Source organism: Anopheles coustani, chromosome 3, assembly GCF_943734705.1.
Source record: "Anopheles coustani chromosome 3, idAnoCousDA_361_x.2, whole genome shotgun sequence".
NCBI classification, from domain to species: domain Eukaryota; kingdom Metazoa; phylum Arthropoda; class Insecta; order Diptera; family Culicidae; genus Anopheles; species Anopheles coustani.
The window spans coordinates 31,333,250-31,397,938 of NC_071288.1; the positions used below are offsets into that span (position 1 = coordinate 31,333,250).

At 43.9% G+C, this 64,689-nt stretch overlaps 4 protein-coding genes across 5 annotated transcripts; 1 reads left to right on the plus strand and 3 right to left on the minus strand.

The window, feature by feature from the left end:
• The first annotated feature begins 5,959 nt into the window (after positions 1-5,959).
• LOC131262495 (glutamate--cysteine ligase) lies at positions 5,960-13,213 on the plus strand. The gene is made up of 5 exons (XM_058264549.1): positions 5,960-6,093; positions 9,381-9,755; positions 10,106-10,850; positions 10,919-11,701; positions 11,884-13,213. Exons 2-5 carry the CDS (start codon positions 9,494-9,496, stop codon positions 12,050-12,052), a joined length of 1,959 nt encoding a protein of 652 aa, XP_058120532.1. The 5' UTR covers positions 5,960-6,093; positions 9,381-9,493; the 3' UTR covers positions 12,053-13,213.
• A 265-nt stretch (positions 13,214-13,478) lies between these two features.
• On the minus strand, positions 13,479-24,161 carry LOC131261267 (kelch-like protein 5). 2 transcript variants are annotated; one of them, XM_058263253.1, is made up of 6 exons: positions 23,124-24,161; positions 18,350-18,410; positions 16,377-16,938; positions 15,432-16,250; positions 15,026-15,358; positions 13,479-14,288 (listed from the first exon to the last, which is right to left on the minus strand). In XM_058263253.1, the coding sequence occupies exons 1-6, from the start codon at positions 23,293-23,295 to the stop codon at positions 14,214-14,216; spliced, it is 2,022 nt and encodes a 673-aa protein (XP_058119236.1). In that variant the 5' UTR covers positions 23,296-24,161; the 3' UTR covers positions 13,479-14,213. The 2 variants fall into 2 exon arrangements, with proteins under 2 accessions (XP_058119236.1, XP_058119237.1); XM_058263254.1 differs by lacking the exon at positions 13,479-14,288 and having other exon boundaries at positions 14,540-15,358.
• Positions 24,162-24,445: 284 nt separating this feature from the next.
• LOC131271426 (pre-mRNA 3'-end-processing factor FIP1) lies at positions 24,446-26,944 on the minus strand. Its single transcript, XM_058272848.1, has 2 exons — positions 24,834-26,944; positions 24,446-24,765 (listed from the first exon to the last, which is right to left on the minus strand). The coding sequence occupies exons 1-2, from the start codon at positions 26,804-26,806 to the stop codon at positions 24,636-24,638; spliced, it is 2,103 nt and encodes a 700-aa protein (XP_058128831.1). The 5' UTR covers positions 26,807-26,944; the 3' UTR covers positions 24,446-24,635.
• A 10,356-nt stretch (positions 26,945-37,300) lies between these two features.
• On the minus strand, positions 37,301-46,517 carry LOC131258658 (actin-binding Rho-activating protein-like). Its single transcript, XM_058260014.1, has 4 exons — positions 46,464-46,517; positions 39,051-39,193; positions 37,681-37,840; positions 37,301-37,525 (listed from the first exon to the last, which is right to left on the minus strand). The coding sequence occupies exons 1-4, from the start codon at positions 46,515-46,517 to the stop codon at positions 37,301-37,303; spliced, it is 582 nt and encodes a 193-aa protein (XP_058115997.1).
• Positions 46,518-64,689: the final 18,172 nt, after the last annotated feature.

Below are 64,689 nucleotides of genomic sequence, written 5' to 3' on the forward strand. Positions count from 1 at the left end.
CGCGAATTACTTACAAAATCGCTTACCATCCAGGGCAATCGAGGACACCCCATACTTTAGATGGTTTGGTCGGAAGCCAAGTTTAGGACACATAAGACCGTTTGGAACAAAAGTATACTGTCACGTTCCAAGGGTTCGTAGGAGCAAACTAAATGAGAAAGCAAAAATGCTGAGGCTAATAGGATACAGTGAGGAGTCTAAAGCATATAGACTGATAGACAATAGTTCTGGAAAGATCACTGTTAGCCGTGATGTAAAATTTGTTGAATCTGAGAAATCTCAATCGCCTGAATTCGAACATGAAGAGACAGAAGGTCATGAAATTGTTATATCGTTATTTAGTAATCCTAATGACACTGTAGAACAATCACATACAGACAGCAATGTTGAGAATGATGAAACTATAGAAACTGACAGTGAAAGTGAATACGATAGTGCGTCAGATAGTCAAAACACGTATGTACGGCGATCTTCAAGGGTGACACGCGGGCAGCTCCCGAACAGATACTTGTGTCTAGCTGAGTCAAATGATGAGGAACCCAAAAGCCTTAAAGAAGCGCTGGAAAGCGGAAGTAAGGAAAAATGGCAGGGGGCGATGATAGAGGAGCTCGATTCATTGCAAGATAATGATACCTGGGATTTGGTTGATCTACCGGGTGACAGACGCCCGATCGGTTGCAAATGGGTGTATAAATTGAAAAGAGATCAGAATGGAAAGATTTCAAGATTTAAAGCACGATTGGTAGGATACAACGGATACAACCAGCGCTACGGAAAAGATTATGATGAGGTATTCGCACCAGTTGTGAGGCAAACAACATTTAGAACTCTATTATCAGTAGCAGCGAAACAGAAAATGATTGTGAAACAATACGATGTGAAAACAGCATTTCTCAACGGCAACCTTAAGGAGGAGATATATATGAAACAACCTCCTGGTTTTGTCGTGAAAGGTCAGGAAGGTAAGGTATGCCGTTTAAAGAAAAACATTTACGGTTTGAAGCAAGCTGCCAGGGTATGGAACGAGAGATTAAATGAAATCCTGGAGAAAGACGGATTCAAAAGTTGCGACTCCGATCCTTGTTTATACAAAAAGATATCTAATGGAAAACACTGCTACGTGCTGGTATACGTTGACGACTTAATCGTTGCTAGTGAGGATATAAAAACTTGCGATGTTTTGGCTGAAGTACTTTCGAAATCGCTTGATATAAGTAGCATGGGTGATATACGGTACTATTTAGGAATTGAAGTAGAGCGTGATAAAGCTGGAGACTTTTACATTCTTCAAGAAAAGTACATCAAAGAGGTCATAAATTCATGCGGGCTTGATGAAGCAAAAGTATCACCAATTCCATTGGATACAGGCTACGGAAAACACTTAGCAAAAGAAGAATATCTTCCAGATAATAAGCAGTATCAAAAGCTAGTAGGACAACTACTTTATATTGCTATCAATACTAGACCAGATATATCGGCTTCGGTGTCAATCCTTAGCCAAAAGGTCACGAAACCTTCGATGAATGATTGGAATGAGCTGAAAAGAATAGTTAGGTACCTCAAAGGAACTATTAATCTTAAGTTGCGGCTTTCAAATTGCAATGCAGAAACTGAACTCTGCGGATACGCCGATGCTAACTGGGCTGAATGTAGAATAGATCGAAAATCGAACAGTGGCTACCTATTCAAGTTTTGTGGTGGTACTGTATCTTGGAGTTGCAGAAAACAGACATGTGTTGCATTATCTACTGCCGAAGCAGAGTATATTGCGCTATCCGATGCAGGGCAAGAGGCAATTTGGCTAATGAGATTATTGAAAGATCTAGGCCAAACTAATGTGAAAGCTATCATATATGAAGACAACCAAAGTTGCCTACACATGCTAGAATCGGAGAAGTATAGCAATCGTACAAAACATATTGATACCAAGTATCATTTTGCGAAGAGTTTAAGTAAATCAGGTGAAGTCAAATTTTTGTATTGTTCGACGGAAAAGATGATTGCCGATTTACTAACTAAACCGATCTCTCGAGTGCGTATTGAGATGCTTAGGAAATTATGCGGCTTGTCAGGATAGACGTAGGGATAAATAAGAATACAGCGTTGAGGAGGAGTGTTGAATATAGAATACAACGCTGTAATGTAAACATGCGACGGAGGCCGTAGCGACGGAGGCTGTAGTGTCAAAAGGATAGTGGAATAAAATATCCTTCTTCTTGTCACAACCATCATCCAGTGAGCACGTTTTTCTTTCAACTACGCTCTGCTACGAGAACATTCAACAAGAATAAGTGTATTTGATGCATTCCATTACGGTTTTTAGTTATAGAAACAAAAAAATTTGTAAAACTATATAGCCCATACTGATGCGATATCGACAAGTTATCATTAATGTCGCAATTACCGTTGAAAATTAAAATATAGCTCAAAACAAGACTAAATTTAGTTAAAACATTCCAAGGATGATAAATGCTGTCTGTGATTAATATTTTAAATTATTTAACATAGCGGCAAAGCTAGCGTACAAGATTTAGTACATTTGTACGCAATATTGTACATGTTTGTTGTCGGTCGTATATCTTGGTTGCAGGAACCTCACTGGAACACTGTCACGTTGACATTATTTTGACTAGTGATGGGGAAAAGTGGAAATTAAAATATCAAATTAAACATTTAATCTCACTTATTTAACAACGGTAAAAGTAAATAACAGTTTCTAAATTATTTTAAAGATTATTAAAACCATAAAACACATAAAATAAGAATTTTTTATGAGAGCCAAAATAGAAACAAACTGGGCCAAAATAGCAATAAAAAGTGTGTTCGGAAATTGATAATTTTTCAGTGAAAACATAAAATAAACTCAAAAATATGAATTTTAGTGCATGCTTAGATAGCTACTGGGGGTGCCCATGGCGCAGCGGTAGCGCGAGGAAACACCACACCACAGGTGTGGGATCGAATCTCGAGTCTGGCACCCTCCGGTATTACGAACGGCTGACCACCGATCTATAATATACCGTCTTTTGGTCACACAAACTCTCTTCCGAGGGAGGCCTTGTCCCACTAGGGGATGTCGCATTTGATAGCCTACCGCATGGCTTGCTGCTGGCTAAACTCGAACGGATGGGGTTGAGGGGGCCTCTTTACTCCTGGATCAGATCGTTCCTTAGCGGACGATCTTACTCTGTGCGGGTGAGGGGGGTTCTCTCTGATCCGTACTTCGGTGTATCGGGTGTGCCGCAGGGTAGCATCCTCAGCCCTCTCCTGTTCTCTCTATTCCTTAATGACTGTGTCAGTGTATTGCCCCCTAACGAGCACTTACTGTATGCTGACGATGTCAAATTATTCCGCCCCATATCCTCTCCTTCCGACTTCTTACTCCTTCAAGAATCCCTCCAAGGCATCTCCGACTGGTGCTCCGCGAATGGATTGACTCTCTGTACATCTAAGTGTTGTGTCATATCCTTCAGTCGCTCCGCTGGGATGACCCACTACGACTACAGGATTAGTAGTGTTGCTTTGTCGCGGGTGTCGGTTGTCGAGGACCTAGGGGTGTGGCTTGACGCCGCCTTGTCCTTCAGTGTGCAGATTGACAGGGTGGTATCCAAGGCCAACAGTATGTTGGGGCTTATTTCTCGCATGGCATCGGAGGTGCGGGACCCGCGCAGCCTAACAGCGCTGTACTGTTGCTGGGTCAGACCGATCCTCGAGTATGCTTCCGTATGGAAGGCTTCCGGTATGGACCCCAACAGGTGTCACCGCCCTGGGAAGGTTGGAGGGGGTTCAGAGACGCTTCACGCGCCTGGCGGTGAGGCGTCTTCTCGGCTACAATGCCTCCTCCCTCCCGCCTTACGAGTCGCGGTGTCAATTGTTGGGGCTATCCACGATTCAGACTCGCCACCGGAACGCTCAGGCTATTTTCATTGCCCAACTTCTCCTACACTCCATTGACGCTCCGGATCTCCTCTCTCATATCCCTCTATATGTCCCTTCTCATAACCTTCGAGAAAGGCCTCCTCTCCTTATTCCCACGCGCCGTACGCGTTTCTCCCAGAATGATCCATTTATCGGCGCCATGTCTTCTTTCAATAGTGTTACCGGGCCGCTACACGAACCGAAAACTCCAACCGAGAACTCAAAAACCGTATAAGTTTACGTCAAAATCTTTTCGGTTCGTGTAGCCGCGTTTTGTGGTACCAATTCTGTGAGCCACGCTACACGAGCCGCAAACTCAAAAACTTTGCGGCGCAACGAGGTTTTTGTTTTTGATTTTTCAGTTAACTCAAAAATCTTCCTTCAAAGCAAACAAGATCTTATTTCAATTCACACAAAAAGTAAAAGATGGATAATCTGTTGATGAGTGAAGTATGGCTAACTACCCTATCGCGGGTCATCGAGTTGAGTACCCAAAACTTGCAACAACGCAACAGGCGTATAGGGCGGAGGCAAGAAGATGGCAACCGTTTGCTGGACAATACTGTAGCAGAGCAAGCAAATGAAACTATAATTAACTTTCTTCGCATGAAGAAGGAAGATTTTGATGTTCTCAAGTTACATAAAAAGTGGTAGAATAAAATATTTTAATCTTTATCATTAAACTTTTTTAAACTTTTAGATTTTGGAATCAGTTGGGGGGCCGGACTTTGCGAACCCCTGATCTATAGTGAATTTATAATTGATATTCTAGCTATAAAATGACAAAATATTACCGTAACTACAAAAGAAACACGTAAATTTATCACCATATGTTCATTTATTTTGTTTTTGAGATTTGTTATGTTTACATTTATTTCTTTTTCGTCTTCTTCTTCTGACGCATTTGAGTTTTCGGTTAGCTGCCAAAAACTTCTCGGGTGCAGTTTTCAGCTCACGGAGCTGAAAAGTTTTTGACGTAAACTTCTCGGTTGTTCCCCTCTTCTCGCCGAAAAGTTTTTGAGTTTTCGGGTCGTGTAGCAGGGCTCTTAGCCACCTGTTTGACTACAACGTCTCCATCCCTGCCTTTCGTTCGCGTCTTAACAACTCTCTCTTGTAATCTATCCCTCTCCTCCTCTCGTGTTCTGTCTTGTTGTAAGTTTAACTATAGATTTAAGATACTTTGTATAGCCCGCGTGGCAAACATTGTGTAAAATAAATGTAATGTAATGTAATAAATGTAATGTAATGTCGTGCCACATAAAAAAAAAAAAAAAAAAAGATAGCTACTCTACATTATCATACCCAGTTTATCGTAATATGATCGGTACAATTAATGCAACGATTTCTTTTGTAGTGACCCTTCCCTAAGTGGGTAAATAGGTATTTTTACCCTAGTTTTATTCAGAATTCGGTAAAAATGTAAAACAGGTCCTGGTCTGAATCATTGTTACTGCGTGGGCTAAATGGGTTTGTTTGAGTAGAACAACTCGGATAATCGACATTGTACTTTATTTCTTTGTAAAAAATAGGATCCAGGATTTTTTCTAGAGCCTAAATTGAAAATCGCTCAAAAAATCAATCTATGTCCAGAAATTTAAATTTTTGCTGCTATCATGTAGTTTCAGCACGAGTTCCAGCAATCTACCATCGAAAAACTTGCTGTAACTACATGACAGCTGCAAAAAAAAGGAATTTTTGTCAACCGGGTTGTCTCAAGATCGACTCGTTATGTGAGTAATTCGACTCAAATCATTGTGAGTCGATTCAAATAGTTTGGGATCAAGTCAGAATCGAATCAAATCAAGTCCCAAATGAATCAAATCTGATTTGAATACCAAACAAATCAAATCTGATTCGAATCCCATCGAATCAAATCTTTAGAATCCGTCAAATGGGATCCAAATCTTTAGAATCTGTCAAATAGGATTCGAATCTTTAGAATCCGTCTAGAGATCGAGTCTTCGAATCTTGCGAGTCCCGATTCTGCCAACACTAGTTTTGGCGAAACGCGGCCGTTGCAACAACAACAGCAGCTGATAACAATCAGTTTTGAAAACATACTTGTTTTTGTGTGAAATAGTGTCAAAAGTGCATGTTTTTAAGTTTCCGAGTTGTATTCGCCTAAACTAGTGGTTCAAAGTTATTAAAATTGTTACAGTTCACGGCAGACAATTGGTAATCTTCACCCTTAGTTGGCACTTGCTCTCTGGTCAAACTTCCATAGATGCTGAATCCATGACCGATAAAAGATTGCCGAACGACTAACCGGCCCAAATTCGTCGGAAGCAGATACATTCCGGATGGATTAAAACAAGAATTTGTACCCGCCTTACCATAGGGTGTCATAAGGATACTCAAAATACTACTTTCTCGTGTGGCAATCGAACGAGATGTCTTAACAGCTGATGCTGAGCCTTGGATCCTATTTTGGTTGCGAAATGCTATCTGATAAACGCGTTTTTCAAAGCCGATCATGTTTGTTGGGTTTTGTAAGGAATCCTAATGAAATGAACAATAATTGTTCTACAATTCACACAGAAACGTTGTAAACATAAATTAAAAGACCTGGTCAACAGTTAGACTGGTAATTTAGTGCTACACGCATGGTGCTATGCCACTACTTAGTACATAACAAACCCCAACACAAATCCCAACGAACACTTTTGAGAGCTTTAACTAAATGCTCCACCAGGTTGCGGCGTGAATGCGACGGATTTTTTTTTGTGGTTTTATGTTGGATGATGTTATCACTTCTGTGGTAAAGAAAACTATCTACCGGTGTGGTGATCAAAATCTGCAGTGACATCATCTTCCCATGATGCACCTCGACTGTGACTTGCAATTTTAATCGTTGCCATCACCAACCAGTTCCCCGGAATTATGATAACAAACCTTTCTTTCCAGAACATTTTATCTCGACGCCCATCCTATTCCAAGACGTCCATGCAATACATGCATTCGTGACGTAAGCTTCAATATGCAAACCTTTTGGTGGCGATGAGGTTTCCCATCAATTGTTGAATTTCCTGAAGCACCCTTTGGCGAAGTAGTATGTTTATGTTTTTGTTACGGGCATTGCGGAAATGATAAATATTTGTTTACGCGACCGATAATTCTAGAACCGGCATTCCGTGCCGGTCCTGAATCAGCAGTTCAAAAGCTGCAACAGTTGGTACCGATTAGTAGAATTTATATCGTGGAAACTGATTGCGTGGACGCATAAAAATTGCGATCCCCAGTGCCCTCCCCCCACCATTTTTCTCTTATTCTTCTTCTTAGAAAATTATGAAACAATCAACGAAAACTGTTCCGTCGCTAAGAATACAAGCAACCGCCGGAATCGTCATCATTCTGCCGGATTGGTTCGTCTCCCAAGACGGCGCAGGGTGTTCGGCTTGAATGGTGGGGGGTCTAACGACCTCGGGGGAGCACCACCGATATGTATGTGTGTGCTGCTCGTCTCGTCGTTTGCTTTTGGAGCAACGACAGAAAAAAACCATTACGTAGCTAAATGCTCCATCATGTTGGGGCGCGCATACGACAGATAGCGGCAACCGTCATCGACGCACCGATTCGTCGGTTAACAGCTAGAGCAGCGCGTAGCAGTTGACTAGTATTTAGGAAACCACCGTCGTGGCCGGTGGAATCGCGACCGCGTTCTCTCGAAGTTGTTTGGTTCCTTTCCTTCCCGACGCAAACCAATCAAGCAACCGGCACGTTCTTGATAATCAATTCTACTACTTACCGTGCCTGACCGCGTCTGTGTTGACGGACTTTTCAAAGAGTGAGTGATTTTTTTCGTGTCTGTTTGTGAACAAATTGCGCCATCAGCGCCGCCGTCGCGGGATATCGCGCTGGTGAAAGAAACAAAAATAAACCAAAGCAAAGCGCAAGTTGTGCAATACGCAAGGCGATACGCCTCCCGGCAAGACCGTAGGAATACTGGACCACTGCTCTGCTAGTGTTGGATTCGGCCTTCGGCTACTATGTGCCGTTTTGGTCCATAGACGGTTGCTATGCCTACCAGAACACCCGGGAAAGGGAACACAAACCATACGACTTAGTATCGTTTGACGGTTTGGGGAATGTCCCCTTGTACTTCGGAATCTACACCCGGTGGGTTATTCAGATGCCGACACGATCGATTGGCCGCTTCAGATTGACCTTGATCCGACGTTTTCCGCTCAACCGCACGATCATCGCGGTGTAACGGCTGGAAAAGAGTCGATCTTGTGACACACATTTGTCTGTACCCAAGTGCATTGCGTAACGTCGTGATTACCCGTTCGCCTTGTGGTCAAGTGCTAAAATAAGAACGAAACACTTCACACTTTATGCTTCATCATGCTGCTTATCGAAAAATTGTAGTTTTTTTTTCATTCATGCTAAATCCTCTGCTTCGCTACCGGGGGGCATCGAAGGATCGGTTTTGTTTGGCCACCCCTCGGCCCTAGAAAAATCATGAGGAGAGTAAGTTGGCAAAGAAGCGATTCATAGTCGGTCCAGTATGGATTTGCACCGTCATCCTCTCTATCGAAGAACGCGGAAAATGACGCGATGCCGGCAGAATGTAAACTCAATGGGCCGCCGTCCGTTGGTAGGCTTTCGAAGTTAACGCTGCAAAGATCGGTTGCACAATTTAGCTTGTCTATCGTCCGACCCTGACCGTACCGATTAGCATTTCAGAAACATACATACCGGATGTTGCTGCCTGAATGTTTAGGCCAGCCGCTGTTCTACACGCCAATTGGCCAAGCAGAAAATCTGGACCACGGTGAAATCTAGCCACATGGTGAATTAGAAGTCTAGACTATAAGTAAAGCCCTTTGGAATTGTGAACCATGTGCGCTCATTCAAATCAATGCAACAATTCAGATGGTGCAATATTTTACTCTTCAGTGTTACGCACCTACCGGTCTACAATATACCGATCCGATGGATACAGAAACACTCCTCGGAGATAAGCCAAATCCTTTTGATAGAAGAAGACGTCGTGCGTCAATGGAAAGATCTCTTGGGCACAGGGGACTGAGATATTTAAATTTTGGTAATGGACTTTCCAATGTAGCATTTCATACAATAACATTTAAATTTGATAAAAACAAAATTTCCGAGTGTTTCGATTCAGATTTTATCCCATAAAATATACCCGGTATTGTAATGGTTTTTCTAAATTTATTTGCTGGAGCAGACTTAAAACTTCTCTTTAAACCCAATCATAAACGATCTTCTTAAAGCGTTGCTTATTTGTATGAGCTTGAAACGATGATAAGAACAAGGGGTCACACTAATTCAAGATTGATATTTTTGAAGGAATCTCATTCATTTCGACTTATTTTTTTTTAATGTGCATAGCATTTCCAAATCCAAATGATAATCTTCTATCAATGTGTGTTTTGTAGTTGTTGATAGCTTTGTGTTTACTTCCAAGTTGTGAATGATTGTTCTTTTTTTCCTTGCAGTACTTTTACGTTCGCGCTTGGTTGTGAAAACGATTCTACACACATTCTCAAGCATCGAGCAAGATTAGTGTTGTGGACTAGTGTTCGGATCGAAGCCAACCGCCCGGAAGGAAATGGGTCTGTTGAGCGAAGGAAGCCCCCTGACGTGGGACGAAACGAAGGCGCTGGCACAGCATGTCCGCGAGCACGGTATCGAGCAATTCATCAATCTGTATGCCCGGTTGAAGGACCGGCAGGGTGACGTGCTGAAGTGGGGCGATGAGGTGGAGTACATTATCGTGCGCTTCGATGACGAGGGGCGAGCGGTACAGGTGTCGTTGCGGGCGCAGGAAATTCTGGCAAAGTTGAACGAGAAGGAAGCGGCGGATCCGCAGGGTAAGTCGGGTTCGGGTAGACGCAAACGATGATCGATGATCTTTTTTTCTCTTGTTCAATGGAATAAAAGGTCAAGGGAGGGAGGGAGAGAGGAAGATTCTAGTAGGTATGGTGACACGTGATTTACACTATCACGCTAGGAACGTGTCGTGAGTACGCGGTTGTGGTTCCGCGATACGGTTAGAAATATTCAAAGATAAAGCGGAGGATCTATTTACCGTATACTCTTGGTCCGTTGCACACTTACAATGATGGCTTGAAACGACCCCGAGAGTAATTTGTACCTTCAAGTAGCAAACATCCCATGTAGCAAACTAAACTCACCACTGTTTGTTCATTTCTTCTTTCAGGTGTGAAATCCCTCTGGCGTCCCGAGTACGGTGCTTACATGATCGAGGGGACACCCGGCAAACCGTACGGTGGCCTACTTGCCCACTTCAACGTGGTCGAGGCGAATATGCGCTACCGGCGCATGGAGGTGGCCGCGCTGTTGCCGCCCAACGAGTTCGTTATGTCGATCACCAGCTTTCCTCGGCTCGGATGTCCCGGATTCACGTTTCCACCGGCCGTTCCCACACCGGACGATGAGGCGTGTGCCGCACGATCGAACTTCTTTCCCGACGAAGCCATCTTTCCTGGTCACCCGCGGTTTAAGACGCTCACGCGCAACATTCGTCAGCGGCGGGGCGAAAAGGTGTCGATTAATTTGCCCATTTTCCCCGATCGCGACACGAAGACACCGGTCGAGGGCAGTATCGCAGCGCTGCCGAACCACGTGCACATGGACGCGATGGGTTTCGGCATGGGGTGCTGCTGTCTGCAGCTTACATTCCAGGCGTGCAACATCAGCGAAGCACGCACGTTGTACGATCAGCTGACGCCGATGTGTCCGATCATGTTAGCCCTGACGGCAGCTAGTCCGGCGTATCGCGGCTTTCTGACGGACGTGGACTGCCGCTGGAACGTCATATCGGCGTCGGTCGACTGCCGGACGAAGGAGGAACGCGGCGAGCTGCCGCTGAAGAACGATCGGTTCCGCATCTTTAAGTCTCGCTACGATTCGATCGATTCCTACCTCTCGCCGGCGGGAGATAAGTATGTGGTAGCGCACGGTGGTAAAGGAATGCTTGTAACTAAGCCATCTTCCTCTTGCTCTTTGGCAGGTACAACGATGTGCCTTTGGTGCTCGACGAAAAACTCTACAAGCGGCTGCGCGAGGGCGACATCGATCACCTGCTCGCCCAGCACATCGCCCATCTGTTCATCCGCGACTCGGTGTCGCTGTTCAGCGAAAAGGTACACCAGAACGATCGCGAGGACACGGACCACTTCGAAAACATTCAGTCGACCAACTGGCAGACGATGCGGTTCAAGCCGCCACCGCCGAACTCCCCAATCGGCTGGCGTGTCGAGTTTCGGCCCTGCGAAGCCCAGCTGACCGACTTTGAGAACGCCGCGATCGTGTGCTTCGTGGTGCTGCTGACGCGCGTCATCCTCTCGTACCAGCTCGACTTTCTTATCCCGATCAGCAAGGTGGACGAGAACATGCAAAACTCGCAGAAGCGGGGTGCCGTGCTGACCGAGCGGTTTTGGTTCAAGAAGAACATCACCGCCATCCCGACCGGCGATCGGGCGGGATCACCGCAGCAGGCGTTCCAGCCGACCTCACAACACAACGGTACAGCTGCTGAAAAGGAAGGAGTGGAGAAGGCCGAAGCGGAAGACGAGTATGAGCTGATGACGATCGATCAAATCATCAACGGCAAGGGCACGTTTCCGGGTCTGGTACCGCTGATCAACAGTTACCTCGGTTCCATGGATGTGGACGCGGACACACATTGCACGATCCAGCAGTACCTGAAGCTGATCCAGAAGCGTGCGTCCGGCGAGTTGATAACCACTGCCAGCTGGATACGGAAGGAAGTTGTCCAACATCCCGAATATAAGTAAGTATTTTTACAGACGTTCTCTCGTATATGTTTAGAACCATCTACATTAAACTAAAAATCTGTATATATTGTCTGAAAACGTACAAATTATAATAAGTTTAAACCAAAAATTTTAAACTATGTCAATGTGAATTGAAAAAAAAACTCCTAATCAAACCGTTTGTTTGCGATCTTTACAGAAACGATTCCGTACTGAACGAAGGCATCTGCTACGATCTGCTGAGAAAGGCCAAGGACATCCAGGATGGCGTGCTGGCGTGCCCGGAGTTGCTCGGCAACAACATCGCCTCCAAAACGACGGACAACATTCCGGCCGCCATCGAGAAGCATCTTACTAAGCGATGTTAGTAGCATTTACACAGTCGGACCTCCTTTAGGAGATGGAAGAGCCGTTGGTGTAGGAGCTGACTTAAGTTTATATTTTACTTTCTGTCACGGGATGTTAATTACGCCTCGTATATGACGACGATCGACCGGTGGTTGATCCCGCGCCACACCGGGACGTCGCCTGGGCTTGCACTCCCCACGGATCTCTGGGGCGATGTGCGACCCAAACAGAATGCGGGTATTTGTTATTGTACGTCAGAGCGAGCGACCGGGAGGCCTAAGGGCTGGTGATTTTGTTTTAAGTCGTGCAATGCATTTTTGGCAAAGTTTGTAGCAAGTACGGTGGTTAGGCTTGTTTGTCGCGACCGTGGAACTGCAACCGAGTGGATGATTGAGTAAGTTTTGGTTTATTCTTCTCCGAATTATCCGTTCATACTGTTGGGATAAATTGTTTAGTGTTTTCCCCTTCATCCCATCGCTACTTTGATTTTTTGATGTTCTCCTTCCTATCACGTGGGCAGGTGAATGTGGAACACACTTATTAGAGTCGACTATATAACGTAGTTTTTAGAATTGTTTGTTAAGTTTGCAGTGAGCCGATGTTTTATATTTGTTTACTTTTTTACTATGCACAATTCAGGGACACTTTCAAATTTCGTGTTTTGGCAATAGCATTCACCATCCAAGATCATGTAAAACTAACGGCTTACAAAACCAAAATTTTGAAAATGTTTAATTATAAGCAAAAGCAATTTTGAGAGTTCTTGTTCAAACTATTTTCGATGTGAATAACCAGATACGTAAGCAAAATCAGATGGTTTAAAGTTCGCAAATTCACACACGCAGACACACGCCAGATACCTGAGAAGATCATCGCACCGATCAGAGTGAATAGGACGAATCAATAGGAAAAGAGTAAGTACACTACTCGTTTGCCACATACAACGATCATACCTTGCTGCCACGGACGGACCATTCCTAACCGTGGGCCCAAGGAAGAGGGTCCGGAGGTCACATCTGTGGGAGGAATGGATGACTGACGCGAAGAAACGAAGAACAAATCCTTGGATAGCCAGCACACACACAATAGCAAGCAAACAGAACAAATCGTTATACACAAATATATGAAGTATATATACAGATTTATATTAGATTTTCAGTAAACATAAATGTTTCTGGCGAAGTACAGTTTTTTTCGTGCATGTGTGCGTGTGTGTGAGGAATGAAGCTGAGAAAATATTCAAAAAATATACTCTTTGCTTGTAATTCTGGTAAGTAAATTATTAACATTTCTTTGGGGATCAACAATAATCTATGCGTTAGAAATCGTGTTTGGCATTGGACTTTGCTTAGTTGGACGCATAAATTGTTTTTTGTTGAACAAGCTTTTATAGCATTGCTGTAACCAAACTACAACGCTGCAGTAAAACGACTATCCTTTGCTCAGAAAATTGTATCCACTATACAAGTGTTGATTTATTATATTTCCATCTGTTCACTCGTTTCCTTATATGCTATGTTTTGTTTGTTTGATTTATATATTTGATTGAATTGCATTTAATACGAGAGGAAGGAAAAACTCATCCCACTTAATGATCATTTTTGCTACCCCTTTCCGTTCCAAGCCTATCTTTCAGCACTTAAGTTTTACCAGGATCAGTCCTTTCGCAAATTTTTCGTGCATGTTTCCTCTTCTCTCTACATCTTACGCTCACTGGGTAGGAAGGCAGGCGGAGGTGTACGGTTAGGTTTTGGCTAATGAATCAAAACATCACGTCTTCTCTTTGGCATCCATTTCAACTCTCTGCATCTGCAAATCATAAGGCTGTCCAGGGTGATGTTACTGCTCTTCCGCCTACTCTTTTTTCGATCAATCTCAAAAGCTACTGTTCTCGGTAGAATCGAACTAAAATCACAGCTTACCGAACGTTACCGACCAATCAAATCGAATGCTCGAGTCTCCGATCTTTTCCGTGAACAAAAAAAAAACAAGAATGATCATTAAAGGCTTACGTGTGGCTCACCTCTGTTCCACTTTCTCCTCAATACAAACATCTCAATCTCGGAATCTGAAATCTCTTCTCTTAGCACCAAGCTGTCTCCCTACTTGCACGCGTAAGGTACCGCTATCCTAATGTGTAAAAAAAAAGACCAAATGAACGATGATCACGTCTTTCCACTTTTACACGTAATAATCACAAATGCGGAAGTGTCTGCGGTAGTAGTAATTGCTGGCACTGGTGCTACCGCGCCATCCCTGCGGAAGATAGTGCATATGCGCCCGATTGGTGATGATTGTTTCGTCACATGTTGTGCGGCGAATAGGAAAGATGGAAAAGCGATTTAAAAAGAAAGACGAAAAAGAAGAAAAAAGAAATACAAATACCAGTAGAAAAAAAAACGGAAGAAAATGGAACACATTAGGGGATAAGCTGGCGTTTTTTTCCCAACTATCGTTAGGCAGGTCAAGCAGTTTCGGCAGGATGTGTGGCAAAAGCTAAAAAAAAGTCTAGGATTCATAAAGGATTTTTTTTTAAAGCCTCAGTTTGATACAGGGCCATGGCATCCCTGGGAATGTAACGTTTTCTCGTTTGTTTGTTAGGGCATGCATAAAGCCACTTGTCTACATGGTTTCTTGCACTCCTGGAATGGCGCTCATTTTGTGGTTTTACTTCTGAAATTTGGGCAGATAATTAATAAGACTATCACACGCACGCAAACACACACACACACATACAATCACAAATGTATAAGAGAATGCTATTTAAAGGAATAGCTTATTATTCCGAGGAATGCTTCCGAGGTAGCCGTTCCCATGCTCGAAAAGGATGCAGGGTGGCAGTAGGAGTAGGATCTTGTGTTGGTCGGCAATAGCAATGGGAATGCTGGAAGGAACGTAGGATGCAAGCGGATATGCCACAGCCGGAGGAGCTCGCTGGTGCTAGGGCATGACTGTGGGTCGGGTGTTTTGCCGTGGTTTTGGTGGTACTAAACCGTGGTGCTATTGTTGGCCACCGTGGTGGACGTGGACGGCGAAGAGGTAGATGCAACGGCATTGCTTGGCGATGCTGGATTGACTCCAGGGGCGATAGTGGTGCCGGCTTGGGCGCTTGGCACCACTCCCGTGGCGCTGTTCGGGATAGCGACGACGCACGCACCGGCGCGGCTGTAGTTGACCGGTGATATTTGGGTCCACTCGTTCGTCTCCGCGTCGTACTGCTCGACGATTTTCAGGTACTGATTGCCATCGTACCCGCCGACGGCAATCAACCAGTCGCCGAGCACACTGACTCCGATCGCATCTCGGCCAACACTTAGCGACGCAATCTAAGACGGAGAACGATTAGCGATTGTTAATAATTAGCGGTACACTTCATGTGTGTGTTTCGTTCGTTCTTACCAGTGTCCAGGTGTCGGTGGTAGGATCGTATCGCTCGACCGTTTCCGTCCGGCAGACTGCCGGATTGCTTGCCGGGCAGTCGTGCCCTCCGAGGGCATACAGGAATCCGTTCAGCACGCCAACTCCGACACCTCCACGGCGCCGGTTCATTGGAGCCCGAAGTGTCCACTTGTTGGTGTGCGGATCGTAGCACTCAACCGTCCGATGGCAAACGCTTCCATCACGACCACCGATCACGTACAACCGATTGCCCAGCACGGCGACGCCCGCAGTGGAGCGCATGGCCGACATGGGCGCCACGTAGCTCCAGGTGCGCGCCAACGGATCCCATCGTTCGACCGTGTTCAGGTAGCTCCAACCGTCGTGTCCACCGACGGCGTACAAGGGACCTTCCAGGAACGCCACACCGAGCCCATGCCGGGGCGTTCCCATGGGAGGCACCAGCGTGAACCAGTTCATCGTATTGAGATCGAAGCTCTCGACTGTGTTGAGTGTCTTGAGACCGTCGCGCCCACCAACGATGATCAACTTGTCGTCCAGGACGGCCACCCCGAACTGTAGCCGGCGGGTTGGCATGTTTTTAAGCAGTGTCCACTTGTCTAGACGCGGATCGTAGCTCTCGATGCTGATCGCACCCTTGTGCCCGTCCATGCCCCCGACGGCCAGCAGCCGACCCATGGTGGACTTTCGGGGACGGGTGCGTGACGTCGCGATCAGTGAACGACGTCCAGGGATAAGATGCCACTTGAACGCTTCCATCACCAGCTGCTGGCACTCGTTCGCTCCTCCGCAGAGAGCCTCCACGTGGTCCACTATGAACTGTGGGTTGTAAAGTAAAAAACAATCATTAAAAAACGATACCATTTGTTTTAGTTAACACACCCAGGAATTATATCTTAGACGCATCCTTAGGTGACTCGTTGTAAGGCAAAAGTAAAAACTCACCGAAGGTTGCAACAGTGGTAGCTTAACCAGTGCCAGCAGCTCCGGAATGTGGCGCTTGCGGGCCTCTGGGTCGTACTGTATCCAGGCCATCAGGGCGTGGAACACCTCCTCCTCGTTCGGCACATTCAGATCGTCACTGCGCAGCAGGTTGGCCAGCTGGGCCGCGTCGAGCATGAAAAACTCCTGGTTTTTCCACACCTGCTGAAAGTGCTGGCAGGTGTAGGCCGTGGCGAGCTTCAGGAGCGCGGTGCAGCCTTGCTGCTCGGCGAACAGCGAAAACCCGAGACAGTTGGACGGGTGCAGCTGGCGGGCGAGAAAGTTACAGCATGCCGTCACAATCGTGCCGAGTTGCAACAGGCAGGCCGTCGCTAGCAGTGTTTCAACCGTGTCCTCCCGGATCTCGATCGCGCCCGTGTAGCAATACTGTATGAGCGATTGCAGTGCGTCCCCGCCCACCTCTTGCAATGTGATTTCTTCCTGCTGGCTTTCACGCAACTGGCCAGTGAACATGGCACTGAAGTAGGCCGACGAGGCGGACAAAACAAGGCGATGGGCTGGTATCCTGTAAACGAAACAATGCATATCATTAGCACTACAATCCAAAAAGTGGCCAATTGAATATGTGTTCTCTTTGAACTGTTTAAAAAACGGCTGAAGATGTTTTCAATCGAAACAAGTTTTTCTTGGAATACAAATACTTTGGGGTGGTTGCAAATATTAATATTGAAACAAAGCTTTAAACATTATTGAAAATTTCTCATTTTTCCTGTACATTTAGATGGCGTGATGAAGCGGTTAATTACATAACAAAATAAGGCAAACATATTCAACAAATACACTAAACAACAGAACAGATTAGAAAAAATCTTCAAAATGATTCTTCATTACCCAAAAGCAATGTGTAGTTTAATCAAGTTTATATTTTTTATTCAGCAAAATCAATTTTCGTCAATCGATTATTCCTCTTTTTTTAAGTGATACAACATCCCTTAATAGGACTAGGCCTCTCTCCGAAGAGAGAAACTTTGGCCGAAAGACGGTATATTATAGATCAGTGGTAAACCGTTCGTAATACAAGTATCAGTATGTATACATTTTCGGTGTAAAACGATATTCCTGTTAGGGTATATTATTTACTCTGTTAATAATTCTTTTTGTCTATTTATCAAATACAATAGACCGATTATCTTAAAACCAATTAGCTAACCGATTTAAAGAACTGGGACTGCATTATATTCATATTTTCCACATCATACTGTTCACTGTGGGAGGCAGAAGAAAGCCTGCACTCAATCGTCGGCATGAATGGGTGCATTTTACTCGCGTAATTTTATTTTCAGCCATCCCTGCCGGGACAGCAGCATCGGAGCCCCCTCGCGAGTAGAGGTCAAGTGCAGGCTAATCGTCGACAACTGTCCCTTCGGGACGCGCGAACGTTGTTCCCGACGAGGGAAATGATTTATAATACAACGAACGATCGGCGGCCAACCCGAAGGAGAGTAGAGAAACTGAAATATATACACGGAGAGTGCAGTACCTAGAGAAAACGGCAGGCCAGGCCATCCGGCAAATTGATTTAATTTAGCTCGTTTTCTCGTCAACGCCACTGCGCCGCTAGCAGTGTGGCACCGAACGAGTGCGGAAAACTGAAACGTTTGTGTCATTTGGCAGACAACAAAACGCATCTAACGTCGTCTGTCTTGCGGTGATTGGTACACGGCGAGGGGAAGGTCCGTTGGCTTTTGCACAGTTTATGCGGAACCGAGAAATCTATCGTCTGGCGGGGTGTAAAAACGTTCGATCGTTGTATATAAACATTCGAAATGGAGCTGGTTGGGAAAGGTTATGATCGTGCATTTGGTTTTTGCGTTTTGCTTGGTGCACTGGTTTCGCGGAAAACAGGACGGTTTATGTCCGGAAAATGCAACCGTCGCTGATGGGGGAAATCTTCTCACAGACACGGACACACTTACCTTCGGCCATCGACGCCAGCGATCAGCACCACATCACAAAGCTTCTCACTCTGGAGGTAGTCTGTAAATAGAACGGATAGAGCAGAGTGATGGATTAATATCTTGAATGGTACGCATTGGCATTGGGAGCGTGCGAGGCAAAATCTGCAAAAACATAGCTACAAGACAACGTATGATATGTAACTCGTAATTAGAATTTCCCAAAGCGAACGACTCTTTTTCTCTATTCCTCTTCCACCACGATGGAAATGAAAACGGGAACGAAGGGAATCGCTACTACGATCATAACACCACCATGTGGAGACAAATTTTCCCTCCTAAGGGTCTATAAACGAATGCAGCTTCCCGCGGGCAGACGATGCGATGGTACATTTCCAAGAAAAGCCTGCCAACCGCGCGTCTCCAAAGGGGTGAACGAGATGTTTATAGCGTCCTCACCGGTACAGGGCCTTCGGCAATAAGGAGAAGCAAAATTGAATACGAGGAGTTGATCTTGTCATTGCTCGACCGTTATATGCACGTGCACTTTCTTCGCTTCGAAGGAAAATTCGCCTGAAGCTGACGACCCTCTGGAAGGTTGGTTAACCTTCTCTTTGTCTGGGGAGGTGGGGTTGGTTTGCTTTTCCGGTTTCCCGCGATTATCGTTGTTGGTGGGTTACACAAAGGGACAAAAGCGATGCTCTTAGTTAGAACGTTTTGATTTAATGGGATTGATGACATTAGGTGTTAATTGGGAAAATGTGGCCACAAAGTAGACAAAGAACAAATTTATGTTTCCAATTTAGTTAATCCACGTAACCTTTGAAATTAGCGTGAAACAACAATCAAGGCTCTTTAATTGCTTTCACATGAAAATGGTTATGCGATTCTGTTTGGTTTAGAAAGAACTTGTTATAATTAGCATTGTTCTCTTATTTCGTTATTATACGAGAAAGAAAAAAATGTAAAACAAGTAAAATTGTGTGCTTCATCTGCTAGTTCAACAGAAGTCAACACATCAATGAAAATTATATTTTATTAAAATGGAAAATCGCTTAGCAGGGTTTCATTTATAGTAGCAATGAAACGTCGCCCGTTCTATTAGCCAAATTAATTCAACCGGCGGCTCATTACTGTTATAGTAGACATAGGAATAAGTAATTCACGATTACTATGGCAACGATAATACTATATATAAGCAGTGCATCTGCTAATAAAGATCATTCGGTTAAGGAACCATTCTGCAATAGGTTATGGGCCCAGAAGAGTAAAAGCAAAAGTCGAAAATGAGTACTGGAAGTTCCGTTGAACAAAACGCTACGGAGGGAAGAGGAGCAGGATTGCCGACGGCTGGCGTAGGACGGCTCAACGGAATCAATCTTCCCATGGTAGAAAGGTTACGTGGATGTGAAAATTACTCAACATGGGCGTTTGCAATGCGGATGATCTTGATCCGCGAAGGAACTTGGAGTGCCGTGGAACCTGATGAAGGCGAAGTAGTGGACAAAGAGACAAAATTGCGTGCATTGGCAACAATCTGTCTGAGTCTGGAGAGTTACAACTACAGTCTGGTTCAGGACGCAACGGATGCAGCTTCAGCATGGAAGAAATTGGCCGCAGCATTTCAAGACACCGGATTGACCAGGAAGATCGGCTTGCTTCGGAAGTTGACGAACATAAGGTTAACCTCTAGCATGAGCGTAGAAGAGTATGTTAACGAGCTGATGTCGACTAGCCACAAGCTTGCTGCGATCGGATTTCAAGTAGACGATTCCTGGATGGTAGCATTGCTTTTAATGGGATTACCGGATCATTACGAACCAATGATCATGGGGCTGGAAGCATCAGGAGCGAAACTTACGTCGGATGCGGTAAAGGCAAAAATTCTGCAGGACGTGAAGTGTGATAGGAATCTTGATGGCAGCATGAATAACGAAGCATTGTACATAAGAAGAGAGTATAAACCAAAGGCGCAGTATAAGAAAAGGAGCGAAAAGACGTGCTATAATTGTAAAAAGCCTGGACATTTTGCAGCCAAGTGTCCAATGTCTGGAGAAAAAGGAAAATCAAGTTCACTATGGAGTTCGTTTGCTAGTGGCGATGCAAACAGTGAATCTTGGTATTTTGATTCCGGAGCAACTTGTCACATGGCAAAACCGAATCAACATTTTAGTGATGAGACAACGTTGCAGCAAGCGATATGGACAGCGAATAATGGCAGCATGATGGCTATAGCACGAGGTACAGTAAAATTAGAAGAGAATAACGCTAACGTATATGAAGTTCTGAAGGTACCTAATTTGGTTACGAATCTATTGTCTGTGAGTGCAATATGTAAAAAAGGGCACACTGTGATTTTTACAGCAGACAAATGTAAAGTTATAGATACAAATGGAGAAGTTATTGTATCTGGGAAACAGGAAAAAGGGCTTTATAGATTGCTACAACCGAAACAGACCGGAACACCGCATGCTACAGGACAAAGCAAAGAAACTCAGCCAGTTTTGAGACGAAGTAGTCGCCAGCGTAATTGTCCAAATAGATACAATGAGTTTGTAAGTTACAACACCATTTCAAACCATCCACCGGAAGAAGATATTCCGCAGAGTTACGATGAAGCTATGAGGAGACCTGATCGTGAAAAATGGATCGAGGCAATGAAGCAGGAGATGGTATCCCTGAATGAGAACCAGACGTGGATGATCACCGATTTACCAAAGGGTCGAAAAACCATTCGAAACAAGTGGGTTTTCTCCATCAAGCGAGGATCTGATGGAAATGTGGACCGGTACAAGGCGAGACTAGTTGTTAAAGGATGTTCGCAGAAACCGGGAATCGACTATGAAGAAGTGTATGCTCCTGTAGTGCGATATTCAACTGTCCGATACCTGATGGCACTAGCTACGAAGTTTGATATGGATGTGGACCAGATGGATGTGGTTACCGCATTTTTGCATGGAGAACTAGGTGATGAGCAAATTTTCATGGAGCAACCCGAGGGGTTTGCAATTCCAAATGGAAAAGTATGTAAACTGAAGAAAGCGTTATACGGTTTGAAGCAATCGAGCCGGGTATGGAATGCAAAGTTGAATGAAGTACTGCTAGAATTTGGCCTACAACGATCGAAAGTTGATACTTGTTTATATTGGAAGATGAATGAAGATAAAATGCTGTTCGTAACAATATATGTTGACGATCTGATAATTTTCACGAATGATAATCCTTTGAAGAAAAGACTAAAACAATTTCTAATGCAGAAATTCAAAATGAAGGATTTAGGCACAGCATCACATTGTCTTGGCATTCGAATCAAGAGAGATCGAAGTGCAGGAATATTATCACTAGATCAACAGTTATATATCGAAGAGATTGTTAGGCGATTTAGAATGGTCGACGCAAAACCTGCAACAACTCCCATGAATCCTGATCTTAAATTGGAAAAGTCAATGTCACCAAAGAATGACGCTGAAGTTGAGGAAATGAGAAGTGTACCGTTTAAAGAAGCAATTGAATGTTTATCCTTTGTAGCGCAAATAACTCGACCTGATATTGCCTTTGCTGTGAATACTGTTAGCCAATTTTCTTCAAATCCCGGAAGACAACATTGGGAGGCTGTGAAGAATATAATAAGATATCTGAAAGGTACAGCGAGCAGGAAATTGCAGTACAGAAAGGATGAAAGCGGAGAATTGGCAGGATATACCGATGCTGATTGGGGAGGAGATCCTGACAGTCGCAGATCAATGAGTGGATACGTGTTTATGTTGCAAGGTGCAGCAATAGCATGGGGCGTAAAGAAGCAACCAACAGTAGCTCTTTCATCTTGCGAAGCAGAATACATGGCTCTCTCTCGAAGCATTCAAGAGGCAATATGGTGGAAAAACCTTTGTTCGGAATTCAGCGATGTAGGAACAGTTCTGATTTATTGCGACAATCAGTCTGCAATCATCATCGCTAAAAACGGATCGTATAACCCTCGGACGAAGCATATAAGCATACGCTACCATTTTGTGAATGAAAGCTTAGAAAATCAAGTGGTGAAACTCGAATATGTATCGAGTAAATTACAACTGGCCGATGGATTCACTAAGCCTTTGCAACGGATGAACCAGGCTAGGTTTTGTAATAGTATAGGAATCGTGAATTAGGGAGGAGTGTTATAGTAGACATAGGAATAAGTAATTCACGATTACTATGGCAACGATAATACTATATATAAGCAGTGCATCTGCTAATAAAGATCATTCGGTTAAGGAACCATTCTGCAATAATTACATGCACAAATAAAAAAGGCAATAAAAAATAAATTATAAACGTGTTTAATTACTTTGCAATATTTTTAATATTTTGATACAATTGCGTTAACCACGTTTTTATGAGTGCTATGGAAAGTAAACTGGCGAAGACGAAACAATCGTGAATCGAACCGAAAAACAGGCCCCTCTGTAGGGAGCAATAAATTAGCCGCAGCTTCAAACCTGCCGGTGACTCAACCCGCTGTCCGTTGATCGCGGTAATTCCTTTTTTGAAGAAAACGAACAAACAAAAGACGAGAGCAAGAAACATAACTATCCCAATATGGTAACAGGAAAGAAACCCGCTTGAACCGCCAAGCTGAAGCCGGTTGGCGTCTATTACAATCCGCAAGCGAATCGTGCGGCAAGCAGACGTCGGAACCCCCGGAAAGTGCAGACCTTGAACCTGTCGGCCAGACCTCTCAATCGACCGTCCGTTGACCTGATCCCGGATGGAACACCGATTAGGTACGTCTGTGAGTGTGTGATCTGTTTATTACCTTGCATACGCTTCAGAACCAGATCGGAGTGATCGCGACACCGGAAGTACTCGTCCTGGCTGACGGACGAGTTCAGGCTGGCCAGGCTGAAGTGGCTCTCATCCGTTACGAGGCTGATGCGGGCGCTAGCACTAGACGTCGGGCTGCCCTTGCAGGACATTTCGTTGCTCATGGTGTGCGGATCGCTGTCTGCAGAATAATTTCTTTTTCAAATTTGTTATGACGGGTTTCAGTTGTGTTCTCAGTGATCACAGGTTTGAACTAAGTTAAATTAAGAGTTTCTAAAGGCGTATGTCTCTACGTAGACCAGCCACTGGCGAAGCAAATTAAAGGATGCGCGATGATTCGTGTATGAGGTTGTCAAGGTAATGCACTTTTCCAAGCAACTCCAACCGGATAACTAAAGCCACTTTGATTGCCACTTCACCTTCGCCACTAAATCACTCTTGGATGCTTGGATGCGTTTAATTTCCCAACCTGGCATTAATTACTCCACCGCTTGCGCTGCTTCTTCCGGTGCTTTTCGTTTCGCTCAGATTGCAATTGCTGCTGGATGTCGCGTGCCTTGCTGCTGCCGAAGACGAAACCAGACTGGGCCGTCGATCGTACGTGGTTCGCGTTCTGAGTCAACGGTGCCAGATGCTTTCCTCACTAGACACCAAGTTGGTGACACCCCAAGGCCAGACCGCACCACATCGATGGCGTACCACAGATGTATAACAATTTCCCAGGGGGGTTATAGTTTCCGCTTCCCCCGCTGACAGTTCTGGAGACCTTACAGCATCATTGCACCATCCACTACCAGCACCGAGGTAAGTACGCTTCCCTAACCGTTCGCAACACTATTTCGCTTGCCATGCATTTTCCCCGTCAGTCACCGTTGTTGTTTACGCTCGTGCACTTTCCGATGGTGGATGTAAATACGTGAGATCCGGAGGTGTGGCAGGATGCTCTGCTAACCGACTGTTGTCTGATAACACGACGCGAGAAGCGTTTCTTTGTGCTTCTTGGACAAGCGCGCCCGCGATACGAGTCTATTTTGTGTCCATTCCTTTTTATTGCACCAGCTTCTCACCACTACCACCAGTCGAGAAAACGCTATTTTGTTTTTGTTTTCATTTCCATTTCAACAACAGCATGTGTGTATGCGTATGTTTGCTGGTCGAATCTTATTGAAGTGTCAAGTCGATATGTCAGCTTCATTTATACCACTTGAGGGCGAGTGATGTAAATTTCAATTTCAAGTGGAAATTTCTTTTTCCTTTCAGTAAAAGAAACATTTACTAAATGTGCTAACTTTATGCAGAAACAATATTTTTATCTATACTTAATGGTACACGATTTATTATACATAATTTTTTTTTTGTTCGAACCGATATCTTCCATCCAAGCGATATCGGTTTCGTGCAGCTGTATTTAACTTTTATTTTATTTTTACGAATAAGTAGTTCAATATTTCGACCTATAGCCATGAATTGAGCTATTTGAACTGAAAATCGTCAACTCCCATGCTCATTCGCCATCTTCTTTATCCTTCCGGTGGGACTTTTTCTTATCGCGACTGTGACGCTGCTCCCTCTCGCGACTGCGATCTGAACGTCGCGATTTGGACCTCTCTCGGCTTCGGGAACGTTCGCGGTGGCTAAAAGAAGAGACAAAGAATGCATGCATTACAGAGGCACCAAACGTCTCATAATAAGCGAAACTTACCGATCTTTATGCCGATCTGGTTTTGTGGAACGTTTGTCTTTATCGTCCCGAGATCCGGAGGTGGCTGGTAGTGATGGAGTACCAACCGGGATTATTGTTCCTGCCGCACCTAGAGCGACCGCCCCGTCTCCAGGTACCTCCTCCTTGGGGACGACAACAGAACCCTCACGGTCGGATCTATGCTCACCCCGCTCGCGTTCCTTTCGCTCCCGTTCGCGCTCTCGATCACGATCACGCTCTCGTTCGCGCTCACGGTCTCGCTCCCGGTCCCTGCGATCGCGTTGTTCTCGTTCCCGATCACGATCCCGCTGATCGCGCGGATCTCCTCGCTTACGATCGTTCGGATTTCGAATGTCACCTCGCGCGCCTGGGGGCATTCCGGGTGGATGTATCCTTCCTCCACCGGGACCCATTCCGGGACCTCCGGGGCCCATACCGGGTTGCATCTGTTGGGGTGGTGGCATGACCATCCTCTCACCTCCACCGCCTCCCATCATATCCATGTGCTGTTGTTGCTGTTGTGGGGGCATACCACCCATTCCCGGGTGACCCATCATCGGTGGTCCGGGTGTAAGTGTTTTAATGCCTGACGGTTGCCAGTTGCCATTGTCGTTACCCCACTGTGTCTCCTGCATAGGATCGTAGTAATCGGAATATTCGACCTCTGGTAGGTAAAAATCTGGTGGTCCTCCGCCGAAACCTGGTGGTCCTCCCATCGATGGCTCGTACTTGTTACCAACAACGGTCCGACTGTACTCTCGGCGATCGGCCGTCATCACCTGAATTACATTTTCCTTAGGTTGACTCGACATTCCCATGCCGTCATCACGCCGACCTCCACCTCCACCACCCATTGGCCCTCCGCCCATCGGTCCGCCCGGTCCACCACCGATCACCTCGATCGGACCGTTCATCTTTCTCGGTCCACCCATCGGTCCGCCGCCCATCGGTCCACCCGATCGTCGCATGTCTCGCATTCCCATGTTCATGCCGATCGGTGGAGCCGCCTGCGGATTGTTAATCGTCAGGCCGGCCATTCCCACACCGCTTTCGTGCTGCCGCATACGCTTCTGTCGCTCGCAGTATGAACGCCAGGTTTCCTCGTTGAATCCGTAATTGAAGTAATCGGTAATGTCCGCACCGGGTTTACGCCACGGTTTCTCATCCAGCGAGTCGATGCTAAACTCGTGTGCTGGCACACCATTTATTGTGCCAACACTTTCGAACTCTTCCATGCTGAACTTCCCTGCCGGTTGCTTCGTTTTGTCCGTTACGCCAGCCGCATTCGATGCCGTCTGGTTGGGTAAAATGGGGCCACGCTGTTTGATGATGTTATAGCTAGGTCCAGATTTGATGTCTCCGATCACGACATTAATATCGTCGTCCTCGTCACTATCGATGTCGCTCTCCATGTCACTGAGCCCTCCCTTATCTTTTCCATTGTCATCCCCAACCTTTTCCTCTCCGGACGATTGTTTCCGCTTTTCTTTATACTCTCCATCATCACCCTCGTCTTTCCCTTCCGAACGGCCACTTCCTTCCTTGGCACTTGCATCGCTTTGTTTACGTTTGCCAGATTCGATCGGATCATCATCCATCAGCTGTGAATCGTCCTGGCTTTCATCCGGTTCGTCTCCTACGCCCCCTGATTCCTGCAAATCGCTTGCATCCATGGCATTATCGTCGCACTGCTGGTCGTGGCTGGATAATCCGTTACCGGCGGTGGCTGATGAGACCTCGCCGGAAGTTTCATCCGTGTTTTTTGGTTCGTTAGAGGCACGACGCTTTTTACCAAAGTCTCCCGCATCGTGCATGGCCGCTGATGATGATTCCTCGTGTTCTTCGTCCCACAAGGGATTTTTCTCGCTACCGGCACCGTCGGTCTCGGTAGCTGGAATCGAGTCGCCTCCCGCAATGCCATCCTGGTGGGAACCACCGTACAACCAACTATCTTCGTTTCCTTCGTCTGCCATTTTCGACAAATTGTTGCTCAGTCGATAACAGGTACAGTTCCGCACTACACAAAATGATGAAAATGCAGCGTAGCTTGCTGTATCTATTAGAAATTGTATTTCTTTCCGCAAAACCCAGCGCGCTCCAAAATTATTAAAGTTGTGACAATCTGGTATGCGTCCCTCACTTTTGACAGCACAAGTTTGACAGCCAATGTTTGTACAGATGAGAAGGTATAGCACAAAGGCGTATCACATTTGACACATCGAAACCCTTGTGGTACGATGGACGAAAACGTTGAACTGCGGGAAAGTTCCAGCAGCTTTTTGTCAATTAAACTTTTTATCCCAACAGCAACAAAATCTAACTTGAAACGACAATTGCTTTTAGTCAAATAAGAGACTGAATAGCATTTTACAATTAATGCTTCAGCGAAATGATCCTATGTGTATGTGGACACAAGACCCCTTTCTCTTAAGTTGATTCGCACGCCGGCAAGTGCAAGAGGCAAGAAGCCGTTAGCACTGTTGCAGGTACTTGCCGGTAACTAAACCACTAACCCAAGTATACAGAAAGTTATGAAATTTAAATTACTATGATGTTAATATCTTAATGATCGCTTTTGATCGAATTTGTACATGCGACGCATTGAATGAACCGATTACCGATTTCCACAAATGTACCTTGCCTCAAGTAACATATTACATTTTTACCATCTTTTCTACTTTTTATACCAGCTCTCGGTAAGAGTGCTCTGAATCGCATGTCTAAAGCTACGTTTGGTGAAAAGAGGCAGCTATTATCGAATTACCGGCGGCAGTTACGGCTTCAACGGCAAAGATTCCCATAATCAATGAACATCTTCCCGTATGCCGAGGCAATGGATGATCTTGCTACTATGTAGCAAAACCAAGAAACACGACGCCCGAAGCTTCATTAACCCTTTAACCGATTACATTTGAGTATTCCAAACTAAAAAAAAAGATAAAAAAAGAAAAAAATAAAAATACTCATGTCCCAGGAGTTTTCTTAGTGGGTAGGAATCCCACACTACCCATTCTCTTAGGAGAATGGGTGTCTTGATCGGGGATAACACTTGCCCTCCCGAACCAGAAGATCTTTCTCCTGGTAAAATAACAAAAAAGAAAAAAAAAACGATTTCTCTCTTTTCAGAACCGGAACCAGCGCGTTGTATCGAATGAATAGATGAAAACATCCCTAGATGAATGTATGGAAGCTCCTTATGAAAACAAACTTTTCCTCGACATGTTTAGTTCGATTCACTTTCTATATGTGTATAAGATGCAACACTAGTCAATTCGCGATACGAGCATTTGGTGGATTTCAGTGGATTAAATTGGTTCGAATGTTGCCATCCTCTCTTCTAGTGGTTGAATTTGATTCATTTATTTTCATATATACTAAACGTTTTGAGCTACGAATCCGCACGCACTGAAACAAAACTATATAAACGCACAGCCTACCGTGGTTGTTGAGAAATTAAAAAAATGGGAAATTAGTCAACCAAACTTCGCATCAAGTAGTCTGATTGTGGAAAATGTAACAAAAATGTTTATAAATCAAACGCAGCACTCATTTAGAATCAATTGTTTATGAGACGAGATGGCATGCAGATGTGATATTATTCGCTCCCGCTCAAAAAGGCGCTCAACCCAAACAACAACTATACTTACCGCCTTTCTGAACTTTATATTTTGCAGAAAGAAAAGGTCTTCACCGACAATCGGAAATCTGGTGGGGAAATGTGTAGATTGCCAAAGAAAATCACCAAATAGACGCGAAGGATTTAAAAAATTGTTCACCATCTTAGACAACGACAAATATGGCTATACACCGGAAGAAAAAGAACGCAGGAGGAACACCCAGATTCCAATATATTACAAATATAGGTATAGAGATAGAAATTATAGGCCTGTAAGTAGATATAAACAACTTTTTCGTATAATAAGGTGTTTTTAGATTGAAGAATGGTATTTAAGCAACTTTCGTTTTATTTATTTTCAGATCACGAAGAAACCGAGACTCTCGGATATTGATGAAAATGAGGAAATTTTCTTCTGATGTTTAATAGTTTTTCAGTAATCGATTAATTATGTATTTACTTTTCTCTCTTTCTTTTCTTTTCTTCTTTTTTTAAAAATGTAATTTAATAATAATCGGGTAAAGGCAAAATGATGCCTCGTGTGCCGTGTCTACTGCTTTTGCTGTATGCATACAGCCTTTGCCTCGGCACACGGAAAGATGTGCCTTGATTATGGCAACCTTCGCCGTTGAAGCCCTAACTGCGGCGGGTAATGCGGTAATAGCAGCCTCTTTTCCGAAAACGTGGCTTTACAAATCCGATTCGATGCGCTCTTTCTAACACTGCATATCTTCAAGCATTTGCAAGCATATTAGAATACTCTCACAGAAGATCAGTCTCTAAAATTTAAAAAAACAAAAATTATTTTTTATAAAAAAATTTATTGATTGGTCCTTTGGGGATGTTCCGATAAAAATATTCCCAAAGAAGATCAGTCTCTAAAAAAACACAAAAAAATTTTATAAAAAAATTATTGATTGGTCCTTTTGGGATGTTCCGATCAGAATATTCCCAAAGAAGATCAGTCTCTAAAACTAAAAAAAAAAATATTTTTTATAAAAAAATTATTGAGCGGTCCTTTGGGGATGTTCCAATCCGAATATTCCCAAAGAAGATCAGTCTCTAAAATCAAAAAAAAAAATTTTATAAAAAAATATTGAGTGGTCCTTCGGGGATTTTCTGATCAGAATATTCCAAAAGAAGATCAATCTTTAAAACTCAAAAAAAAACATTTTTTTTATATAAAATATAGAGTGGTCCTTTGGGGATGTTCCAATCAGAATATTCCCAAAGAAGACCAGTCTGTAAAATAAAAAAAAAACGGCAAAATTATTCAGTGGTCCATCAATTGCATATCTTTGGGGGTGTTCCGATATGCCTTCCAAATGTCTGAGAAAAAGGTGTGCTAGAAAGAGTGCATTGCAATGCATTTCTAAAGCTACATTTGGTGAAAAGAGGCAGCTATTACCGATTTACCGGCGGCAGTTACGGCTTCAACGGCAAAGATTCCCATAATCAATGAACATCTTCCCGTATGCCGAGGCAATGGATGATCTTGCTACTATGTAGCAAAACCAAGAAACACGACGCCCGAAGCTTCATTAACCCTTTAACCGATTACATTTGAGTATTCCAAACTAAAAAAAAAGATAAAAAAAAGAAAAAAATAAAAATACTCATGTCCCAGGAGTTTTCTTAGTGGGTAGGAATCCCACACTACCCATTCTCTTAGGAGAATGGGTGTCTTGATCGGGGATAACACTTGCCCTCCCGAACCAGAAGATCTTTCTCCTGGTAAAATAACAAAAAAGAAAAAAAACGATTTCTCTCTTTTCAGAACCGGAACCAGCGCGTTGTATCGAATGAATAGATGAAAACATCCCTAGATGAATGTATGGAAGCTCCTTATGAAAACAAACTTTTCCTCGACATGTTTAGTTCGATTCACTTTCTATATGTGTATAAGATGCAACACTAGTCAATTCGCGATACGAGCATTTGGTGGATTTCAGTGGATTAAATTGGTTCGAATGTTGCCATCCTCTCTTCTAGTGGTTGAATTTGATTCATTTATTTTCATATATACTAAACGTTTTGAGCTACGAATCCGCACGCACTGAAACAAAACTATATAAACGCACAGCCTACCGTGGTTGTTGAGAAATTAAAAAAATGGGAAATTAGTCAACCAAACTTCGCATCAAGTAGTCTGATTGTGGAAAATGTAACAAAAATGTTTATAAATCAAACGCAGCACTCATTTAGAATCAATTGTTTATGAGACGAGATGGCATGCAGATGTGATATTATTCGCTCCCGCTCAAAAAGGCGCTCAACCCAAACAACAACTATACTTAGCGCCTTTCTGAACTTTATATTTTGCAGAAAGAAAAGGTCTTCACCGACAATGGGAAATGTGGTGGGGAAATGTGTAGATTGCCAAAGAAAATCACCAAATAGACGCGAAGGATTTAAAAAATTGTTCACCATCTTAGACAACGACAAATATGGCTATACACCGGAAGAAAAAGAACGCAGGAGGAACACCCAGATTCCAATATATTACAAATATAGGTATAGAGATAGAAATTATAGGCCTGTAAGTAGATATAAACAACTTTTTCGTATAATAAGGTGTTTTTAGATTAAAGAATGGTATTTAAGCAACTTTCGTTTTATTTATTTTCAGATCACGAAGAAACCGAGACTCTCGGATATTGATGAAAATGAGGAAATTTTCTTCTGATGTTTAATAGTTTTTCAGTAATCGATTAATTATGTAATTAGTTTTCTTTCTTTCTTTTCTTTTCTTCTTTTTTTAAAAATGTAATTTAATAATAATCGGGTAAAGGCAAAATGATGCCTCGTGTGCCGTGTCTACTGGTTTTGCTGTATGCATACAGCCTTTGCTGTCCGCGACAGCCGAGCGGTATCGCCGGTTAGAAAATCGTCCCATGAGCGCCGGGGCTCACCACCTCGACGGCGTGGGTTCGAATCCCAACCGAGACCGGACCCTCCCCTGTACGAGAGGACTGACTATCCACGTACAACAGGGAAACAAGTCTCGTAAGCCCTTAACGGGCAGGCATGACCAAGAGGTCGTTACGCCAAGAAGAAGAAGAAGATACAGCCTTTGCCTCGGCACACGGAAAGATGTGCCTTGATTATGGCAACCTTCGCCGTTGAAGCCCTAACTGCGGCGGGTAATGCGGTAATAGCAGCCTCTTTTCCGAAAACGTGGCTTTACAAATCCGATTCGATGCGCTCTTTCTAACACTGCATATCTTCAAGCATTTGCAAGCATATTAGAATACTCTCACAGAAGATCCGTCTCTAAAATTTAAAAAAACAAAAGTTATTTTTTATAAAAAAATTTATTGATTGGTCCTTTGGGGATGTTCCGATCCAAATTTTCCCAAAGAAGATCAGTCTCTAAAAAAACACAAAAAAATTTTATAAAAAAATTATTGATTGGTCCTTTTGGGATGTTCCGATCAGAATATTCCCAAAGAAGATCAGTCTCTAAAACTAAAAAAAAATATATTTTTTATAAAAAAATTATTGAGCGGTCCTTTGGGGATGTTCCAATCCGAATATTCCCAAAGAAGATCAGTCTCTAAAATCAAAAAAAAAAAATTTTATAAAAAAAAAATTTTTTTCTGATCAGAATATTCCAAAAGAAGATCAATCTTTAAAACTCAAAAAAAAACATTTTTTTTTATATAAAATATAGAGTGGTCCTTTGGGGATGTTCCAATCAGAATATTCCCAAAGAAGACCAGTCTGTAAAATAAAAAAAAAACGGCAAAATTATTCAGTGGTCCATCAATTGCATATCTTTGGGGGTGTTCCGATATGCCTTCCAAATGTCTGAGAAAAAGGTGTGCTAGAAAGAGTGCATTGCAATGCATTTCTAAAGCTACATTTGGTGAAAAGAGGCAGCTATTACCGAATTACCGGCGGCAGTTACGGCTTCAACGGCGAAGATTCCCATAATCAATGAACATCTTCCCGTATGCCGAGGCAATGGATGATCTTGCTACTATGTAGCAAAACCAAGAAACACGACGCCCGAAGCTTCATTAACCCTTTAACCGATTATATTTGAGTATTCCAAACTAAAAAAAAAGATAAAAAAAAGAAAAAAATAAAAATACTCATGTCCCAGGAGTTTTCTTAGTGGGTAGGAATCCCACACTACCCATTCTCTTAGGAGAATGGGTGTCTTGATCGGGGATAACACTTGCCCTCCCGAACCAGAAGATCTTTCTCCTGGTAAAATAACAAAAAAGAAAAAAAAACGATTTCTCTCTTTTCAGAACCGGAACCAGCGCGTTGTATCGAATGAATAGATGAAAACATCCCTAGATGAATGTATGGAAGCTCCTTATGAAAACAAACTTTTCCTCGACATGTTTAGTTCGATTCACTTTCTATATGTGTATAAGATGCAACACTAGTCAATTCGCGATACGAGCATTTGGTGGATTTCAGTGGATTAAATTGGTTCGAATGTTGCCATCCTCTCTTCTAGTGGTTGAATTTGATTCATTTATTTTCATATATACTAATCGTTTTGAGCTACGAATCCGCACGCACTGAAACAAAACTATATAAACGCACAGCCTACCGTGGTTGTTGAGAAATTAAAAAAATGGGAAATTAGTCAACCAAACTTCGCATCAAGTAGTCTGATTGTGGAAAATGTAACAAAAATGTTTATAAATCAAACGCAGCACTCATTTAGAATCAATTGTTTATGAGACGAGATGGCATGCAGATGTGATATTATTCGCTCCCGCTCAAAAAGGCGCTCAACCCAAACAACAACTATACTTAGCGCCTTTCTGAACTTTATATTTTGCAGAAAGAAAAGGTCTTCACCGACAATGGGAAATCTGGTGGGGAAATGTGTAGATTGCCAAAGAAAATCACCAAATAGACGCGAAGGATTTAAAACATTGTTCACCACCTTAGACAACGACAAATATGGCTATACACCGGAAGAAAAAGAACGCAGGAGGAACACCCAGATTCCAATATATTACAAATATAGGTATAGAGATAGAAATTATAGGCCTGTAAGTAGATATAAACAACTTTTTCGTATAATAAGGTGTTTTTAGATTGAAGAATGGTATTTAAGCAACTTTCGTTTTATTTATTTTCAGATCACGAAGAAACCGAGACTCTCGGATATTGATGAAAATGAGGAAATTTTCTTCTGATGTTTAATAGTTTTTCAGTAATCGATTAATTATGTATTTACTTTTCTCTCTTTCTTTTCTTTTCTTTTTTTTTAAATGTAATTTAATAATAATCGGGTAAAGGCAAAATGAAGCCTCGTGTGCCGTGTCTACTGGTTTTGCTGTATGCATACAGCCTTTGCCTCGGCACACGGAAAGATGTGCCTTGATTATGGCAACCTTCGCCGTTGAAGCCCTAACTGCGGCGGGTAATGCGGTAATAGCAGCCTCTTTTCCGAAAACGTGGCTTTACAAATCCGATTCGATGCGCTCTTTCTAACACTGCATATCTTCAAGCATTTGCAAGCATATTAGAATACTCTCACAGAAGATCAGTCTGTAAAATTAAAAAAACAAAAATTATTTTTTATAAAAAAATTTATTGATTGGTCCTTTGGGGATGTTCCGATCAAAATATTCCCAAAGAAGATCAGTCTCTAAAAAAACACAAAAAAATTTTATAAAAAAATTATTGATTGGTCCTTTTGGGATGTTCCGATCAGAATATTCCCAAAGAAGATCAGTCTCTAAAACTAAAAACAAAAATATTTTTTATAAAAAAAATATTGAGCGGTCCTTTGGGGATGTTCCAATCCGAATATTCCCAAAGAAGATCAGTCTCTAAAATAAAAAAAAAAATTTATAAAAAAATATTGAGTGGTCCTTCGGGGATTTTCTGATCAGAATATTCCAAAAGAAGATCAATCTTTAAAACTCAAAAAAAAACATTTTTTTTTATATAAAATATAGAGTGGTCCTTTGGGGATGTTCCAATCAGAATATTCCCAAAGAAGACCAGTCTGTAAAATAAAAAAAACTGTAAAATTATTCAGTGGTCCATCAATTGCATATCTTTGGGGGTGTTCCGATATGCCTTCCAAATGTCTGAGAAAAAGGTGTGCTAGAAAGAGTGCATTGCAATGCATTTCTAAAGCTACATTTGGTGAAAAGAGGCAGCTATTACCGATTTACCGGCGGCAGTTACGGCTTCAACTGCGAAGATTCCCATAATCAATGAACATCTTCCCGTATGCCGAGGCAATGGATGATCTTGCTACTATGTAGCAAAACCAAGAAACACGACGCCCGAAGCTTCATTAACCCTTTAACCGATTACATTTGAGTATTCCAAACTAAAAAAAAAGATAAAAAAAAGAAAAAAATAAAAATACTCATGTCCCAGGAGTTTTCTTAGTGGGTAGGAATCCCACACTACCCATTCTCTTAGGAGAATGGGTGTCTTGATCGGGGATAACACTTGCCCTCCCGAACCAGAAGATCTTTCTCCTGGTAAAATAACAAAAAAGAAAAAAAAACGATTTCTCTCTTTTCAGAACCGGAACCAGCGCGTTATATCGAATGAATAGATGAAAACATCCCTAGATGAATGTATGGAAGCTCCTTATGATATAAAAAATATAAATATAAAAAATATAATATAAGCTCCTTATCATATAAAAAAAACCTTGCGCGATGTCGCACGAATCGCGCTAGGTTTTTTTGCATGGAGTTCAGCGCCTGTCAGGCGACGTCGCGTTACGCGACAGTGCAGTCTGGAAAGCGTGTTACTTGGGGTCCACACTACAGCGCGACGTCCCGTCACGAAACGCGACGTCGCCTGACAGGCGGCCGAACTCCATACAAAAAAAATGTCGCACAAATCGCGCTAGTGTAGAAGCAGCGAAAAACGCGACGTCGCGCTAGCTCTTGTCAAATGTCAATTCGAAACGTAAACAAACCGACAGCTGGACAAAAACGTAAACAAACCGAATCACAAACGCGAACAAAACGACCAATAGTCTTCACGAAACATCGGATTTTTCGTTGTACTACTTATTTTTAGGCTTCACAAATGTAATTCAGTTATCAAACTATGTTTTAATTGATATTTTTACCAAAGTTTTTTCGGGTGCCGAAACGTAAACAAACTGCTCTTCAACAAGTAGGAGATGACGGAGAAATATATACCTCCTACGGTGGGGCAAAATATCGTCGATGGTTGTTTTAAGTGGTTTTCTCAGTGAATTTCAAATGTAGAAGCGCCAAACTCACTCAGGGTGCATAAAATACGTAGCTAAGAAAATATCATGCATTACTACCTCAAAATTCAACAAAAAATTTTAGCCGAGTTTGCGCCCCAATGTGATACATATTTCCACATACTCCCCTACCTCTGTCGCGCTTGGCTTGCGCGATTGTTCTGCCGAAACTGGGCTACTTTTGAAACGGGAGTTCGGCCGCCTGTCAGACGACGTCGCGTTTTGTGACGGGACGTCGCGCTGTAGTGTGGACCCCGAGCTAAAAACATATGAGGTCATCATGATTAGCAGGGCCGAAAACGACGGTACCTGTCAGTTTTCTCGACGCTGTCCCATGCAAAAGGTGAATAACACTTTGAAAAAAGCGAATTTTATGTTTTGTATGAGACAGCGTCGAGAAAACTGACAGGTACCGCCGTTTTCGTCCCACCAATCAGGATGATCTCAATAATTTAATTTTTACAAATGAAAATTTATTGAAGAATTTTTATTTATTGAATTATTTGTCTCAATCAACCTGTTTCTTCTCGACATAATATGTTCACAGCTATCTTACCTTTTTCTTTCTTTTTCTAAACCTTATCTTCTAAAGATCACTCGAGAAACAAAAGATTGTGGTTTAGCTTCCATGTGGTTTGATTTTATTTATTTTCTTCCAAATGTTTCTAACAGCGAATCATCTTCGGATGACGGAAAACTACGATTACGGTCCATTCCACTACTATAAAGTACGAGTGTATTGCTAAATCTTTTCATTTTTTCCTGGATGTAGGCCTTACAACTAGCTTAATACTGTCACTACTGACAATCGGGCCCAAAGCATATCGAAACTCAAAATCTAAAAGCAAAGCTAACGAAATAAACCTGGAAGAGAGGCTCCATGCAAAAACGAAAACAATATGTTAAATAAAGAGTGGGGGCAGAAAGGGGTACACGGATAGTTTTGATAAGGAGATATTTTTTCTTAACTATTGCTATTTGGTTCCATATATTGCTACGCAGCACTCGCATTTTCTTCCTCGTCCTCAATTCTGCCTCTCGATTTTTTGGTATACATCCATGGAATCAGTCGAACGAACGCGTTCGAATAAGAGAACACAATATCGTAATAGAAATACGTAACAAAAATTTAAATCTTCAAACGGCTTCGTGCTGCTCTAGGTGCATCGGCCTTATTTCGCACAGTCCAAGAATCTGCCAGCATGAACTATCCAGCATGGACGGTTCAGCTGTAAATGACACAAACCGGAAGTAACTGACAATGCGATCCGAGTTGCTACGACAACTAACAGCTACTAAATCTTGCGCCTTGCGCAAGCCACCAAAATATACAGATATACGACCAAACAAGTGCGCGATCACGTGTGGCAATTGTTCCTGGTCACTTTCCCGCCATTTACAACAAATCCACGATCATACAAAACATACATACATTCACACACACATATACAGTGGGAAATTGATTGGAATCAGCCATTCGTGCTGCGGGGTATATTGGTAAATTAAAACAACATGGGATCACCCAAGGTCTATTTACGCTCCTAATAAGACCGTCAGACTACTACTTGCTAGTCTGCACGAATCCTGTCGGCTCTGCTCCTCGCCTCCTGACTGACGTCGCAAGATCTAGGGTAACATATTGGTGGGTTGGGGGTTGGGACTCAAACTGCGGCGAATTTCCGTCTGCTTTCCGACCAAGATGTCCCGGATCTGGGTGATAGGCTTCGTGAGGTACACCGGCACATGATCGTCACGGCGCTGGAACAAACATTCACCTTCAAACTGAATAAGGTCGTGCTTGCGGGCACGCAACAACAGACCGACCAGTTTATCGTTGATGTGTGTGTAGATCTGCAAGGACACGTCGGTTGAGATTGAATATTTTGTTCAATTAAATAAAAATAAAAGTTAGGTACATATAGGTCTACAAAAAGCCTTTGAGAGCAGCGGTCTGGTTCACTAATCAACTAATGCATTCACGGTAAATCCGTACTGTTGATACCTACATTAAACAGCTCGCCGAAGTAGATCATTTTGATATCGGGATTCTTCTTCGATACTGGCTGCCCATCAACATCGATCACCTGGCACAATTCAAGCATTTCCTGGTACACCTGAATGTTTGCCTTCTTTCCTCGGTATTCGGTGAGGCTGCCCGCTTTTGGTCTACAGAAGCAAAGAGCGCAAACGGAAAAAGAAAGAAACGAGATCGGATCAATATAGCTAGAGAATTCGGATAAGTCAAAGAGACAACTACGAGCTTTTGTTTTAGTTTACTTATGTACTAAGTTAGAAAGTTGTTAAATACATATTTTTATTGGGGTAAAGTTTATTGCATAATTGCATGTAAGTTGTTATCAGATTATACTTTCTTTAAAGTTTAACTAATATACTATATCTCCTAGTGATCGAGACAAGGAAAGATAGATCAAGAAATCTATAACAAAATCTTTTTTATTAAATAAAAATGTAAGAATTTGCCATTGTTGTGTAAAATCTAAAGGATCTGCTTCCGGAAAGTCAAACAGTGAAATAGTAGACGAAGCTAACAGAAGAAGTTCAGCTAATGGTGACTAGTTTGGCAGTTCTTGTGAATGCGGGGTGGCGAAGAAGTGCGACTGTATTGTTGCCTCCACTTATCCTTATTAGCCTACGTCCGCCTGTATACAACTCTCCTGGACGTAGATCCTTTTGGGCGTACCGCTAGTTGTGTATGTAAGTTTTCGAGGGGTTTTATTTTCCAATACTGAATAACGAGTTATAACCAAAGCTGTCTGCAAAAACGATGTACAGTGAAGCCCCTACCGGTAGGGTGGATCCGTTACACTTGGCCAGATAGCAAAATTACTCGAGGCTATGGGAGGATCTGAAGCGGCTGAAGCGTAACGACGCTTTTGGAATGTATGCCAATTGTATGTGCGCGCCGGTGTCGTTCGGAAAACCTGATTATTGCTAGTGGTACTCACTGCAACCACTTTTGTCTACCCAAGGTTACATCACGGCTATCGGACACGTAAGCAAAAGGCGGCCAAAAACTGCATAAGCAAATGCTAAACTAAACGCATCAGTGTATATCAGCACATACTGGACGATGGAGTATGTCTCCGGAAGTGTGGCTAGACTTTGCAAGCTTGGTATTAGTATAGCTAAGGCCGATGCTAGTATCGACGGTAATAAGCGCTTATGAGCTAACTAGCTTTCACTAGAGCATGTGTAGTTCATGTGCGCTTTTGGAGAGTCTTAATTTTTGGACGCAAGGCTACGTAATGTTAGCTTAGGTTTCGCGACTTTGGGGCTAGGTTAGAGCTGTACGGGTTATCTGGAGCAAAGCATAGGGTTCATGCGGCCAAGGCTCTCGGCTGATCCTTTCACTTACTTTCCGTACTCCTCCTTGCTGATCTGTAGCCTCGCCATGCCGCGTGTCGCCTGTGCATCAGAGAACGGATTGGTCAGTTGCGACTCTCGGTGGCTTTGAGCGGTCTGATTGAAGAGGGCCACCTTCGATGACAGTGGAGAATCCTATGGGCGAGTCAAGAAAAGAATACAAAGAGTTTAATGTTATTGCCTACCATGGGGGGGTTTTGAATAAGTGGTGGCTCAAAAGTGAGAATATAATATCATTAGGGGTATTTTTGTTTGTTTTGGAACGAATAAGATATACAACATCGGACTGGTGAACGCGCGCCACACTGCCGCATGGGATGTTCGTCGACGGGATTGAAGAGGTTCTGTAAAGACTGGGCATCGGTTTCGCTGATGTCACTTCGCTTTAGCTCATAACAAGCAACCAGACGTCGCACGTTCGGGCCGCGCATCACATCCGGCGCTGGATCACGCTGTTGGCGTCGATCCAAAGACAGCTGGTGCTGCCGGCGACGCCATGACCGCTGCCGGCGAAGTTCCTCCTCACGCAGGATACGTTCGCGGATATGGTCTTCCTCACGCTGAAGTCGACGTTCCAACCGGCGTAGACGAGCTTCCCGAGCCGTCTCCTCATCCTCTTCGTCCTCCCACCCGGAGCTGAGTTCCTCTTCTGGCTGACGCAGCGCACGTCGCTGTTGCGTTCTCGGACGCTGATTTCGGGTGCGCTGACCGCCTCTACGCTGTTGGCGTGGCCTTGGGGTTTCTTGCTCCTCCGCAGGCTCCTCGGGATCTTCGTCCAGCTCTTCCTCCTCAGCCGCTGGTGGATTAGGACGCCGACGTGTGGCCGCCTGGCGCCTGGACGTACCGGCCGCTGCTCGGTTTCCCCGAGCACGCCGTCCCGTGCCGCGTGTCGCTGGTTGCTGTTGCTCCTCTTCCTCCTCCTCCAGCTCGGGATCTTCTTCTTCCTCTTCGGGCTGTTGGGCAGGCTGGGGCCGAGGACGACGCTGCGTTTGTCCCCTCTGTTGCTGACCTGCTCTGCGAGTTCCCGCCGCACGAGCAGCCGGCCGTGGTGCCGGTTCCGGCTCGGGATCGTCCTCAGGTTCTTCCTCTTCCGGTTCTTCCTCCTGGCGCTGCTGTGGCCGAGCACGGCGTGCTCGTCGAGCCTGTGTCTGCCGACGAGCCGGTGCCCGTGCCCGTCGTCTCGGTTCTTCCTCAGCCGGTTCTTCCTCCGGTTCTTGCTCCTCCTCCTCCTCGGGTTCCGACTGAGCCGGTCGTCGTGGCCGTTGCGCGGCCGGTCTACGCTGAGAGCGGCGCGAGGCAGGACGTGTCCTCGGTAGCTCCGGCTCCTCCTCGTCCAGAAGACCGTCGTCCTCTTCGTCACTCAGGAAACGACGGCTGGCTCGGCTTCCGGCCCGGCTGCGCCGCCACGCGTCGCGCTCTTCCAACCGCAGCAAGCGGCGCTGCGTTAGTTCCAAGCCGGTGTCCAGACAAATGCAACAGCTTCTCTGGCATTTTTGACAGTTGGTGTGCTCTGGTGCACCACGGAACACTCTCGATACGATACCACCCATTTCGTGGGTACTTAGCCAAAGGATTCACTGGCCAAGACACACGCGCACACGCACGCTTAGGACACCTCCTCAGCTGGAGGACGCACAAGTACTTCTTTGCGGTGCTGTTGACTCAAACGGGTAGTGTATTCCCAACTAACTTCGAAACGTTGGAATGGAACACTTTTGTGGAGCTAGAACTGTTCAGTTCGAATGATCGAACGCTACAAACTGATCAGCAACGTGCGGCAGGAGCTTTTATTGATCGGAAGCCTTTCGGGGTTAGTCGGTCGCTAAGTTCTTGAGCTGCCGTTCTTCTACCGGAACTGCAGCGTTTTGCGTTTTTCTTCTTTTTTCTAACCTGCTATTTTTCATACAACGGAAGCCGGCTTGCGTGTGGGCATGTTTCACTTGACCCCTGCGAAGGAGGTGAGCCGAAGCCTTAATCGAACACTCGCACGAATGGCATAGGCGTTGCTGAAGGTTTAGGCGGCCCTGGTTATCGCCCAAGATTTTTGGTAAAAATTATCACCCCCTCTTCACTGTACTTATGTAACTTACACGGGCAGGATTAATTAATTACTTCTGAAATTGTAATTTCATCCCCTTTAAAATTATATTTCATTACGTTACAACAGTGTTTCTCCTTTGTTTGTTGAGAATTGAATTGACAGTCTTATATTTTTTCATTGTGGAACTTTACCTTACAAACTATTCCGGTTTAAGTAAACATGTTTTCCAATCATTCAACCATCGCACAAACGATGATTTTAATAGATCATGCGTGCTCTATGATGCCGGGAAGCTACTCGCCTGGTGGATTAAACATACTTTCCGGGTCGGACATTGCCAAGGACTGATTTAACAGTGATTCTGTTCCACATCATCTTACGAGCGGCGCGTTAATGAGGGAAAATCGCGCGAATAAAGTTTAACTGAGGTCAAATTGGTTGACTTCAAATGTGTACTTATTTTCACCTTTACTTTCTCATTCAAGGCCGTCCATTTTTTCCCTCTCGCCCAGCGAAGCATGGACTGCTGGAAAAAACGTGGGTGAAAACGGAAGAAATATGCAGTCATCATCACACCCGCGATCGTATCAGGGTGGAATGAGCCAGTGTTGGGACCGTTTCGGGTTGAGCTTTCAATTTTTTTTTTTCGGGGTTTGCTTTATCTAATTGTGAGAAAGAGGGAATATGATCATGTTGAAGGGTTTAGATGCATAAAAAGTTAAAATAATCAGCATGATTCACAGCGTCCAGAGTGAAAATTTAGAATCTAAACTATGATCGTAAGGAAAGTTATCGTAGGAAAAAAAAAATTCTTTATCTTATTGAATTGAGAAAGAGAAATCTAAAGACGCCCAACTATTCAATTTATCTAAGACGAAAATCTCCAAGATTGTTTTATCAACATGTCGGTGCTCGAAACCATTAAACCATCGGACATTAAAGATCTCTTCCCATCGCAGTGGGATGCAAATGCTGGTGGTTCGAAATCACACACGGTCGAAAATAAATCATCTGGTGGTAATTCGACTTGCGCCTTTGGAAAACATCTCCTCCTAATTACAACGGCTGCGAGGAAGAACGCGAAGATGATGAAAATGAAGAAAAACTTAAAACCACCGTGCTTATTAAGGTTGTTAATTTCGTCGAGGGCTCCCAGTGCACCCCGAAAGACTCCGATAGAGCATTCTTTCTCCCAGCTAACGGGAATTTATGAACGCCGGGCCATTGTGCGCCTCGCAAGCTTAGCATCTTGATCATCACTTTCGATTGTAGGTCAATTTGGCTCCCATTGGAAAGTAACAGCAAGTCGCTTTCGAAGGGTGTAGGCAGCAACAAAAAAAAAATAAATAAAAGAAAACAAAATAACTTCAGTAACAAAACAACCCACACAAAGTACTCACCGAAGGTACCATTGCCCAATGTGGCTCGATTAGCGCATGGAGTGCATTACATTGTGGGGAAAAAACGGTATAAAGTACCATACGTGGCGTTTTCTTTAGTGGCTTTCCCACTCACATACAGTCAGATGGTAAATAGAAAGTCATTGGCGGAGAGCGTCGGCAAGAAAGAAAGACATCGAAACGTAGCAAAACGAAAAAAAAACTGCTCAAATCCCAAATCTTGTGTCGATCCGCGACTAACGCTTGGCCATGGGAGGCTGCCAGGCGCCTCCAGGTGGCGTTGAGGATCGACCTCTTATTTCTCTAATTAATCTAATCAACTAGCGTCTGTTTGCAAATTTTTCCTTTCCCTTTCGTGCCACGCTTGGCGGCTGGTCGGAGAAATTTGGGAAATCATCTGTCAGGAAAGAGATAAATCATCATGTTTCGGCTGCCGTTATACCGAACCTGGGTGCAGAGTACTTTAAAAAAAAAAAAACAAAAATGCAACAGAATTGCAGTGAACCGGAAGTGTGGAACCACCGATGACCTACCATCCAATGCCTTGGCCTGTATTGATTTTATGGTTTGGACGTTGCCACAGAAGCATAAAAAAATTAACCGGTCCATCGCGTGACTGGCGTCCAACTGTAACATTCCTACCAAACACAACAACATACTGTACAGTACGTGATGGTATCCGCATCAGTTTTTATCTGTTCACATGAGACGCAAAGGAATTTTTTCGCCTATTTAAATTGTGTTTTGTTACATTTGCCCGTTTAATTGTTTCCTTCTAGAATGAATCACGCTCTACGATTTATCGAATATTTTTATCATAAACGATACGTATCAAATTCATAGTTAGTTGAGGAGAAATACTTATCATTGTGTTCCATAACTATGCTCGAAAATTGAAATCATCATAAACAATACACGGCGGGCTGCATTCAATTGATTTAAACTTTCGCTATTTGTTGTTTTCGAAAGGACAGTTAAACGATGCTTGCTTTGTTGGCAACACACAAAGAAATATAATCCTACAACTGATATGAGTTTCTCTAAAATATGGCATTTACTTTCTGTTCATTATTGATGAACAATTGCTTTGGTAAATGATGAAAGGTTGGCCCAAATCTAAGGGTTTTTTTCATTAATACATTGTATATTGTATTTTCCATTGCTTTCACGTAAGCCACATTGAACTCCTGTATCATTTTCTTTTTTAATTTATAAAAAATTGTCTTTTCTCACTGAGCCATTACAAATGGACATTAATATTGATACGGAGCTTATCAGGGAGCCAGCGGGACGGAGACTATAGTGCCAAACTTGAGTTATGAAAGCATAAAAGCATTAACCACCAACCGCTGGTCCCGGAGGGCACAACCAAAGTGCACAATTGCGTTACGTCAAACTGGACGTTTTTCTTGATGGTTTTTTAATGATCTTTATAGCTTTGCGTTCAGTATGTCCACCACGGCGAACGACCACACAGCCAGCCCAACAAAAGCTTTTCTTTCGGCAAACAAAAGTCGGCTTCAAAGACATGATTTTACCTGCTCGGTGCGGTGGTACACTCGATAAACAACGGGTCCAACACCGGTGGCAGAAGTAAACCCCCACCTCATAATGGTTGCACGCCATGTGCGCATAATTCGGCCGGTGCGGAAAACTCGAATTATGTTATCAGGTGCGAGGCGGGCATCCGTCCATCAGTCTGGCTGGGAGTGACTAGATCGCACCGACCGACACGCACCGAACCGGACATGCAAAAGCTCCTTTTGCTAGACCACGTGGCTGCTCTTACGCAATGCACCATCGCGTTGGTACGTTTGCAAACGATGTCCGTCGTTAAGCCGGTTGATTGCTTTCGATTGATTACGGCTTCGGGCCCGGGTTCCCATACAGTGGGTTTATCATGCTGCTGCCATCGCACATCGCCGCATTTGCCATCCGTACTGTTTTCCTGCTTTGAATCGCTCGGGTAGCATAAGTGGAGCTCGGAAGAGGATTGGCAGCACACGATGGACGTATGATCAATTCGAGAGAAATTTTAGAATTTATGCAAAAACATACGCTTTCGGTATTTGGCAGGGATTAACTAGATGTTTCAATATATTTTCCCTTTAGTTTGTGTATGTTTTTCCTCAAAGCAAGCATAAACGTCCCATTACAAGGACTCGCCTACGTCCTTGACATTCCAACGGCGTGAACGGTTCCCGAAGAGGAAAATTAATTATGCGCCACATACAACCCTAACGGCCCTGTACGCCCCGCTCCCCAAACAGTTCCCTAATCAACCCACCAACAGTGTAGGTACATTTAAAAATAGGTCTGTATGGTACATCAACAACCAACACAGCGAAGAGAAGCTGTACTGTATTCGGTAAAGGTTTTTCATTGCCAAGTTGACGGAATTCTCTAGCCGTCGGGTGGCCATCCCTTGCCCTACAGCGAGCGTCACACTCGAGTCGTGTTTAATTAATAAAGTGTTCTTCTCTTTTTGCGAGCGAGGGAGGCAAGTGGAAAAATCAGTCCATTGGGTCCAGCCAGGTATAGGTTGACAGTCGCCGAATATTTCGAGCCGATTTTCCGATCATTCCATCCGGCGTCCCGAAATGTGCCACACCGTGCTGCCGTTAATTAATGAACGCCAGATAAATCTGTCCGCACCCAGCTGTTGCTGCTGCTGCTGTTGTGGTATTTGTGGTTCGCCGCTAGGGCCGAAAACAGCTTCAAGTGCAAGTTCGCAGCAAGGCCCTTGTGGCGGGTCGGACAAATCAGTTGTTGCCTCCTCAGCATCTACGGTATGCCACAGAGCAACGTGTGCAAGCACACGCGATCTTGCTTGTTTGTGGTTGATTTTTCTTTTCCTTCTCTCCCGTCTCTCTCTTTCTCTTGCTCTCTCTCTCTCTCTCTCTCTCTCTCTCTCTCTCTCTCTCTCTCTCTCTCTCTCTCTCTCTCTCTCTCTCTCTGATGTATGTGGTACTCTTTCGCTCTAAAAATAGTAGCGGTTCTAACCGGTAGCGAACTTACTCATAACCCCGAAGGAATGTCGGGGCGTTTGCCAAACACTGCCAAAAACGGTGATCTAGTCCAAGCGGGATCCCCGAACACGATGGGCCGCAGAAATGGAAAGCTAGTTTTTGCAAACAGTCTTGTTTCTTAAATCTATAAAGTTTTTGACATTTTAAGAACCTACTAATGATTTATACATCCACCACCCCAGGATATGGGCCGTCATAGAGGAACTTACACAATACAATACACAGATACGCAGATGGTGATACAGCTCCACTGCCATTAAGCTACAACATCACTTAGAAGAAGCAACGTAAATAATAGTTAACGTGCAATAAATCCAAAATATTACTGCATTTTAAATTGGACAAAAAAGGATCCTCGGCCAAAGATTCACTAGCATAAGCTCATTCATTCTTTTTATGTAACCACGTGTATCAAAGACACTGACACTGATAAAGCAACGAGGATGCCCTCTCGGACGCCGTAAACGGTCCGATGCGTGCGTTTTTCTAAACATTCAAGCAGAATAAAGAGCAAACTAGAGGTTCTTCTATTGTGCCACCCCCTTGTGAGTGTGGCGTAATCGGCGAGCATCAAAAACCAGTTGCCACGAGCCGAAAACGTCGCCTAGCAACGCGGCTCGAAAATTTTACGAAAAACTTACGCGAGGCAAAGACACGACGACATGTTCAACAAGTGTTTAACGCGTGAGCACATGGCATGGGAGTGTTTTATTTCGAGCGCATTCCCCGAAACTTCATCTTCTTGGATCCTGTGCTAGGATTGGACCGACTGCATAGTTGTGGATTTTTAAACAGCTGTTCGCTTTGAAAGTAGAAGTGTCTAAAAGTGTATAAGAGTCTTAGGAAGAAGAGTATTTTGTATGTAAACTTCAAGCGATATACCCTGCAGTTTGTAATCCGTGAGGTAATATCTGCATACTAGCTCCTCCACTTACCGGTGTCTCGGAGAGTCGTATCGTGATAGAACTTCTTCTAACGGTGGTAGACATTTCACTTAAAAATTGATCGTTGCCTTTGTGTTTAATTATGCTTTACCGAGGGTGGTATCAGAGGAAAACCGTGTCTGTTTGGGCTACCGTTAAGGGAAAAACTAGCATTGGACGTCTACGGTAAAGCTTACCCTAGCCCGATCCTAGAAAGATCCGAATCCTCAGTCGGACGATCGATCGGTCGTGCTCGGTGCACAACGATCGACGAAATGAATGAAATCAATTTCATTTATTCCGAGTCGACTTTCGGTTCATCCGCACAACGGTACTAAGATGTTTGAGACACGACGTGAATCAGCACACGTTCCGTTGGACTGTTTACACCCGGTCCGTGAGGTGCGTTGCCGCCGAGGACTGGACTCCATCAGTGGCACTTTGGTCACGGTCACATCTTTGTTCCGACAGTCCCAGCCGTTGTCTCGCACGATCCGCCGAAGGTCGCACGGGAACGAAGAAGTCGCTCAGGTGCACCGGAGCGTCGTGCCGTACGGTGGAATATATTTATAAATCCCTTTTGGAGGTGACATTGTAAGTAATTTGCGAAAGCAAAATCAAAGTTAAAGAAAAATGGCCAACCACACACAACAGACAACAGGGCTAACCAAACAAAAATAACTCACGGTGTGCCAATCTGCGGCAGTTCACTGTCAAAATTCGAACCTCCGAATATTTCTGACCAGACGGGATGCAGAGCACGTCAATCTGAGGCATCTCGCAGATGTCCATAGGACGAGCACTTTTGAGCAATCGCGTTCCTAGCCACGTTAGCCGTGCTAATCTTATGTAACTGATATTTTTTCTGACGGATACTTACGTTTCTTCTCTATCTCCTCTACTCTCCCCGGAGATATGGAGATTTCCGGATGTGCTACGGAACATACTAATTGCGGTTAGCGTCACGGGGTGCACCTAGTCGTCGGAGTGACGCCCAGTCGGCTGTCGAGTGGAGGTGTGACTCATATTTATGACTCCTTGTTGGGAGGACTGATTTAGCTGTCAGCTTCAAGAAATACGCTTCAATAACATTAGGTAATGCATCCATTACCGAACGACCTATTTCATCGTTTATGATATGCTTTTGTAACCGCCGCATCGCAGCAACCGGACGATGGCTCCACCGCGCCTCCCAAGACCGATCATCTTCTGCCGATGAGTCAAGATGACGCCTTTTGCCACTTTGGTTCGCGACCACTTTGGTATTTCGTGAGTCATAAACTCCCATGCAAGAGCCATTGCGGTGAAGAAATGGCCACAAAATTGAGAAGTACCAATGGACCAGTGAAAGCGTTGTGTGAGACCTAAAGCAATATCCCATATGAATGTCATCCACACATTTCTCATGCAATTGTTTTTGGTTATGCGAAACACTTGCATAATGCATTTCGTATTGAATATAAAAACAATGTTATGCTGAGTGGAACCTCAAAATAGGAAGTTTTTATGTGCTTTTTACGTTTGATTGATGCGTTTTAGATGAGTACTCCAACTACATGCGTTCGGGATAAGTTTCAGCAAAATTCATCAATATTATATAATGGTAAGCACCGTTTGGGTAAACTAGGTCCAAACCTGAGTGCTCCATAGCCACAGTGGCAATATACCTGAGCAAATATAATTCCCTAATTACTGGGCAATAAATGTACGAAGAGTTGAAGTTCTCTTTCCTCCACCGTGCCACCGGGTAACTTCCCCGGCTGGCGGCATTCCTTTTCCGGCCATTCCGGCGATTAATTACACCCCGATTCGCGGCCGATTCGGAGACCTACTGCTCTGACCTACTGCTCCCAAGTCTTCGGGTAGTTCCAGTTTCGCGGCGGCAATCATCTGCACTGTGTTCCATTGCAGCGAGTAAACCAATCAAATGCGGGGCTAGAGTTACACCTCTTTCCCTTGTGTTTGGGTTTCGTGCGCCAACCTTGCCAAACATTGAGCTTTGAGTTCTGGTCAATGCGGGTGTGAGTGTGTGTGTGCGTTTATTTTATCTTTCTTCCAGTACCATAGGAGCTGAGGCCGTCGGTAGCGTCGGGGCTATCGGGCCGGTCTAATGACTCGCGGCCGGCCGAAGAGACCATCGCGAAGGAAGGCGCAAAACCCAACCGCATTCCACCCCGACGTGCTCCCCGATGGTGGTTTGGCGATTTCACCGATTGTTTACCAAACAGTTCGAACCCGAATGCGGCACATTAATTGGCCGCAAATTGTTAACCCCGATTTGTGTTTCCACCGCTTCACGTTCGCTCTAGCTAAATTATGTACCAACAGCAGCCAGCGTGGCGGCAAGTTCCGGAGGGAAATTCGGAGAAAAAATAGCAGTTCATGATGTGAGCAATTCGGTAGACCTGTTGCTACAGAAAACATCCTTCGGTTTATGCAACTCCCAGGATCAGACAGTACTTACCACTATCAACCGAAGGGCGCCAAGCTCGTGTGCTACGTCCGTCATCTTGTGGATACGGTCTAGCTCTAGACTTTCTTCCTGCTGTTGCTGCTGGGTCTGACCTTTCTGGTCCTGTTGCGCTGCTGCCTCTATTTCCTCACCCGTCCCTGTGATACCTGCGCTCAGCTCGCGAACTCGAGCGACTGCCTCTTCACTGTCACCGGAAGTAGCAATATCGGCAACCTCCACACTACAACTACTGGCGCGAGTATCCCCTCCGGTTGCCAAGTCGAACGACTTTGTATACCGTGCCGTGTGACCGAACGCGAACTCGGAAGGCACCCTTTCACCCGGTTCGCCCGACTAACGAACTGTAGGAACGTAAAAGCGGAACTCGACTGGCGGAAGTGTATTGCGATTTTCGCGGATGGATACGTTGGGAAGAAGCACGTGAAAATACGCCACTCCAACAAAGGCCTGGGATTATGCTGATAACAGGCTGATGCCACAAAAATGGCTTTCCACTGTAATGTTTATTGTTTGTCTCTCGGGTTTTCGGTTTGGGAACGGATAAAGTGTACCGCCGCACGTTCGATAAGCTCAACTGGCTGACACTGGTTTATCGTTGCCTTATCGGGTCCACTTAACACATCGCACTCGTTGCACTTAATTGACGGTCTCAAAACTTGCGGTCTCCACTTCGACACGTGCGCATCAATTTGTGCTTCAAAAGTTCGCCGATATCGTCAGCTGGACGAAGCACGTTGGCGGAAGCGTTCCTACAGCGGAAGTGACCGAACACGGATGTGCGAAACTTTGGGAACACTCTTTTTGAGGTAGCTTTGTCCGGTTCACTCTATATCTCTCTGGGATACAACTCTGCTCCGAATAATGGTTTGGTTACGGTCGACCGGAACGCGAAAATGCCAAAGTAGATGATCCACGCTGTGCATGCGACTCCCAACGGATGCGGACGGTGCGCACACCGACTCTTCGCCTGGGCTCTGCCTGCGCCGGTGACTCCCAAATGGCGCGATACCGATGTACTGAGAACTCCGTGCTCTCCTGCGACGCCTCGGCGGGAAAGGCTTTCGACTGATCGACTGGCGAGCTCGTATCGGGCACGAACACCGTGTGCGTCGTCTCTGTACTGCTACTGCTGTCGCTCCAATCACTCCAATGATCGCTAGACAACTAACCGTACTCAGCGCCGTGGAGTCCGCGGAAAGCAACCCTCGGCCTAACCTGGCAGTCTGCTTGTGCTACGGTGCGAGAGACACTTCTGCGCTTCACCGATCGGCGGACAATGTTGGCCAGACCGGGCAGCAGCTCAATCATGTGCTGATGATCGCAGTGCCGATGATGGCGGAGATGATGATGGAGAGTGCCTAAAACCGAAGCGCGCGCGCGCGAGCGCGAAATTCCTCAGCTCTGTCCATTTCTTTCCGCAACAACGCACGCGCTCCACCCGTGTTCAATCCGCGCGGGTTGCGTACCTTTTCGTTCACTCTTCCAATTTTCCACTGCTTTCTTTCGCTCACTCTTTCTCTTAGATTTATTTCCCACCCTGTCAGGCCGCCCTTTTTCACTCCCTCGCACGTGTGTTTGGTGTGTTTTTCTCTTCATTCACACCGGTGTAAGCGTAGCACTATTTTCATCCCACTTACAACATCTTACAAAGTATTTCCTTTTACATTCTTCACCACTCTACTGCTTTCTTTGTTTTTCCTTTTTACCGTTTTTTTCTCTCTCTCTCTTGCTCTCTCTGCAGCTTACTCATTTTTCGCTTTTTGTGTCTCAACTTTTCCCATAAGCGACTTAAATTTTCCCACCTTTCTCCAATACTGGTTAACCCTTTCAGCCCACCCTTCATCAGCCGCACGTTATGTTTTCATTCACTGAAGCGTTTGTTTTTATTTCTCTCGCGTACCGCTTCGTACATCCCCGCCACTTCTCACCATGCCGCTACTTTTTTCGGGCCCTCAATATATTTTTCCCGTGTGTTTTCATTTTGTTTTTATTTATTTATCTTTCCACCCGGTATGTTCATATCATCAGCATGCTCTGCATTGATCACAGTTAACGTGGTTTGAACGGAATTTTAAGCTTTTCCGTTGGTTTTCGCTTTTTTGTTCGGTGAACGGTGTCTTATTGTTGCATCCCAGTGTCACATCGGATATGTTATGCATGAAGCATAAACCTTAATTGAATCATTTTCGGATTTAGGCTTGGTTTCTATGTGACCCAGCTTTTTTATGCAGCGCCAACTTTTGGCGTTTTTCAAGTTTATAAGGGTGCCCCTGGTAAAGATAGGTATGGAGAAGTTATGCAACAGAAAATTAATTTCGTCACGTGGAATGTTTCGAAGGTCAGGGATGAAGGAAAATTAGGATACTAAAATTAGCCATAGTATGTCACGGCTAGCTGCCACTTGTGGTTCTATATTTGATATCGGTTTTATTGCACAATAAAAATTCTTCCACGAAATGCGGTCAACATTCTACCACCAAACGCAGCGTGATTTTTTCACACTTCACTGTTACACAGCTTTGCTTTTCATAGGCGATTTTTTCTAGCTTTCATTTTTATCTTGTTAAAGGAAAAACAACCGTAAATTGAACATTTTTTCGTGTTTCAATATTTTTTGTTTTTTGTTTTTCTAAATATTTAAATTGTTTCACTGCCAGGCATTTCATTACAATTGACATGCTAACAATTTTGCTTTCTAATTTTCTTATTAATGCTTATCGTACAATTTTTGACTAGTTTGTAAACATTTTTTCGTGTTGTTTTGCGACATGATCGTGACGAAAAATATCAGTAGCCTGTCGAGTGGACGAGAAGAAGAAAAACCAGATACGTCCAAAATGCGCAAATACCAACGCTACGCTTGCGTTCGTATTCACGCGCATCAATCTGCTTTCTGGTGGCGCTTCCCGTTTGCGTCCGTTACCACGCGTTGCTGGGCCACACGAGGAAATTCAGTGCTCAGAAGCGTTGAAGTAAAGGGAAAAACAAACATACAGCACTGCCTCGCGAATGGCGTCAACGAGCACGTTTCGGTGCGTCCCGCGAGTGATGCGATGTTGGCCGCGTCGGTGTTTGGTTGGTTTTGGTGGAGGAAAAAGGCGCACGAAAATAACACGCGTCGCCGGCTGCTAATGAGAAGTCACCGGGAGGATGGGGGGAGTATAGGGCAGGTGTGGGGTTCAGTTTGCGCAAGTTCGATGCCTTTGCAGACGGGACTTCTGGCGGAATGTCAGTTACATAAAGCGAACGGTGGCGAACCTAAACACAGCATCCGGGGCGGATGTATGAACGCCGGCCACAATCGATGAGCCGATGAGGAATGCTTCGAAAAGGGCGTACAGTTCTTCGTCCCAACCGATCGTCTTCGGTGGGTGGAAAACTGGGTGCACCCTTGGCGGAGTTACGGATGGGTTTTTCGCAAAACCCCACCCTACCGTCCGAGTAGTTGGCCGATAGTTGGGTGACATTGGGCGTGGAATTTTCTTCTTCCCATGTCCGCTAGCTGCCATGCGTGCCCGGGAACGGCAAGTGAAGGTCACAGATTTTTGTCACATTTTTTCTTCACTTTTCTGCTGCCAGTTCCGACTGACGAAAACCGGAGGATGGGATTGAATTCTTTCGTGGGAACGAACCACACAATTGTTCATAAATCAGTTTTACGACAATTTACTCTATGACAAAATTTAATACCATCATCTTTTTATTACCTACCAGTTTGATAAAAGGTTTTTTTATTTATGTTTTTATTTAGTGGGTTTCTCATATATTGTTTGTAACCTAAAATAGTCCGGTTTTTGATAAAATTGTCTTTCTTTGTAGATAAAGCATTGCATAATAAAATTAAATAATGTGTCATAAAGTGCAGGGATGTTTAAAAGTGACACAAGTATGTCGCAATAGAGGATCAAAATGTTTCAAAAACAGTTAACAGTTTATGTGACACAACATTGGACTGATTATTCATTTCCGCCGTTCAAAAGGATCGGTTGGTATAGTGCCACAAGGCATCGCCACAATTCGTCTGGGTTGACTTCCCAACCAGCCGTTTTGTAATGCATCTTAAATGAGCCGACACTCACTTTCATGTATCTTTTAAAGCAGTCCGTTGTTCGTTTCATTTACCGATATTCTTGCAGAATCGGTACCAAATATAACGGGTAGGTAGATTTAGTACTCATATTTATATATTTTAAAATCAAACTTGATGTATACTTAATAATATAAGTTTAAGGGAGAATTGTTGAGGACTTTTGCCTTGGATTTTTTCTTTTTGATTTACATCGACGCATCAAATTGCGTTTTCCTTAAACCAGACTTGCAACCGGCTGAACCACGAAAGTTTGGAATGAAAGTTCAAAACAATAAAACCGAAAGAAAATGTTGGTCTCGATGTGCTTTTTTATGCGAAAATTACCCAAAACGTATGGCATGTCCGCCTGCCCGTCGGAACATGGCAACAAGCACGATAAAATGTTTCCACATTCCGTTCGTTGACCAACGATTTTACGGGTTTGGGGGCGGAAAAATGGAACATTTTTGGTACGGAAGATTGTGCGTTGATGCGGGGAAAAGATTTTTTTTCAAACAGAAAAAAAGGTTTATAGACGTTGCCGGACAGTATATTAATAAAATGCTGTGAATTGCAATAAATTTATCTTCTTCCAGGGTAGAATATATGCCAAGTGGTATGTGAGACATCCGTGGAATGCTGCGTTAATAATGATTTTGCTTCTTTTTAATATTGATTTCCGCGGGTCATTGTTTGAAATTTTGCGGTATGATGAACACAATAAAAAGAAACCAACCAGTGTTTTGCGTCGCTAGTCCGTCCCTGTGCAAAAAAAGAATCCCGTCGCTTTGGTGATGGAGACGCCTGGTGGTTTATGAATTTGTCACGTGGCCACGCGTGGCAGGAGATGATTCTTGGGCTTGGTTCGCAACAAAAGATATTGAGTTCATACTCAATTGCGTTTGTTTATTGCACTCACAATGAATACTATGATCATTTCAAGTTAAGCAAACATATTTTGATAGTTCAATGACCGAAACTCTGCCTCTATAATTCCAATGTATGAGATTTGTAGAAATTTGTTTGATCTTATTAGAAATATTTAAAAAATAACATGAATAAAACTCGTGCTTTTGAAGGACAAACCGACGCGCTGTCGCGTATCGCATCGTTCCATGATCCGAGAACAACCTTTCGGCCATCTTCTCGCATTAGACGGGCGACGGAAATGATGCTCATTAAAGTTCGTGTAAATAAACTGGTCACTGCGATAATGACCACAATTTCATCCGGTTAGCCTTTCGTTTCGTCGTGTTTCGTTGACACCACCCGTAATGCCGTACCGCCGACGAGGTGGAAAAAGTATTGGATCATTCTCATCGGTCCGGCAATGTCCTTGGACGATTTTGATGTTGTTGTTCTGGGCTGTCAGAAATGAGTTGCTGAAGGCGAAAGAATCGCGCAAAAACATTCCCGATCCGTCACAAGCCAGATCTTTAACATCCAACATCTGCTCTTCTTTTGTGTGTATAGATGTGTTTGTGTGGGTGTGGTTTCCGATAGGCTAGCGAGGTCGAAAATGCAGTGCAGAAACTCCCTATACGATCGTAATTCTCACGATGAATCGCTGAAACGGGGGAGGCAGTTATTTCAAGTCCATGTCAACGAATAAGGAATACCATCGTCGTGTAAATGAAGCTAAAAAAATGAAAACAGCAGCATCCCTTGTCGTCCGCAATGCAGAACGTTTCGGTCGTAAAGATTGCCCGACGACCGCGGAAGGATGACGCTGGCCGGCCAGATTGCTCATCCGCAATCCTTTCCACGTTCGGTGCTCGGGATGTCCCCCGTGTTCGAGGCAGGGACGGGCCCGTGTGTGCTTGTGTGTTCCGTCTCATTGCGGTCGAATTCACTGCCAAGGTTTTGTGGCCGTGTCAATCACGATCAACCGTGCCTCATTCCATTCTAACCTCAGGGGACGAGGTACACACGGGGCCCTTTGCTTCGGCCTTCTATTTTCCTTCACCCTTCTCGGGCCGTTCAAACGGATGAAAGTACCACTCGAACCACGCATGCGCCGGAAAGCCACTTCCTTGGGCAGAAAAACTGCAGGGAGGATCGGCTTGCGCGCACCACGGACTCGGACTCGGTCGGAAATATTCCAATTTTATGGTGAGTTAAATAAATCATCCATCTTGTGTGTCCGCTGCTGGTGGTTTCGTGCCAGAAACCCGGCAACAGCACGAAGTAAAGTGGTGTACTGGGAAAAAACTAAAGAAACATCAACACCAAACCAAAAAACCGCACACCCTCTCCCTCTGGTGCACCGCCGAGATCCGTGAGGAATGTCCACTCCCACCGGCCCTTCCGCAACATGCCTCGGATCTCGATTTCCTTCCCATCAGCTGTCTGTGTTTCGATGGGCGATGGTAATAGGTTCGTGCCATTGCCGGATTCAACCATGAACTCGGCTCGTGATTTTTCATGAGTAGAGAACGTAAACAAAATCAGCAGTCCACAGCTTGGTGTAGAAGGGAGAAAAGTGTGCAGATGGGAGAGCGAAATAGTATACAATTTGTTGCGTATGTATGCATGAGGAAGAATTGATAAGCTTGGGTAAGAATTTCTTACAATAATAGTCATTAAAGCATTAACTAAACGTATTGAATAACTCTACCAACAGTAGAGTGTTCGCAAAATAGTTGGTGAAATGGTTGAAAAATAGCAAACAATAAAGGAGCTATCAATATTGGATGAATTATTATGTTTAAATTATACTCTAAAAAAAATTCAGTTAAAAATGAAGGATTGCCATACTTAACTTAAGGAAAAATATATTTTCTTCTTTCCACAAACTTTGCATTACGCCTAGCAGTAGATCATGAATGAATCTCGTCCCGGCGATTCAGATCTCTTTCTCTTTCAACCGATCTCATTCAACCTTATTGAAGATGGGGCGATCGAAAAGGGTTTCGGAAATACACCAAACGATTACATACACAAACTTTCGCCGTGAGTGAGGATGTGCACCGCATGCAAAACAAGACTGGCTTAAACGGTCGTATTTTTCCGCTGCTCGGCTTGTGGCTTATATTTTTCCAATCGTTCTTACTTAACCATTCAGTAGATACATTGAGATTGGGATGTAGGTGTGCGGCTGGGTCCAACATTAACCAAACGTGAGTGGTTTTTTCGCGTAGGGAATATCAGTTTCTATAACCATTCGCTGCCGGCCTTGAAAGCGTGAAAATCGGTTTAAAGCAAGCGCGTCGTGTGTATTTCCCAAAAGCGTCTTTCACAATTTCACGAACGTAAGAAAATTTCAAATGTTAGACACGTCAGAAATGAAAACAAAATTAATAAATGCTATACTACAATAAATCAGAGAAATCTAACTCGAAACGACATGCACATTTCAGGAACAAGAATTTACACATGTGGAAGCACTAGGTGAGAAAATAAATGAAGGTAATGATCGCCAGAATTTGTGGTTTGTTTAAAGAATTCCTACAAGGTCTGCCATTGGTATCAAATTCGTTAAGATAATATATTCTCTGCCTAACGAATGAAAACAACATATGATGGTCTCTTTTTCTCGTTTCTCGTCATGTTATGAGTGCACATTTCCCATCTCGTCAGACCTGATCTCTGAACGTCGTTTTCGCGTTTTTCTCCTGCTAAGCTAACAATGTAGGCCTTGAAATCCTGTTATGAGGAGTGCGCTCACCGCCACGGTCAATTTAACCGATTCAGGATTGTCAAAGCTAATGGGTGGCGAAATTTCATTCAGCCCGCCGAAGGATGGGCCGACTTTCTGAGCCGGATGCAATGGGCGAAGAAGGTGCGCACGTGTACCAGACTGGCAATTTATTATTGTGTCAGGTAGTGGCGACGTAGGAACTGATGATTCAAGTTGCCGAGGGTCGCGTTTACGGGAGCGGTTTTACTGATCCTCCTTCTCCGAACCGGTGCAACCGGAATGGCGTACGGATGAGTCACCGGCGCCGGAGTGAAAGGGAAGAGAACGCTGGGGCATGTCGGCATTCGTCAGAAGGTCTGTTTACTTTACATAACCTCAAATCGAGCAAGGATGGCCCCGTTGGCTGATGGAACCCGCTTTAAGTGGGTGCGGCATGTCCGAGCCGGTCGCCATAGTGTCGTTTTTCCTGCTCTTTGGTGTCCTAAGTGGGGGCACCAGCGAAGGTCAGACCGACTTCGGCGTCATAACCTGGTGATGGATATACGCTGCAAAGAATCTAACCCTGGCAGGGAAAATCTTAGAATATTGTGTAGAAACAATGTTTGACAATTTTAAGGTCTCCCAACTCGACATTAACGAAAACAAGGAACCGTATGTACAAATAAACAAATAAACAAAACAATCTTATACATAACGTTATTGCACAGTAGATTTGTAACTTTACAACATTTTATAGTTTTTCAATGCTTTTAATGAGCTTACTTTTAGCTGTGTTTTTACTAAAAAAATACCTTTAAGGCCTCGGCTTAATTTTTTCAGTTCAATTCTAAAACAGGACATTTTCTACCTATGATTTTCTCATAACGATGAAAACCGTCATGTTTTTGTACAGTTGAAGCGAGAAATAAATTATTTTGCTCGCGTTGGTGCGATATCGTCCCTATTCTTCTTGGAACGGCATGCCGCTGCTCGAGCTGCTCGACTGTTCAAAGGACTCGCATCGTTGCGGGGTCGAAAGAAGATTGGTGACTTGCACTCGCTTGCAATTCCTCCCGCTCGCGAATTCTCCTTTGTGTGTCGGTCGCATCATAAGCTGACGTCTTCCGACCGGCGTCAACCTGCCGTCATCGGCAACGACGCCATCTTCTGTCAACGGATTTTCCTATTTTTGGATACCCATCGGGGCGGCCCCATCGATTCCGGAATGCGAACGCAACGCGGTGGAAGCAACTGCGACCTCGATCCCTCACCCCGGAAACTCCCCCCGATTCCCCTTCGGTCCGGCTGTTTATTATTGTAAGGTAATTACTTTTCACCATCTTTACCAAACCCCGGGGCGACGCAACGTTGCAGGGCGAGCCTTTTCTGGTTTTGTTTTTCAGCCAGTTTTGCGTCAATCAGTCGTACCGGATATTTCGAAGCAGTCCGAAGTTGTGATTTATTTCACTATTTCTCGTTTGTTTTTATTTGTTCGCCTCTTCGGAACGGCGTCATTCGAGCGTGGGCCAATATCTGGCTCACAATATGAATCTTAAAGTCTGCGCCTTGATGACGACCCGTTGGAGCGTTGGCGCTCGGATGGCCTTAAAAGGACAAGAATCCGTGTTTGATCCGGCGCCGAATGCCAGAAGCAGGTATGATCTATGAAACCTAGGCATCACCATTATGCCCTTGACGACAACTTCACAGGTTTTCAATGGTGATAAACTACATATTGTGCAAGAGTGTTTTGTACCTTTCTTCGAGAATTTTCCCTTCCAAAATATAGCAACGAAAATTCAACAAACTACGATACCGAAAACAATACATCGTTCTCCATCAGCTAGCAAGAAAAGTGGATGTTAAAAATATACAAAAATGCACATCAACTCCATGAGTCATTGTTTCGAGTATTTGACGAGCAGGAAAACAAGAAATTAAGGATATAAAAGAAGTTAATAGTACTTCTTTGGGGGTCCGTGACAGCCGAGCGGTAGCGCCGGTTAGAAATTCGGCCTATGAGCGCCGGGGCACACCACCTCGACGGCGTGGGTTCGAATCCCAACCGAGACCGGACCCTCCCCTGTACGAGAGGACTGACTATCCACGTACGACAACAGGGAAACAAGTCTTGTAAGCCCTTAATGGGGCAGGCATGACCAACAAGGTCGTTACGCCAAGAAGAAGAAGTACTTCTTTAATTGTGTGATTATCATCGCATAGCAAAAGTGTTATACAAGAACGGAAAATATGCTGTAACCTTTTATGTTTAGATGGAAAATGTGTATCCTTGTGCTCAACCCTTTGATCATGAGGTTTTTTCTTCTATTTTTCGTTTGCATCTGAAAGAAAAATAATTCATACTCTTTGAAGCGTAGCTATCACATTTCAGACAGGCAATAGCCTGTATTGAAGAAAACATAGTTCAACACGTTCCACGCACAATCTCGGATTTCATGGCCACTCCATAAGTTTAATTTATTTCTTCGGAGCTGCACATGCCGTCGAAGAATGTTCGTGCTCCCGCATCGAATCAAAAACGCCCCCCCCCCCTCCCCCCACCCTACCACCGAATCATTTCACTCGGCGGATGAGCGGAAAATGAAATCTGATTCTGAAAATGCGTCGACCATAAGCAACGGACAACAGTTTCACCATTACGGGAAGGCCATGTGGATCGCTGTGGGTAGACGAGAAAAGGAATTTTCCAGCCCCGGCGCCCGACGGGGACGACGGTGCCAAGATTGATTAATCTTGGCATGGACACTTCAGCTGGCGCCAGTCGTTCGAAGCCGGTTTGTCATTCCTCGATCGGGAATTTGCCTACGATCATGGCCTACGACGGTGGTTACAACAAGTTATGGCCCACCAGACGGGGTGCGCGTTGTGTTGTGGGCTGGACCCCGACGACATCCGTCGACGGATGCCAGCATTAACAGACAACGCGAACACCGTCAAGTGGATCGTTGACGATTGTTTGTTTATTTTTCCGCTGACTTTCTTTTCCTTTCGGCGAACACCTGCGCCGAAGTCGGGATTGTGTTCATGGGGCGTGCGGCGAGCAGGGCCGTCGATTTGTCAACGGACTGCTCCACCAGCCCCCCTGGTGATGTGGCCTACGGGGCCGGAGTCTTTCCACCTGGCGCTTGGGGATATTATGTCGCAGTTGTGGGGAGTGGAAAACAAAATGAGCATCTCCCGAATGTGGCGCCACCCGAATGGACTTGGAGAAAAGTGAAACGAAACGCGAAAAAAGTCGTTCTAATGGCGTCGATGAAATCAATGCCGCCAGACGCCAGATGCCAGCACTTGAGAGTAACCGGCAAACTGGAGTGAAGTAAAAAATCGAAAAAATTATCGCTTGACTGGAGGCAATGAAAAACTAATTTATAAAAATAAATCATCTGAAATTCTTCCTACTGAAATTCCGTGTAAAAAATCGGAAAGAAAATAAAAGCAATCCAATCTGTATTTCAACCGCTGGTCACACGTTTTTCTATTCGCATTCCTCCCACTCAGCGGAAAGAAAAACCCGGACAAAAAAGTACACATTTATCATTTTATGCCTTTCTACTATAGCGTTCTCTTCCCTCGCATTCACTGATTTATGTTGTGAAATTATTCCAAAGTAGGTCAACGATTGGCGCGAACCAGTGTTTAAAAAGTTTAAAATAAATCTGAGTTGATACCAATATGAAGCAAAATTGAAGCGAGTGAGTTATGAAGATTCAACATTCCCACCAGTTTTTGACTAAACGATGGATAATCCCTGGTAAAATTTATAAAATTTTCGAACATTTTCGAGGAAAGTTGTCACCTATTTTTAGCTTTGAATTTGGTAGCTCGCTGCCGACAAATAATTCTGCTTTCTCTTAGATTTTCTGGGTTTTTATACATGTATAAATACAGTGAGCCCAAAAAGTATTCGTCTAGACGAAAATTTCTTGAAAAACCCATATTTTAGAGCGTTGTAGGCTCAAAAAATGCGTTTAAACGGCCATGGTCGGTAGAGGATTAGTCAATTCGTATATATCAATCAAATTTGCTAGTAGAACTTAACAACACTGGTGGCCATGGCGCAATATTACAAAAAAAAGCATTTATGATGAACGCAAAAAGTATTCGTCTACTTCGGATTGTTGTCCTATTTTCGAGGCAACTAGCTTACTGTGTTAAGATTTAATATTTTTTTAGGGTATCCCTTTGCTTCAATAACAATTTTAAGTCTACGTGGCATGGAATTGGCCAAATTTGTCAAGACGGTAGGCGGTATTCGGTTCCATTCTGCTTGTAAGGCGCCTTTCAACTCATCCTTGTTAGAGATTGTCCGTTTTTGAAGGGAATCATCTAAAATCTTCCTTAGATGTTCTATCGGATTCATATCTGGACTCTGTGGGAAGCGAATGGAGTTGTTTTGGGACATTATAACGAAGCCCAAACTTGGTATTTACGGCTGTGTGCTTAGGCTCGTTATCTTGTTAGAATAGGAATCTTCCTTGAAATCCTAACTTCTCGGCGCTTTGTATACAACTGTCTTTCAAAATTTGAACGTAGGTTTTGTGATCCTTTATCCCATCAATGAAGTGCAGCTGCCTCACTCCTGCTGCACTAATGCACCTCCAAACCATGTCGGAACTTTCACCATATTTCACCGTTGAAATAAGATTCTTTGTTTGCATCTCAGTATTGCATTTTTTATGTGGTTAAAGCTCGTGGCCGACCTTTTCGTTGCTTATTTTCGAATGTTTTTGAGCCGTAGAATCGATAAATTACCGATTGAGCTTTAAAACAAGGTCTGGCCACAAGGTTTGCTATCTCGTTGGTAGACTTGCATACACTATGCAATCGTACGATTAGTTTTTCTCTTCAAAGGTTATCTCTGACGCCTTTTGACCTATGATGTGAACTAACTGGACATTCCGAATTAACACATTAAGCGCTACGTCCATTTGCACTGCTTTCCGTTAAGTCGTTAATTCGTCATAGACCATCGACGGTGAGTAGTGAGCTGTGCTTGCATGTTCAAACATTCCTTGGCGATATAGAACAATGCAAAAAAGTGATAAAACAAGGCCTTTTGTACATTTTTTGCTCATTTCCCGATGCCTCCTAAACAAAAATTTTCAATAACGCGAACTGACCATATTATTTTAAAAAACGAGATGCACTGTCGGCCCCAATAACCTGGTTTCCCTACAAAAAATACTCTGTCAGTTCCATGGGACTAAGAGAGCGCTCAACGTATTAATTCCAGACCGATGTATGCTAAATTTCATTCAAATTGAAATATCATGTCACTTTAGTGATCTGCCATCAATTAGATTCAGAGAGGCCCACAGGAAGGCGGTCAATTTCCAACTAGACGAATACTTTTTGCACTAGCAAAATTTCAATTTTTTAGTTTTAAATTTATTTTACTGTTAAGTTTTTCTATTTTTTTATTTTTATCAAACATCGATAGTGCCTTGGCCAGTACCACACTCAATCTGACCATTGGAATTTTTGTTGTGCGCCTACTAGGCTTATAAATCGGGTCTTTCAAATAAATATTCATCTAGACGAATACTTTTTGGGCTCACTGTACTACAATATCACCATTCATCAAAAATATTAAAAATGCACACTGCAGAATGTTGTGTTTCAGGATTGGCGCAGGTCTGCCACGATCGAACCATTCATTTCAGCCAGTAGGTTCACTCCATCCGTAACTAATTTCCTTGTTAGCATCTTGGCCGTGCCCGCACGGCAACGGAGAACACCAACATCCCGATACTAGCGAGAAAGCAACAGTTCGTGATCCTGTACGGAAGAGACCTGGCATGGTGGTGTATTTAACTACCCTACGGCCGGAAACAGTTGTTTGACTTAATCTTGTCGCCATGGCGCGGTACGCACATACAGAGCGATGTTTTGTTTTTGCAAGATTTTCTTTAAAATTCCACCCACCGCATGTTAATGATTAATCGAATTCATTTTTCGCAAAACAGCTTTCGGTATCGTCATTTTTTCCCCGTCATGTCAATGGTTGTATTGCACATTTTTCCCCGGGGCAGCTTGCAGCCTTCACTGCTCTATAGGGCCGTTAAAATTGGCAGCGGAAAAGTGTGACCAACGGAAACAATCCGAAAGATTACATTCGAGCGAACAGTTCGGCACCCGGGCCGGTGTTGTTTTCCCGGACTCGGTTGATGTCGTAACAGGTGCCGGTTGATGGAAGGATTGGTTTTTTTTTCACTGCTTTTCTGGTGAATCTCCTCCCCAAAGTGGTCGCGTGCTCTAGGACTAGTTGCGTCGTTTTTCTGCCGGATAGAATCGTGAAGCTATTTATACTTGTGTGACTCAACGCGTAAGTTAAATATCTTGTTTGGTATTGTCGAGTGCTTTTTATTTTCCGATTTTCGTTTGACACTTTTGACAACATCCAATTTTTTGTCCGCTGGTAAACCATTTTTTTTTGTTAGAAAGAGAATTTTACTATTGTTAGTGGGTTTGGGTCCTGAAACCGTCACAATTACAAAAAAACATTAAAACTATGATTTCCTCACGTCGGTACGAAATACGAAAATAAGGTAAATGCCAAATTAAAAATAAGATTTAATACGTACATATATAAAAATAAGGCATAATAGGAACTCAAAGTTCCACTAACATTTTTATTGCTAGTAAATATTATTTCCTTGGCACAGAACCTTGTGATTCTTCAAAATCTACGAATAATCTACACGTTATTCCTCTCAAAGCGATCGTAAAACTGCATCCAATTTTATTATATCCGGTGGCCTAGTTATTGCCTTGTTCCTAGCTAAATATGCCATGATCGCGATGCGAACAAAAAATCATCATTAAATGTTTCATGGCCACTAATTTTCCAAGGAAAACTATAAACGTGTCGAAGGTGTCTTTAGTTTAGCGTAGGAGGCAGACACTGACCTGGCCAGTTACTAACTGACCCTGATTCGAGTCAATGTAAAGAAAACGTCACAAACACTTTTTTTCTTCGCTCACGTGAAGCGCATCTCTTGGAATGCTGGAATGTAAAGAATTTGATTCTATTTCCGGAGGTAAGAGTGTAGCGAAAGATGTATTTTAAAGACAAATAAATATTTACAATAAAATCGGTATGCCAAACTGAGCTGCTGCGTTCAACGGTCAGTTTTACAGATTGAAAATACCCATATTTTTCCTCAATTTAATAGTGCCATGATCGAGCGAATGACGTCGTTGTTGTGATGTATTTGTTATTACCTTCCTCTCCGGGAGTTAGTAAATATAATTCTCTTTCTAGCATCGGCAAATGAGTTAATCATCGATACTATTTTAGCGTTGAATGCTGTTGATGTTGTTCTAAGCGAGTATCGCTGTATGCTTTCGAATCAATGCGTCATAACCAAATAATGTGGGGGTGTGTTTTGATGTAAAAACATGAACCAACCATAATTGGTAATGTTTGTAAGAAGCAATCGTAAGTTATTAGTTTTCGTGGATGATGAATGCGTCGAATTAGATGGATGATGCTTCCCATTTCAGTCCTTTCTTCGAACAAGTTGCAAGCAACTATCTCAAAAAGTTAAAAGATGCTAATACTGCTTCTTCTTGGGCGTAACGACCTCTTGGTCATGCCTGCCCCGTTAAGGGCTTACGAGACTTGTTTCCCTGTTGTACGTGGAAAGTCAGTCCTCTCTTACAGGGGAGGGTTCGGTCTCGGTTGGGATTCGAACCCACGCCGTCGAGATGTTGAGCCCCGGCGCTCATGGGCCGATTTTCTAACCGGCGCTACCGCTCGGCTGTCGCGGACCCCAAAGATGCTAATATCTTATTTTAAATAAAATTAAATGTCTTGAAAATGCCTTATACGCGTTCAAATAGCTGTGCAAATAGACGATAAAACTGCTACTTCAGCGTAACATTCCGGAAAACTTGTGTGTACTTCTCTCTGTCTGTTATTAAGATGGATGGAAACCCCTTTATGATACAAAATTGATCGTCTTAACAACACCTTTTTGTTGGTATTTTATACTGTAAAACGAGCGGGGGACATAAAATTATCAAACAAATGGTCAATCTCAGCAATTATTTC

Coding starts and splice junctions, on each gene's coding strand:
- LOC131258658 (XM_058260014.1), bottom strand. CDS start 46,517: ATGTCTACCACCGTTAGAAGAAGTTCTATCACGATACGACTCTCCGAG. Junction 39,194..46,463: donor TACGACTCTCCGAGACACCG/GTAAGTGGAGGA, acceptor ACTCGCCCATAG/GATTCTCCACTGTCATCGAA. Junction 37,526..37,680: donor ACTTCGGCGAGCTGTTTAAT/GTAGGTATCAAC, acceptor GTGTCCTTGCAG/ATCTACACACACATCAACGA.
- LOC131271426 (XM_058272848.1), bottom strand. CDS start 26,806: ATGGCAGACGAAGGAAACGAAGATAGTTGGTTGTACGGTGGTTCCCAC. Junction 24,766..24,833: donor CCAGATCGGCATAAAGATCG/GTAAGTTTCGCT, acceptor CTCTTCTTTTAG/CCACCGCGAACGTTCCCGAA.
- LOC131262495 (XM_058264549.1), top strand. CDS start 9,494: ATGGGTCTGTTGAGCGAAGGAAGCCCCCTGACGTGGGACGAAACGAAG. Junction 9,756..10,105: donor GGAAGCGGCGGATCCGCAGG/GTAAGTCGGGTT, acceptor TTCTTCTTTCAG/GTGTGAAATCCCTCTGGCGT. Junction 10,851..10,918: donor CTCTCGCCGGCGGGAGATAA/GTATGTGGTAGC, acceptor GCTCTTTGGCAG/GTACAACGATGTGCCTTTGG.
- LOC131261267 (XM_058263253.1), bottom strand. CDS start 23,295: ATGAGCAACGAAATGTCCTGCAAGGGCAGCCCGACGTCTAGTGCTAGC. Junction 18,411..23,123: donor GGTTCTGAAGCGTATGCAAG/GTAATAAACAGA, acceptor TTCTATTTACAG/ACTACCTCCAGAGTGAGAAG. Junction 16,939..18,349: donor GCTGGCGTCGATGGCCGAAG/GTAAGTGTGTCC, acceptor TTTCGTTTACAG/GATACCAGCCCATCGCCTTG.